The sequence below is a fragment of the Oncorhynchus masou genome, chromosome 9 (assembly GCF_036934945.1).
Source record: "Oncorhynchus masou masou isolate Uvic2021 chromosome 9, UVic_Omas_1.1, whole genome shotgun sequence".
NCBI classification, from domain to species: domain Eukaryota; kingdom Metazoa; phylum Chordata; class Actinopteri; order Salmoniformes; family Salmonidae; genus Oncorhynchus; species Oncorhynchus masou.
Genome location: NC_088220.1, coordinates 52,296,462 through 52,354,933, shown reverse-complemented (window position 1 = coordinate 52,354,933; position 58,472 = coordinate 52,296,462). Strand labels below are relative to the sequence as shown.

The 58,472-nt window shown below is 45.0% G+C and overlaps 1 protein-coding gene across 1 annotated transcript; it reads left to right on the top strand.

Moving 5' to 3' along the window:
• The first annotated feature begins 11,367 nt into the window (after positions 1-11,367).
• plekhg2 (pleckstrin homology domain containing, family G (with RhoGef domain) member 2) lies at positions 11,368-57,853 on the top strand. The gene is given in 17 exon segments (XM_064974361.1): positions 11,368-11,866; positions 29,777-29,854; positions 37,202-37,605; positions 44,667-44,767; positions 50,692-50,758; positions 52,325-52,371; positions 53,937-54,087; positions 54,957-55,088; positions 55,374-55,514; positions 55,516-55,557; positions 55,779-55,871; positions 55,978-56,064; positions 56,274-56,307; positions 56,446-56,523; positions 56,793-56,891; positions 57,406-57,520; positions 57,674-57,853. Coding segments are annotated over 16 exon segments (1,722 nt in total). The 5' UTR covers positions 11,368-11,866; positions 29,777-29,805; the 3' UTR covers positions 57,756-57,853.
• Positions 57,854-58,472: the final 619 nt, after the last annotated feature.

The window sequence follows — 58,472 nt, the reverse complement described above, 5'->3', positions numbered from 1 at the left end:
GCACCACTTCGACATAAACAAGGAAACACTGGAGCGAGGCATGAGAGGGGTAGACACTTTGTCATTTGCCAGCTATGATTACAAGCCACGTTGAGCTATTGAGCTACTTCGTTTGAGCCAATGAAAACAGATACCTGGGAGGCGTGAGAAGCAACTTTACTCTCTCATTACCATCAGAGAAATGTCCATGGTGATCCTGCCTCAAGGAACAGATGCGTAATAGATAATGGTGCAGACATAATGGATGATTCACATAATGGATGATTCGTTGCGGGCAAGACAACAAAGTTGACACTGTGGCGCGGTCATGAGGCTACATACATTGCGCAACTCGAAGATGATTTTTTTTTGTCTGCCTCATATGAATCATCAATGTTTACTGTTCAAAGGTAGTGCCTCTGGTTTGAACGTGACTATCGCTCTGTATGGAATTGACAATGTTAGGTAACTGAAGTCGTCTAAGGGCTGGCTTTTATTTCCCTACACCTGGAGGGATGAAGCTTCGTCTGACACTTTTATTTGGCTGAATCATTTTGTGGTTTGAGCTGTCAGGGCACACTGTAACCAGATGAGTCTCCCCAGGCCAGAGGCTCAGAGTGGGTCATTCACCATGGCTGTGGAGGTAGAGAGAGGATCCAACAGCAGGGAGAAAGACGAGAGGCCTTTAAAGGTGTGCTGACAAAGATATTATGAGCAGAGAGACAATGAGGACGTGTATTGTAACAAACTATTCTCTGTCTGTCCTGTCTGTCCTGTCCTGTCCTGTCCTGTCCGTCCGTCCGGACTGTCTGTCTGTCTGTCTGTCTGTCTGTCTGTCTGTCTGTCTGTCTGTCTGTCATGAAGTACACACATTCCAGACTAATGACACAACCTAGTAGACTACAGAGACATTACAGAAATAGCTTCCCAGACACAATCTAAGCAGTATTATAAACAGCCACTCAGACACACACACATCCTAACCAACTCGTACCCTACGATATCCGCAGTGAGAACAGGAGCTGTGCTTATGCAGCAAATGCCACTTGACTTGTTCCAGACACACACACAGACAGAGACACAGAAACACACACAGAGACACAGCCGCGGGAAGTAGAGGTGCTGTAGCTTCCCCTGAGAAATCGGGGGTAAAATTGTACAAAATTATAAGAGAGAAACACAGACACACAGAGTATAAGCCAGTGCCAGGACAGAGGGTGACAAACAGTTAGGGAATGTCTGCCACGTAGGGGGGGCTTGAATCGAGGGCCCGCCTCCCGTTAGGTTGAGCCTGCTGTATTCAATTAGTCTGTATTCACCACATCATGAAAATACATGTCCCTTTTCCTGACCTCCTCTCGGTCTCCTAGCCCCATCTCTATCATGATGTAGTTCGTCACACATGTTGTCCTCTGTGGTAGAGCATGGCGCTTGCAATGCCACGATCGTGGGTTTGATCGCTGTGAGCCACCCAACCGAATAATGTTTGCATGCATGCAACTTTGGATAGAAGTGTCTGCTACATGGTATATTATATAATACTTCTCCTTTAGGGGCTCTCCTATTGTCTGATGGGTTATTGCTGTCTCAGCGATTAGCAACCACAACAGCAGACCGTCTTGATCTCCCGGACTGCAACATCTGTCACGAGTTTCTGTCTTTCTGTCGGTCTCCCTTTCTCTCTCTCTCTCTCTCTCTCTGTCGGTCTCCCTTTCTCTCTCTCTGTTTCTTCATCCCAATGCTCCCATATCTAGTGAGATGGAGACAGGATCCCTGCATAGTGAGAGTAGTAATCAGAGCATTGGTTTCTTATTCGTCCTCGTATGACATCAGAGGGTGATGTCATCTGCCGAATTAGACACACAGTTCGAATTGTCTACCACAGCCCTCTCTTGTCCCCAAAGAGACCCTATAAAGTACACCGCTTAATGTTCATTTTAAGCATACAGTGTGTGGGCGTCAGAAGTTGCATGTACTGTATAACTAATGATTCAGTACTTCTGATATACTTTCCTATAGAGTTTCTATACGTTGGAACTGAGAGACAAAGGGAAGAGATGATGTGTAAACTAGTTTGGAGACACAGTTAAGCCATCTCGATAAACTATTCTGCCTGTCGCTATCTTTCCATCTCTCCGTCTTTTTGCTTATTCTCTCAATCTTTCCCCCCCTCTCTCAAATCTGTTCACTCCTTCTCAATCGCTCTCCCCCAATTCCTTCCCTTCTTCCTTCTCTCCCTTCCTCTCTACAGTCTCACGCTAGAGAGGACGTGACAGTGTGAGAGGGATGGAGGCTGTTTATCTCTTCCCCCTAACCTTGCCCAGATTCATCCTTTCCTTTTGCTGACTGCAGCAGACCACTGTCCCCCCCCCCCCTCCCCTCCAGTGTGTCAGTGTAGTGTGTTGAGGCCCCATTGCTAATGTGTAGATTTATCCTCCATGAGGTTTGGATCCCATGCGGGATGATCCCCTATGGCTCACCTCAACTCCAACATTTTCAGACACTGTTTAAGAGTGTGAGGGTCTTGAGGTTGTGGAGAGAGGGGGGTTTAAGGATAGGGGGGATGCAAACAATGTAACCGCCACCAGCTGTGGCAATAGAACATAATTGGCAAAGCATTTCCTATACCCCTGTTGTCATAGCAATGGGTGAAAGGGAGGGCAAAGGGGTGATTTTGCTGACCTTGGGGGTCCTTGGCAACACACTGCTGGACGGTAAGCGTCTTCTTCTAGTCGCAAGATGCACGGGGCAGGAAGTTGGGGGACTGTTTTCTAGGCCAAAGGCTACAACCATTTCCTGTTGTTGGTCTGGTCACTGCCTTCTCAGGCCTGGGGTCGATGGGCCCTGTGTTGGTTACCCTGCTCACTGTCAAAATACAATGTTATCACTCCAGTATGAGCCACACAAAAGCTGAAACTGTTTGGGAAAGCCCATGTGTACATTACACTCTTAGAAATAAATGTGCAAGTTGGGACCAAATACGATTCTTGAGAGCGATGCCATAAGGAACCATTTTAGGGTCTCTGAAGAACCATACATGTGATGGTTCTTTGAAGAACTGTTAGGTATACTCCCTCCCCGGCGCTCTAGGTCACGAGGCTGCTCATGATGGCGCACACCTGTTACCATCATTACCCGCACCTGCGCGTCATCAGACTCCCCTGGACTCCATCAGCTCCTTGATTACCTTCCCTATGTATGTCACTCCCTTTGGTTCCTTCCCCAGGCGTTGTTGTTTCTGTGTCAGTTTCATGTCGGTGCGCTGTTTGTGTTTGTTTATTTATTAAATGTATTCACTCCCTGAACTAGCTTCCCAACTCTCAGCGTATACCATTACAAAAACTAGACAAAAATCCATAACGATAAATATTTATGCTCTTCAGGACCAGAATTGAATAGGTGGTTTTTAACCTTATTTGCATACATCCCAGGGTGCAGTTCGAGTTAACAGTTCCAACTATGACTGTGTTTGCTAGTGACTGTCACGATCGTCTAAGGTGTAAACAGGGGACCAAAGCGCAGCGTGGTGAGTGTACATACTTCTTTATTATAAGATGTCGCCAACAAAACAATAAACATCAAACCGAACATGTGCTCACAGGCAACTATACATGGACAACTACCCACAAATACAGGTGGGAAAAGGGCTACCTAAGTATGGTTCTCAATCAGAGACAACAATAGACAGCTGCCTCTGATTGAGAACCACACCTGGCCAAACAGACAGAAATACAAATCATAGAAAAAGGGACATAGAATGCCCACCCAAATCACACCCTGACCCAACCAAAATAGAGACATAATAAAGCTCTCTGCGGTCAGGGCGTGACAGTGACAGAGACATGGTTGTTGCATTCATTAATTTTCAGTCCTGTGACTTTCATCAAGTGAGATCCTAAGTGAATGAGGGTGTCATCAAAATGTATTTATTAAGACAATACAATACACACTACAATACAATACATACTTCAAAAGGCCTTTTTTGAGTGCCTGGTTTTAGCCTAACACAGTGGACTGAAACTCATAGTTTACAGGCCACACCAGGCCTGCAAGACACATTCTGTTGGCTCGCAAAGTGATGTGTAATTCCTATTCAGCCAAAGTGGGGATATCCAGCATTTTGAATTTTTATTCCACAGCAACCTGCATTCAGAATGACTGCCAGGGTCGGGAAGACTAAGATATGAGACTGCCTTAAACATCTAAACTGGAACAACCATTTCTGTAACAGGTGCAATAAGTCCAAGTAACAGATTGGAATAGTTTAGAAAAATTTATAAGATTAATTAGTCCATCAATGTAAAAAAAACATATATCTTGAAACAAACAGTTGTAAAAATCAACCTGCAATAGCACGTGCTGGGAGATATGATAAAGATGGGCAAGGTTTTGGTTCAACTCTGGTTATTAACACTGACACTGAGCTTCTTTTACACCACTGCATTTGGATCATCAGGATGATGTGGCAGTTGACACTTTGCTTCTTGAAAGTCCAACATCTTGAAAACTTGACTACTGGCATGCAAGACATTTTGGGACTGTATTAACAGTGAAATACATACCAACGTGTTGTTTTTGAAAGGAGTTTTCCTTATGAAGGAACCTTATGAGCTGAGGAAGAACCATTTAAGAATGTTTTTTTTCTGTGTAGGGAAAGGGGATGGTAATGGTAAAAATGCTTCCCAAACCCAGAGTTCTCTCTGAATGAGATCATTACTGATTGTTCTTATCTGCTCTCGAGATTCTAATGTAAAACACGACACTAATCATTTTATGTGCTTGGAAAGCTCGTTTTTGAAGGAACGTTGTCCTAGATATTTTTTTCCCAGTATCTTCTAATGCAATGAATGCTATCAGCTTTTCAACTTCCATCTTGAGGAAGAAGTTGCTCATAGGGAAAGGAATTTGGACACCAGTGATGTTAAGTAACAAGAACAGCTACAGCTGGATTGTTGCGTCACTTGTTCTTGAAATGACAAACGGCAGAGTACCAAATTACATAGCCGCTTCTACTGACACGGTTCCCCCATACTTCTGCCTAACTACAGCCTCTGTCAGAGGCCTGTAATATTCTCAGCTGAAACAGGCCTAGAACTAGTGACTAGCAGCTGTGTGTGTTCCCTAGCATGTGCTCTGACTCATCCAGTGACTCACTGGATCACGTGACTCATCCAGGTGACCTACGCAATCCTGCTCCCTCCTCAGGGATGTTCAGCTGCCATTTTAAAATCCAAAAACCCTTCCAGCAGCTCACTCACTCACCTTATTAGTCCAGCCAATCTGTCACAGCTCGGCTGTTGCTACAAGTCTGGTGTGATGACTGGTTGCCCACGGCAGGTGTCTGACAGGGTGATTAGTCAAAGGGCCAATCCCTGGCTTCCCAGGGTGAGAGGTGACCTGTACTGGGAAGCAGGTGTGTCTGTGTAAATCACTGGGTACAGTAGTCACCTGAGGGCTGTCAATCATCATAGTGGGGATGGAGCCCTGGGCAGTTAGAACAGCTATGGGCCAATGCCAATGGCCAGACAAGGGTAATTAAGAGTAACATGAGCCTGCGCTCCTCGTCCATTTGCGGTCTCCTCTCCTCTGAGCCGGACAGTGCTAGCTGCTAGCAGTAACGAGGCTCATAGGTCCAGGCAGGGGCCAGAAATCACCTCAGCGTATATGTAGGTCACCGGCATGCGTGTGGCTTTGGCTGGGATCCGGCCTAATCTAAGGGCTTTTGCTCCAGTCAACCACTTTCATCTGTGGTGGAGATGGAGCGTGTGTTTGTAGCTCTCCACTCTGCGGCTGGTGGTTTAGGTTTAGCAAGGCTGGCTGGCTGCAGAGACGCTGGCTGTAGTCCTGTGATATTTCAACCAAGTGGAATGAATGATATTCTAACTGCGGGGGCCAGAGATTCCTCTCTTTAATCACCATTCCTGCTGTTCCTTTAGATCTCGCTCTGTACTTTGAGGTGCATATTAAAAAGCTATATCTAAGACCATATGGACCTGTTAGAGTAGTATTGTTGCATGGTGAAATATGGAGCCTTTCCTCTCCTTCAACGCCTGTCCTGTACAATTCTCCTACCCTCTTTCCTCCTTGATAAACGATTCAGCAGCTTCAGTGCGAGCAGGACAGTCGTTGAAACAATGAAAAACCATCTTAATGACTTCTGTTTGGCTTCCCTCCCCTGGCCTAGAATGGGACACAGGATTCTCTGGAAAATTTGACTGTTGCGTTTGAAAGGCTCTGCATGGCTAAAACGCCAGTCGCCCATCAAGACATCTGCAGACCCCCTATGGCTCAGCTTCCTGCTATCTTTCTGTTTCGGCCCAAGATGCACTGGAGTGGAGCATCATGGGATGGCATTTTGTTTCAGCTGTATCTGAACTACAGAATGTTCTGTAGAATCACTTAGAGTTTTTAGCTGTCTGCTGCAAATTCCGTCTGGTCGTCAGAGTCAGACTGGGTTGGATGCGTCAATGTGACCTGCTGGGCCTTCAACAGTAATGATGTGGGAAACGGTTCCACATGGCTGAAGTGTGTGATTACTATCAATGGAAAAAGTAGATGATTCTTGATATTGCAATAGTAAATCAAAGACGGGATTTGATCAAGGAGCATAGAATATGGCCATCATGTGGAGATAAAGTAGTCAGCTTCATTTATTGACAAAGCACGGTGACCCTTTGACATTCCATGACCCCCCAGCATGGGTATCCACTCCACTGTGTTTGCTGGCTCCTGGTTTGAAGAGAAAATGTGACTCAAGAATTTCTCACTGTGGCACCAAAGACTCACGTGAACGGCGCAAACATGACATTTCTGTTTATCTTCCCAGAACAAACCTTGTGCCCACGCAGACAGGAAAACACCTGGTCAGTCTGCTCCTTTTGAAAGCAGGGATGGTGTTTGTTTGTGTCAGGGTCAGATGTGCCTTTGGAATGTCTCATGCTTCCCCTCTTCTGCCCTTTCTCCCCACACTCTCGTTATGCGCTTAGTGGGTCTCTGGGCATGGCATGTGTTTGTGTTCAGTTGGGAGTGACTGAATGTGCATGTTGGGCTTGAGCGTCTAAGCACATACAGTGTTCACTACGACAAGAGTGTGCACTTTTGTTTGACAACAGCCTACTAAAGTGCACAGATGGACCTAAAAAATGTGGGTCTTTAGTATCATAGTGTTTCAATGAGCGTGGAGTTCTGTGCATGTGCAGACACAACAACAGTGGCTTGGCTCTAGATATCAAACAACTTATGTCTCAGAATGCGTGGTTTCTGTTACCCTTGAGCAAGATCCTTCATCAGCACTGCTAGAGCAGACCCCAGGTGTGGGAATGAATATTTGTAATACAATACAAATGTGGGTAAACTGCATGATATTGATTGGAATAAATAATGGCAATTTGGGAATATGAGGCAATTTAGTCTATGGGGCAATTTCAGATGTGTTCAAACTCTCATGTAGAATGAAAAGCTCATATGATAAACAATTAATTTTTATCAGAATTTGTTTGTTTTTTACACAGCTGTTTATTGGTCACTACCTTATTATATAGGAGTAAAGACAAGTACAGTAAAATGACAGAGTACTGTAAGTCAATACAAAACAGTGACTGCTGTTAGTACTGTGTAAGTACGGGTAGGCTATAAGAACAACTTAATGTTAAGTGTTCCTATAATGACAGTAGTCAAATGAATTCAAATGAATAAATTATACTGTTTTGATAGGCCAAGCCAACACTATACTTTTTTATTGTATCCAGATCATGTTTACTAGGTGAACCCCCACATGGTTTCCTGACGTGTCCAAGACAACCTTCTGTGTTGTTGGTAATTAAATACCTGTGCAGATGCCGGAGTACATGAGTTGACTGTGGGAGCCCCAGGCTATGAGTGAGGACTCGCATCGTTTCACCTAGTTTATGTTGCTATGTCTGAACCGTGACTGACTCACATCATATTAGGAGGATTTCGCAACTATAGGCTTTTTGTGTTTCAGGGGAAGATTAAAATATATATATATTTTTTTTTGTGATTTTTTTATTTTACATACTGTATATTAAGTAGACACTTAAATAATCTTAAACATAATCTTTCAGTTTAAAATGTTGATTTAGTGTTTATTTTGAAAGCATATGGATTTCACTCTTTTAAAATGATTTTGCCTTGTCTCACAACGAGACTTTTAATATTCTGTTATTTATTACATTTAGAAAAATTCTGATAATTTGAAAATAGGTAATGACCTGTTTACAAAAATACCATATAGATATTTGATGTGCATAAGCCGTTTGTTACTTTCTTTAAAAAAAATAGTGTCGTCTCACAGTATTGCGTCATGACCATCACTCTGAAAAAAATTATTAATTCACACACAAACTGGTAAGTGACTGAGGAGAACAAGGACATAACAAGGAGAGTGTATGATATTATATTTCCACGTATCAAATGACAGCGGATCATATTAACCAAGTAAACCTTACCACCTGGCAGTCAAATCCCAAAAGGGTGCAAATTGTCATTACAAACACTCATAACTAAAACAAAATGTGTCTGTAATGACGATTTCCAGGTTATTGCCATCAGAAAGTAGCAACTTTTTGTATAACTTTTGTATAAAATGGGTATACCCCTGCTCAATACTGCGTATCAAATGATACAGTATTTGACTGTCTTTATAGCAATCAGTGATATTGTAGATATCCATTTCCACCCACTAATGCAACTTAACATTTCCCTGTTATTACTGCCACACAGTCATTACCACCCAGGGCCGCCAGGGGGCCCCCAACCCCAAAAATGTTATAAAATACACTGCACTTTAATAACAAATGGGCCTCACAATGGGCCTCCGGATATCATCGTGGTATTTCTGTGCATTCAAATTGCCATCGATAAAATGTAAAAGTGTTCGTTGTCCGTAGTTTATGCCTGGCCATACCGTAACCCCACCGCCACCATGGGGCAGTCTGTTCACAACGTTGACATCAGCAAACCACTCGTCCACACGATGATGTATACATGGTCTGTGGTTGTGAGGCCGGGTTGGACGTACTACCAAATTCTCTAAAACTGCTTACGGTAGAGAAATTAACATTCAATTATCTGGTAACAGCTCTGGTGGACATTCCTGCAGTCAGCATGCCAATTGCACACTCCCTCAAACCTTGAGACATCTGTGACACTGCACATTTTAGAGTGGTATTTTATTGTCCCAAGCACAAGGTGCACCTGTGTAATGATCATGCTGTTTAATCAACTTCTTGATATGCCACACCTGTCCGGTGGATGGATTATCTTGGCAAAGCAGAAATCCTCACTAAAAGGGATGTAAACAAATTTGAGCACAAACTTTGAGAGAAAAGCTTTTTGTGCGTATGGAACATTTCTGGGATCTTTTATTTCAGATCATGAAACATGGGACCAACACTTTACATGTTTAATTTATATTGTTTTGTATCTGTGACCAACACATGCATGTCTGTATTTCCAGTCATGTGAAATCTATAGATTAGGGCCTAATTTATTTATTTCAATTGACTGATTTCCTCATATGAACTGTAACTCAGTAATATATATATATATATATATTGTGGGGGTCTCAACTTACTATTGAGAGTAGAAATAGTACAATAAACCATGTGCAATTTCAAAAGTTGGTTGTGCATCAGCAGTTTTTCTCTGGTTATGTCAGAAGTGTTGGTGCAAATGCTAGCTTGCCACAGGCCGGCGGCCCTGCTGATTTCTGCGACGTGAATAGACAGAAATCGCCAGTGTTGGGGAGTAGTGAACTACATGTAGTTCAGCTAGGAATTTAACTACATTTTGCAGTACCTTGGTGGTAGTTGAACTCAATTCAAATCTTGGTAGTGTTTTCAGTAGTTAAGTTCTTTTTTTTGCTATGTAGCAGTGGTAGTTAACTACTGGAACTTATTCAAGCCCATTCCCGCCACCCTGATAATTTTTAAATTTCAATACTATCACAACATTTTGGACACTAAGTCAAAATTTAGAGATACTAACTTGAAATTTTGAGATACAAACTTGAAATTTCCCAGGTAATTTTGAGATAGTAGAACGTACAGGATATGTTTCTTCATTTGTTGTAGCATTATGTGTCTATTTTCATCTAGCCACGTTGCAGAGATACGCACAGCAGGTAAACATGTGGCGAACTGCCATTTGCCTCAATACTTTTGATCAGATGGCAGTTGATCACACTGAAGCACAGATTAATTGTGCACAAGTTGCAAATCAGCCTAAACAACAGTACTTTGTCCCCATTTTCAATGATTTTGCATCAATATTTTGTATTAAACCTAATTTAAAAAAAGTGTTGGGGCATATGCCAGCTCGCCAGCCCCCACATAATGCCACAAATGAAGAAACATATCCTATAAATATATATCTCCACATTTCAAGTTAGTATCTAAAAATGTTGAGTTAGTATCGCAAATGTTTTTGTTAGCATCTCGAAATGTTGAGTTAGTATCTAAAAAAAAATGTAGATAACATCTCCAGATTTTTAGATATTATCGATCTTTTGTGTATTCGTGAGCGGAATGGGCTTCCATAGCCAGGAGTTTTTCCAGGACCTGATTTAAAAAAATGACCTGATTAGAAAACCACTGTCTATCAGTGTATCAGTGTTATATTGCTTGTCATGTGTTGTGTTTTTTTGGGGGGAATCCAGGAAGAGTAGCTGCTGCAAAAGCTAATGAGAATCCAATTAAACAAATAAACATATTATATTATAAGTAGCCTATTATATTAAAACACAACATTATAAAAACGTTTTACAGCTGATTTTTTACTATGTCATACCCTTCAACTAGGGCCCAGAGTTTTACCTGGTTCGGTTAGCCTACAAGATCAGGAAAATCTCTTGGCCCCAGAAAAACACTCCCCCGTCCCCTCCACCACTCTGGGATGCCACCTCTGAAACCAGCACACAATGTTACAAATTAAGAAACGTGTGATCTACTGTCGAACATTTTACATAATATCTTAAAATGCTGACGTAGTACGTACACATTTAGACTTATGTATCTCAAAATTTCGACTTAGTATATAAAAATGTTGTCTTGCGTATCTCTTAAAACTTTAAAAAAATGTTTTGATGGTGAGTATTTTTCTAATTTAGTGGAGATTTTGTTTTTGTTAAATAAATTATTTTTGTATTCTGCTGTATCAGGGGGTACTGCAGCACCCTTAGCATCCCTAATCCCCGCGGCTATGCACACAGGCCTACGATTCGACACTTACTATAATACTATTAGTGTATCTGTAATGTAGTACTGGCAATTAGAGACGTTCGCGACGCCTTTTCAAGGAGGAACGAACGGAAAACCATATATGTGGTTGAGTTTTCAGAGGCGGTGGGAAATCGGACTTTTCCTCGGCTCGGTGTACTTTGATCATACCCCTTCTCTTTCACTAGTGCTGGGTGATATATGTTGAAGAGACCTTGAGCTACATTGATGTGCCACATTTTCCCGGGATTGTCATACAATTGCGAACTCGGATGTGAAACCGTTACTTTATGGGGATGATCCATCAGGTGAAGCAGTGATTCAAGCCAAAGGGGATGGTTCTTGGCATCAAGCACCAAGCGAGGCTTGTGCCAAGAAGGGGGAAGACCAAGAATTGAAAGCGTTTAATTTCTCGTTTTTTGGAGCTCTTGTGTGCGGAAGACACTGAAATAAAACTGTTTTCCTTTTAGGGAAACGCGTTATCCACCCCAAAGCGTCCGGACTGTGTGATAAATCAACAACATAGCAGAGTGACAAAGTACAGGTTGAGTCAAAGGAGTTTATCGGGCTGCGGTTGGAAGAGGAACACTGATCAAGACAGCAGTACAGCGGCATAGGTTTTCATGTCTCCTCTCCACACACCTGTAAAGGTAAGTTTATGCTCTCTATAATAATGCATTATTAGATGATAATGCCACGTGATTTATTTAGTTTCACCACAGGATGACAACACCGCATGTTTAACACCGCTGGACAAACCTATGATAAAAATATGGTTTTGTTTTTAGTTTTTCTGTTTTATGTACATGTTATTAATAGCTATCCCCTCAATCTACGTACATTAATTAGGCTTAATGTTTCATGTTATTAATGGCACGTGTTTGTCTGCCACAAAGTGAATGGGGATAGCCTTTGTATAGCAGATACGACACAGACAGTATAGGGTGTTACTGATCATATACATGATTTACTGGTGTAATAATAACAAACTGTCTGAGCATGTCAAACAAAACTAATGTGACTGAATACCGGGCAGCCTCATTGAGTCATTAGTAGCATATTCTAATTAGTGCGTAAAGACACAGTTTAATAAAAAATACTTTTTTTGGCCACAGTAACATTTCTGTAGCTGTTCACCATAATCTACACCACAATTTCAAGTGTTTTAAATGAGTCTTTCTTTGCCGGTTTTGATTGCCTGCACCCCGCCCTTTTTGCCAAAACCGCACTTTAGCCTAGAGTACCGCAAGCAGGAAAATGTCCAAGATCTCACTCAGAGATGCTGAAACAATGTTCTCATTGCAGACTTTTGGGTCTGGTTTCATGGACAGAGATTAAACATATAGTCCTGGACTAAAAATAACTTTAAATGGAAATGATCTTTAAAGTCGCCCAGGAGGTGCCTTCTTGCTCGACAAACATGAAGTTCTCCAGCTGGAATCAAATGGAATGTCATCTATCCAGAGTGGACAAATAAAACATCTCATGATCCCTTACGATTTTAATTAAAGCCATGAAGACTCTATTAAATGACTAGAGGGGCTATGTCATAATCCCTCACAATGCCATAATGGGGCAAATATGGCAGCCATCTAATTGCAAATGAATGACAGTAGAGGCATAGGGGATATGCATTTCCTGCTTTTACTTATGCAGAAAAATTAAAGTAAGGCATGTGATGTATCAGAATTGGGTGTAATAGAATTATAGTCAATCTAAAATATTGTCATTTACAGTTGAAGTCGGAAGTTTACATACACTTAGGTTGGAGTCATTAAGATTTGTTTTTCAACCACTCCACAAATATATTGTTAACACACTATAGTTTTGGCAAGTCGGTTAGGACATCTACTTTGTGCATGACACAAGTAATTTTTCCAACAATTGTTTACAGACAGATTATTTCACTTATAATTCACTGTATCACAATTCCAGTGGGTCAGAAGTTTACATACACTAAGTTGACTGTGCCTTTAAACAGCTTGAGAAACTCCAGAAACTTTTTAAACAGCTTGAGAAACTCCAGAAAATGATGTCATGGCGTTAGAAGCTTCTAATAGGCAAATGGACATCATTTGAGTCAATTGGAGGTGTCCCTGTGGATGTATTTCAAGGCCTACCTTCAAACTCAGTGCCACTGCTTGACATCATGGGAAAATCAAAAGAAATCAACCAAGACCTCAGAAAAAAATGGTAGACCTCCACAAGTCTGGTTCATCATTGGGAGCAATTTCCAAACGCCTGAAGGTACCACGTTCATCTGTACAAACAATAGCATGCAAGTATAAACACCATGGGACCACGCAGCCGTCATACTGCTCAGGAAGGAGACCTGTTCTGTCTCCTAGAGATGAACGTACTTTGGTGCGAAAAGTGCAAATCAATCCCAGAACAACAGCAAAGGACCTTGTGAAGATGCTGTAGGAAACAGGTACAAAAGTATCTATATCCACAATAAAACACTTTCTATATCGACATAACCTGAAACGCCGCTCAGCAAGGAAAAAGCCACTGCTCAAAAACTGCCATAAAAAAGCCAGACGACGGTTTGCAACTGCACATGGGGACAAAGATTGTACTTTTTAGAGAAATATCCTCTGGTCTGATGAAACAAAAATAGAACTGTTTGGCCATAATGACCATGGTTATGTTTGGAGGAAAAAGGGGGAGGCATGCAAGCTGAAAAACATCATCCCAACCATGTAGCACGTTGGTGGCAGCATCATGTTGTGGGGGTGCTTTGCTGCAGGAGGGACTGGTGCACTTCACAAAATAGATGGCATCATGAGGATGGAAAATTATGTGGATATATTGAAGCAACATCTCAAGACATCAGTCATGAAGTTGAAGCTTGGTCGCAAATAGGTCTTCGAAATGACCCCAAGCATACTTCCAAAGTTGTGGCAAAATGGCTTAAGGACCACACAGTCAAGGTATTGGAATGGCCATCATAAAGCCTTGACCTCAATCCCATATAAAATTTGTGGGCAGAACTGAAAAAGTGTGTGCGAGAAAAGAGGTCTACAAACCTGACTCAGTTACACCAGCTCTGTCAGGAGGAATGGGCCAAAATTCACCCAACTTATTGTGGGAAGCTTGTGGAAGGTTACCCAAAATGTTTGACCCAGGTTAAACTATTTAAAAGCAATGCTACCAAATACTAATTGAGTGTATGTAAACTTCTGACCCACTGGGAATGTGATTAAATAAATAAAAGCTGAAAGAAATCCTTCTCCCTACTATTATTCTGACATTTCACATTTTTAAAATAAAGTGTTGATCCTAACTGACCAAAGACAGGGAATTTTTACGATGATTAAATGTCAGGAATTGTGAAAAACTGAGTTTAAATGTATTTGGCTAAGGTGTATGTAAACTTCCCACTTCAACTGTAATTATAAATACAATTTATACCGTTTTTTCTTTAAAAAACAAACACATTTACAGTATAAATAGCCTCTACAATATATTTATAGTATGGCATTGCGGGTACTTGTTTCTGATTGAATTCAATGGCTATAGTTCATTCCTATTGTACATGTTCAATGTTGGAACATGCTTTCAAAAACATTATTGGCATTGTTGTATTCGATTTTCATAATTGTGAGCTAGGACTGATAGTTTGGTTAGCTAAACAAGCAAGTCTGTTTGTTTGGTTACCCAGGCAACTACTGTAGCTATCTAGTAAACTCGCCATCTACTTCAGTGGATGTTGAACACATTTCTACCAGCAAATAAACACATTTCTAGCGTTGACATGTGTTCAATTATGGCAGTGATATAAAAGGGATAATCAACTTGGCGCTCTATCTGTTCTCTGGAAAATAATGCAACTCCTTGGAAGATTAGTTCCAAAGCCGCTAGCAAGTGGTTGAACACACCTTCCATGTCGTTCATTATTTTGCATAGAGTGCATGGCCCCTAGTTGATTATCCCTTACGTAAACAGACCGTAAATGTCTCAGATTTTGTTTTCTCGGAAAGTTGTGAGTCCTATTATATGATACAATATCATTACTTGTTACATTTACAACTTCTCTAAGTCCTATCGTAACTGAATCGAGTCAGTGTATGGCTGTCGAGATTGACTGCGTTGTTTGAATAGAGTGTTGGCGTATTGGCAGTTCATTTGAAAAAATATATGGAATCATTCCTCTAAAACTGACAGGCTAGCTAGATAACACATATACAGTGCAGACATTTTTTCACTTTCATTGTTTTACACAATATCTTCTCACAGCACTGGCAAACCAACTCCCTGACCAAGATGGCTGACCTTTGGACCATGATAAGAAGGTTCATGCCCATTCTAGTATTCCCATTCGAGTATTCTAGTATTCCTAATTCTGTGATTGAACACCCCTTATTAGTCATGGGAGAGATCCCTATCATGGCAGAGAGTGAAGTCTGAATAAGTGTAGTAATACTATAATCTGAAACAACCACAGTCATATTTATAGTCATCCAGGATGAATTCATCTCAGCCAGGTTTTAAGCAGGGAATCAACTGGTTGGAGCTATTTTCAGGGGAACATCCCTCCTTCAATGTCACTCACTGCCAATATAAACGGGCAAGATTTCCCCTGCAAACATGTTGTGTGTGTATATGCACCTATTCAATAGCAAACACAGATTATTCACTGGCACTGGACTGAACTGAATTAGAATTCCTTGTCTTCTTTGACAAGCCTTCTGAAGATCATTGTTGGAGGATTTCCAGACGTGCAATTCCTAATTATCGTTTGTGAATCCCTCCAACACAAAAGTTTTTCACAACTGTGTTTTTTCTGTCTCTTACTTACAATACATTTGGAAAGTTTTCAGACCCCTTGACTTCTTGCACATTTTGTTACGTTACCACCTTATTCTAAAATTGATTAAATTGTTTCGTTTTTTACTGATCAATCTACACACAATACCCCATAATGAAAAAGCAAAAACATGTTTTTATATGTTTTTGAAAATTTATTTAAAAAAAAAAATATATATATATAAATATATCACATTAACATAAATATTCAGACCCTTTACCCAGTACTTTGTTAAAGCACCTTTGGCAGCGATTACAGCCTCAAGTTTTCTTACGCTACAAGCTTGGCACACCTGTATTTTGGGAGTGTCTCCCATTCAAGCTCTGTCAGGTTGGATGGAGAGCATAGCTGCACAGCTATTTTCGGGTCTCTCCAGAGATGTTAGATCGGGTTCAGGTCCGGGCACTGGCTGGGCCACTCAAGGACATTCAGAGACTTGTCCCGAAACCACTCCTGCGTTGCCTTGGCTGTGTTCTTAGGGTCATTGTCCTGTTGGAAGATGAACCTTCGCCCCAGTCTGGGGTCCTGAGCACTCTGGAGCAGGTTTTCATCAAGGATCTTTCTGTACTTTGCTCCGTTCATCTTTCCCTCGACCCTGACTAGTCTACCAGTTCCTGATGTTAAAAACCATCCCCACAGCATGATGCTGCCAGCACCATGCTACACCATAGGCATGGTGCCAGGTTTCCTCCAGACGTGACACTTAACATTAAGACCAAAAATTTAAATCTTGGTTTCATCAGAGCAGAGAATCTTGTTTTTCATGGTCTGGGAGTCTTTTAGGTCTTTTAACTCCAACCAGGCTGTCATGCCTTTTACTGATGAGTGGCTTCTGTCTGGCCACTCTACCATAAAGGCCTGATTAGTGCAGTGCTGCAGAGATGGTTGTCCTTCTGGAAGGTTCTCCCATCTCCACAGAGGAACTCTGGAGTTCTGTTAGAGTGACCATCGGGTTCTTGGTCAACACCCTGACCAAGGCCCTTCTCCCCCGATTGCTCAGTTTGGCCTGGCTGCCAGCTCAAGGAAGAGCCTTGGTGGTTCCAAACTCAGCCCAATAAGAATGATGGAGGCCACTGTGTCCTTGGGGACCTTCAATGCTGCATACATTTTTGGTACCCATCCCCAGATCTGTGAGGGGCGGCAGGGTAGCCTAGTGGTTAGAGCGTTGGACTAGTAACCGGAAGTGTTGCAAGTTCAAATCCCGAGCTGACAAGGTACAAATCTGTCATTCTGCCCCTGAACAGGCAGTTAACCCACTGTTCCTATGCCGTCATTGAAAATAAGAATTTGTTCTTAACTGACTTGCCTAGTTAAATAAAATAAAATAAATTCAACACAATCCTGTCTTGGAGCTCTACGGACAATTCCTTTTGACCTCATGGCTTGGTTTGTGCTCTGACATTCACTGTCAACTGTGGGACCTTATAGAGACAGGTGTGTGCCTTTCCAAATCATGTCCAATCAATTGAATTTACCACAGGTGGACTCCAAGTTGTAGAAACATCTCAAGGATGATCCATTTTTTTTTTTTTTTTAAATTCTACCTTAATTCTACTAGGCAAGTCAGTTAAGAACAAATTCTTATTTTCAATGATGGCCTAGGAACAGTGGGTAAACTGCCTGTTCAGGGGCAGAACGACAGATTTGTACCTTGTCAGCTCGGGGGTTTGAACTTGCAACCTTTCGGTAGAAACAGGATGCACCTCAGCTCAATTTCGAGTCTCATAGCAAAGAGTTTGAATACTTATGTAAAAAGGTATTTCTCTTTTCTATTTTTAATACATTTTGCAAAAATTTCAAAAAGACTGTTTTCGCTTTGTCATTATGGGGTATTGTTTGTAGATTGATGAGGACATTTTAAAAAAATTAAACCATTTTAGAATAAGGCTGTAACGTAACAAGATGTGGATAAAGGAAAGGGGTCTGAATACTTTCCTATTGCACTGTATTTTGAACATGGCCGTGTAGCGTGACCTTATACATAACCTTAGAGCTGGACTGAAGCTGGAGTCTTGGGGGAGAAAGGGTATTGTTTGGCTTTTTGGACAATATCAAATGGAAGAATGGGAAATAGGAATTGGCCATGGAATCTGAACGGAGCAACAGGATGCGACCCAAACCCTCCCTCTCCCTCTCTGGGTGTTCAGGCCGCTGCAGTCTGGAGCTAAAATGCCAATAAGTCCTGTTTGCTTTGAAAGCTGGCATTCCGTTCCTTTCTCAGCCCAGTTCCATCCTTTTTGTAATAGAAACATACCCCTCTCTTTCAGCAACTTGTCCTCTCTTCGTTCCCCCTAACCCCCTAACTTCAGGAGTGTGAACCCCCTTCCTCCAAATGCTCAGAGGGAATAGGCTTAATCCCCATTTCCCCCTGAAGGAATTTGGACTGATGAGCTTCCCAGCTCTGTGCAAATGGGTCCCCCAGCAGAAGTAAAGAGAGAGCCAGCCAATACCAGCAGGGCACATTTGAATATACAGCACAGCCAGAAACCTGCACACAACAATGCAGTCTTGGCTTTGGTCTCTAGATTTTTATTAGATCAGTGATGTATGGAGACAGAAGTACAGTATGTGTATGTGTCTCATTGGTCTATGTGGGTTTACCTGCCTATGATGAAAGTATGTTCTTTGAACGGGATACTCAGAATGAGCTCTAGCGGCGACAGTGAGAGAACGGGATACTCAGAATGAGCTCTAGCGGCGACAGTGAGAGAACGGGATACTCAGAATGAGCTCTAGCGGCGACAGTGAGAGAACGGGATACTCAGAATGAGCTCTAGCGGCGACAGTGAGAGAACGGGATACTCAGAATGAGCTCTAGCGGCGACAGTGAGACAACGGGACACTCAGAATGAGCTCTAGCGGCGACAGTGAGAGAACGGGATACTCAGAATGAGCTCTAGCGGCGACAGTGAGAGAACGGGACACTCAGAATGAGCTCTAGCGGCGACAGTGAGACAACGGGACACTCAGAATGAGCTCTAGCAGGGACAGTGAGAGAACGGGATACTCAGAATGAGCTCTAGCGGCGACAGTGAGACAACGGGACACTCAGAATGAGCTCTAGCGGCGACAGTGAGAGAACGGGACACTCAGAATGAGCTCTAGAGGCGACAGTGAGAGAACGGGATACTCAGAATGAGCTCTAGCAGCGACAGTGAGAGAACGGGACACTCAGAATGAGCTCTAGCGGCGACAGTGAGAGAACGGGATACTCAGAATGAGCTCTAGCGGCGACAGTGAGAGAACGGGACACTCAGAATGAGCTCTAGTGGCGACAGTGAGAGAACGGGATACTAAGAATGAGCTCTAGCGGCGACAGTGAGAGAACGGGACACTCAGAATGAGCTCTAGTGGCGACAGTGAGAGAACGGGACACTCAGAATGAGCTCTAGCGGCGACAGTGAGAGAACGGGATACTAAGAATGAGCTCTAGCGGCGACAGTGAGAGAACGGGACACTCAGAATGAGCTCTAGCGGCGACAGTGGGAGAACGGGATACTAAGAATGAGCTCTAGCGGCGACAGTGAGAGAACGGGATACTCAGAATGAGCTCTAGCGGTGACAGTGAGAGAACGGGACATTCAGAATGAGCTCTAGCGGCGACAGTGAGAGAACGGGATACTCAGAATGAGCTCTAGCGGCGACAGTGAGAGAACGGGACACTCAGAATGAGCTCTAGCGGCGACAGTGAGAGAACGGGACACTCAGAATGAGCTCTAGCGGCGACAGTGAGAGAACGGGATACTAAGAATGAGCTCTAGCGGCGAGTGTGAGACAACGGGACACTCAGAATGAGCTCTAGCGGCGACAGTGAGAGAACGGGACACTCAGAATGAGCTCTAGCGGCGACAGTGAGAGAACGGAATACTCAGAATGAGCTCTAGCGGCGAGTGTGAGACAACGGGACACTCAGAATGAGCTCTAGCGGCGACAGTGAGAGAACGGGACACTCAGTATGAGCTCTAGCGGCGACAGTGAGAGAACGGGATACTCAGAATGAGCTCTAGCGGCGAGTGTGAGACAACGGGACACTCAGAATGAGCTCTAGCGGCGACAGTGAGAGAACGGGACACTCAGTATGAGCTCTAGCGGCGACAGTGAGAGAACGGGATACTCAGAATGAGCTCTAGCGGCGACAGTGAGACAACGGGACACTCAGAATGAGCTCTAGCGGCGACAGTGAGAGAACGGGACACTCAGTATGAGCTCTAGCGGCAACAGTGAGAGAATGGGATACTCAGAATGAGCTCTAGTGGCGACATTGAGAGAACGGGATACCACAAAATGACAGACCTCACAGTTCACTCAGTGGCCAGGAAGCTTTTTAAAGGGCTGTCTGGTTCGAAGATGTGATAAGAAAAAGAGACCGAGAGAGAAAGAGAGAGGGGTGGGGGGAGAGAGAGAGTGATGTGTTCACTGTGATTTGATAAGCTGTTTAGTTTTTTCTTAGAGGCAGCTGTGTGTGGTTATGTGATTTTATTCCCATGTACAGGTGTGTATATTGTGGGTGTGTGTGGCTGTGAATGTGTTCCTCTGTCTGTCAGGTGACTCAGGACCAGACTGTCTCTTGGGAGTGTTTTCCATGAGTCATCAATCCCTCCTCTCCCTCTCATGCACACACATACATGTGTCTCTTCCCATGGGTCCAAGGCCCCTACTATTTCCTTGCAACGCCTTCATTGTAAATACCCCGTCTCCCCATCCACAGTACTCCAACTTTCAGCCCCATCTCCCTCCCAATACCTCTTCATCTCACTCCAAATACCTCTTCATCTCACTCCAAATACCTCTTCATCTCCCTCCCAATACCTCTTCATCTCCCTCCCAATACCTCTTCATCTCCCTCCCAATACCTCTTCATCTCACTCCAAATACCTCTTCATCTCACTCCAAATACCTCTTCATCTCCCTCCCAATACCTCTTCATCTCCCTCCCAATACCTCTTCATCTCACTCCAAATACCTCTTCATCTCACTCCAAATACCTCTTCATCTCCCTCCCAATACCTCTTCATCTCCCTCCCAATACCTCTTCATCTCCCTCCCAATACCTCTTCATCTCACTCCAAATACCTCTTCATCTCACTCCAAATACCTCTTCATCTCCCTCCCAATACCTCTTCATCTCCCTCCCAATACCTCTTCATCTCACTCCAAATACCTCTTCATCTCCCCCCAATACCATCTCTCCCTCCCTGACTCCATGCACAATGTATGACACCTCTCCACCTTTCCTGGCACCTCTGTGCCCACTAACCCCCCACCCTTCTGTCTATGGTAAAGTGCTAAAACAGAATACTGTGCTGTCACCTCCTACAGTACAATACAGTGACAGACAGACAGACAGACAGACAGACAGACAGACAGACAGACAGACAGACAGACAGACAGACAGACAGACAGACAGACAGACAGACAGACAGACAGACAGACAGACAGACAGACAGACAGACAGACAGACAGACAGACAGACAGACAGTACATCTCAGCATCTATAATTAGTCCCGTGCATGCACGAAGAGAAATGGAATTTCCCTCCTGGCGTGTTTGTTTGACTGCCTCTTGGATCCTAGTGCCTTCCCCATTGCCTTTCTTTATGGCCCCATTCTTTACTCCAGCCGATGACACATTGATAGAGGTCCAGAGACTTTGGATGTTACAGCTTTCCCGGGCCAATTTGATGGATTTACTTCCTCCCTTATGGAAGCTCTTTAGGGGATTGATGGCCTTTGTGCGCAATCATGACACATCCCAGAAAGGAACAGAACACAGGATCATTTTGGTCTCTCGTCTCTGATTGCTGACGTCACAAGGTCGATGTCAAATGCCCCACCCATGCCAGGTAGTGTCACAGTTACACCTACTTTTCCCCCGGTGACATCGCCACATTGTTTACTTGGTAATTGCTCACATGTAGCATATTACTGAAGAACACAGCTGCTATTTTGTTGGAGCGGCTGCTTGACGTAGTTAACCAGAAGTGCAACTTCTCAGTTTTGGACAGAGGAGCCTCTGAGAGTTGTAAAGCGGGCCTACATAGGCCAACAGATGTTGATTCAACCCAGCTCAAAATAGAAAGCCTGTCCATCACACCCAATTTCAAATCTTCTCAAATCACATTTAGTGTTCGTCATTGGCCATAGCAGCACGACTGTCTCCATCTGCTTCAAATAGCTTCAGGTGACCAGTCCAGATCATAAATAAATTGTCTGCTATGAAATGGCACATATTACATCTTTATATTTAGATAACCTTTAAACCAATGAGCTTTTAACCCTTAATCCTAAGAGCCACCGGGTCTCCTGTAATCCACCATGACTCAACCAAACTCAATGTATTATCCCCTACTGGTCAGCTGCTAGACAGAGAATATTGTCTCTGACTAGAATTCTGAGGGTCATGTTGATTTAGTGGTTGAGACGACTGAGTGTTCAGCTCATTAATTGAGCCCCCGAGATAACAAAATAACAACTGCTGCACGGCAGACCACACATACTGTGTTCCCTACATTCAGTAGCCTAAACACCGCCACGGGACCAGACCTCTTTAAACTATTGCTCTTACCTCTCTTGACCAAACACTTTCAGTTTATTGTATGTGCCTGTGTGTATATTTCTGGGGGCGAATGTATGAGTCTGTGTATGTGTGTTAGTGTGTGTTCCGCGTGCCGCCCCCCTACCCAGCGTTTTCCATTATGATCAGGGGCTTGTCCAGCCCTCCCTCCCCACTCCCTCCCTCACACAAAAGAAGCCCTTTGTTGTCTGAGAGAATAAGGAGGTGGCAGGAGAGAAGAGTCTGGGCTGTGGCCCACTGAATGGGCTGCTGGGCCTCTCTGACCCTGAGGGAACATGAATGTCAGCTGGTCCTCTGACAATGGCCACTGCCCGCCCTGCCTTTGGATGGACAATGGAGTAGCCTCCCTGTCGCTGACGCACGCCCCCGTTGTTGTGGTCCCCAGCGATCATCGTCCCTCCCTCTCTCTCTGTATTTATTTATGTTTTTGTAGCACCCGCCCCATCCACCCTACCACTAAACCTGACCCCCTCTGTGACCGTGTTAACTGTTGAACATCCCAAGGTTGTCCCCCCCCACACCACACACATACTGTATGTTCAAGAGTACTGTGTGTGTGTGTGTGGGTGTGTGTGTGTGTGTGTGTGTGTGTGTGTGTGTGTGTGTGTGTGTGTGTGTGTGTGTGTGTGTGTGTGTGTGTGTGCGGGTGCGGGTGTGTGGGTGGGTGGGTGGGTGGGTGGGTGCGTGCGTCTCTGTGTCTGCATTCAGTTGTTCAGTAGTTTGACCGCTTCTCTCTCGTCGTATCCTTGACACAGATTGCAGGGAAGTTTGATGAGGTCACTCTGTATGTTTTTGAGAGATGTTTGGATTGTGGCATAAATTATCTCAAGTTAGTAGAGCTATAAGCTGTCAGCTCATATGGTAGAGCTGAGGAACCTATGGCAGTGGATGAACCGCACACGCTTCAGAATATATACATATTTTTTTAGTAAAAGCAGCTGATCAGTTTTAGAGATTTAAAACAGTTAAATGTTTGTTTTATTGTTTCTCCTCACTTAGCTAGTAAAATTAGCTAGCTAGCTTGCTGGATAGCCAATAACTGTTATTTAAATCTGTTTGGAATCCTATCTTGCGTCATGCCTATGATTTTGAGATAGGACCAGTCAGCCGGCCAGACGGGACCGACCGGATGGAATTGTTCATAGAAATCAGGCAATTGTTTATTATCATGCAATTGGTAATAGGAATCAAAAGTGTAAAGTAATGGCTCGACTGACATCTGCATTGTTCTGTGGATTGGATCAAAGAGTTCAGCAGCATAACAGACACTTGATCAATGAGTTCAACAGCACAACAGACACTTGATGGACTACAGGAAAAGGCGGGCCGAACAGGCCCCCATTAATAACATTGAGGGGCTGTAATGGAGCGGGTCAAGAGTTTTCAAGTTCCTTGGTGTCCACATCACCAACAAACTATCATGGTCCAAACACACCAAGACAGTCGTGAAGTGGACACGACAACACCTTTTGCCCCTCAGGAGACTGAAAAGATTTGGCATGGGTCCTCAAAACATTCTACAGCTGCACCATTGAGAGCGTGACTGGTTGCATCACCGCCTGGTATGGCAACTGCCTGACATCTGACCGTAAGGCGTTACAGAGGGTAGTGTGTACGGCCCAAGCTGGGGCCAAGCTTCCTGCCATCCAGGACCTATGTAATAGGCGGTGTCAGAGGAAAGCCCAAAAATTGTCAGAGACTCCAGTCACCCAAGTCATAGACTGTTCTCTCTGCTGTCGCACGGCAAGCGCTACCGGAGCGCCAAGTCTCGGATCAAAAGGCTCCTTAACAGGTTCTACCCACAAGCTATAAGACTGCTGAACAATTAATAAAATGGCTACCGAACTATCTACATTGACAAAACCCCCTCCATTTGTTTTGTACACTGCTGCTACTCGCTGTTTATTATCTATGCAGAGTTACTTCACCCCTACCTACATGTACAAATGACCTTGACTAACCTGTCCCCCTGCACACTGACTCGGTACCGGTACCCCATGTATATAGCCTCCACACTGACTCGGTACCGGTACCCCATGTATATAGCCTCCACACTGACTCGGTACCGGTACCCCATGTATATAGCCTCCACACTGACTCGGTACCGGTACCCCATGTATTTAGCCTCCACACTGACTCGGTACCGGTACCCCATGTATATAGCCTCCACACTGACTCGGTACCGGTACCCCATGTATATAGCCTCCACACTGACTCGGTACCGGTACCCCATGTATTTAGCCTCCACACTGACTCGGTACCGGTACCCCATGTATATAGCCTCCACACTGACTCGGTACCGGTACCCCATGTATTAAGCCTCGTTATTGTTATTTTATTGTGTTATTTTTTTAAATTATTTGGTAAATATTTTCTTAACTCTTCTTGAACTGCTCTGTTGGTTAAGGGCTCTTTGAACACTTGATCAATGAGTTCAACAGCACAACAGACACTTGATCAATAAGTTCAACAGCACAACAGACACTTGATCAATGAGTTCAACAGCATAACAGACACTTGATCAAAGAGTTAGAATAATGAAGTGCAGAGCATGATGGTTAAGCTGACTTCAGAAGATTCACTTCAGAGTAGATGTCGGGAATTAGAACACAAAGTGATTTTTGTTGGATTTTAATCATAGACTCTTGGTGGTTTTTCCCAGTCATACAACCTTTTGTTTTAACTAGGAATATAGCTTCGTAATCCCCTTAATCCATTTTATTATGGCCTTAATGAGCCACATTATGGTTTGTTTTTTAATAACTGTTTTATGGAAGAGGAACACATCCGTTGATAAAACTACATCACTATAGAAAAGTACAGGCTGAGCCTGAACTAAGTTAAAAATATACAACTCAAGCCTGTAGTCAGTGAAAAATGCACATCTAGTGCAATTTTATTTCACTCACACAAACAGGCATTCACCAATACAATCACACACAGACACACAGAACAAACACACAGAGCACACACAGATGCATGCACACGCGCACACACACACATGCACACACTCTGAAGCAACTGCCCAGCTGTTCTCACCCGTATTTGGGTTCTGTCAGCGCAAAGGTTGATTTCTATCCGTTGGCCGCGTCAGATAGCATAGCCGAGCTGAAAGCGTTCTCGGATGCACCTGGAGCAGCAGCACGAGCGATCCAACCAAAATGTGCCAAATTACAGGGCCTGAAGAGGCCTCTCACAGCCTATCCTTCATGATGATAAAGTGACATGTACCAGGAACATGTTTGAGTGCTCAGAGAACAGTACAGTGTACACTGTTGTACAAGGGGGCTCGGGGGTGGCTGCTACGCTTCAGCAGAGCCTCTTTATCCTGACTGTAACCTCAGAGTTAACCAGCTGTTGGCCCATTTCCACCCTTCTCTCTCAAACAACCCAACAACTTGTACCCCCCACCCCACCCCACCCCACAGACAAACACTATTAGAAACTACACTTAAGAGGTTTTGTGGGGAGGGGGGGGGTCATTCTTACCACAATCCTGTTTCTGGAATTCAGGAATTTCACAGCAAACAAGCTGTGGAGGCTAGAAAGTATGTTTGAGGAAGACCGGCAGGGCAGAGTGGTGCTCTGATGTCTTCATCGTAGGAAGAGACGTGGCTTTTAATGAGGTAATGCACTACTGGAAACAGGCTCTGGAAGTGAAATGGGGGAGTTGTGGTGAGATATGTTTTTGAGGACACGGCTTGGAATAGGTCCAGGGCAATTTCTACATTTCTCATGGCTGCAAAAAGTCCAGAGCAGTTCATTAAACTTGGCTAATGAAGTAACTTTTGACTTCCATCACAGGCATGAAGCATTATGATAGATGGAGAGAGGCCTCTATGGCCTGCATCATGCCAACACAAACACAAAGGCACGGTTCTTTGTTCCCAATATTGAAGATTTCAATTTGAACTCCTACACAACCCACAGAATGGTCCTCAGGACAATGACAGATTAGAGGGATTGCTTCATTCCCAGTAGATGAAGCCATTTCCTTGCTCTGTCATGCTGTGAAATTCTTTGCAAAACAAAGCAAGTTAGAAGATTTTCGAACAGAAATGTCCAATTTCGGTGTCAAGAACATTTCCCTCCGATACTCGACTTGGAGTACCCTAATCGCTGCCACTCGGCATACTTCCTCGATGATGTTACGGCTGTGGAGTTTTTTTAGGAGAGTCTTTACAATGTAGGACATCCCTGCTGTCTGCAGCTGTCTCGCAAGAAGTGAAAGATATGGGTCAAGAGAGAGTGACGACCGGGGCAGGTGCCAAGGAAGTCAGGGCCCTGTCTCCCAGCCATAAACAAACGCCTCACATCTAACTCGGAGCGCTGAACTTTTCCTTGTCACAGTCTGTCATCCCCACATGTTTTAGGATGACTTCCACCATTCCTGTTCCCAAGAACGCAAAGGCTTCAAGCCACAATATGACTAATGCCCTGCACTCACATCTGCAGTCATGAAGTGCTTTGAAAGGCTTGCTATGGCACACATCCACTCTAGACCCAATTTGCATACCGCCCCAACAGATCCATAGACGACGCAATCTCAATTGCACTCCACGCTGCCCTCACCCACCTAGATACAGTAAGAGGAGTACCTATAGTATCTGAGAATGCTGTTCATAGACTACAGCTCAGCATTCAACACCATTGTCCCCTCCACGGTCATCACAAAGCTTAGGGCCTTGGGACTGAGCACCTCCCTCGACAACTGGATTCTGGTCTTCCTGACGGGCTGACCCCAGGTGGTGAGGGTAGGCAACATCACCTCCGCCACGCTGACCCTCAACACGGGAGCCCCACAGGGGTGTGTGCTTAGTCCCCTCCTGTACTTTCTGTTCATGATTCCAACACCATCAAGTTTGCTGACAACACGACTGTGGTAGGCCTGATCACTGGCAATGATGAGCCTACAGGGAGGAGGTCAGTGACCTGGCAGTGTGGTGTCGGGACAAACTTCCCCTTAACATCAGTACGACCAAGGAGCTGATCGTGGACTACAGGACACTGGGAGGCGAGCACTCCCCCATCCACATCAACGGGGCTGTAGTGGAGCGGGTCGAGAGCTTCAAGTTCCTAAGGGTCCAAATCTCTAAGGACTTAAAATGGTCCACATGCACAACCCTCAGGAGGTTGAAAAGGTTTGGCATAGACTCTAAAATCCTCAAAAGGTTGTACAGCTGCACTATTGAGAGTGTCTTGATTCGCTGCATCGCTGCCCTCGAACGCATAGCATTACAGAAGGTGATGTGGACAGCCCAGTACATCACTGGGGCTGAGCTCCCTGCCATCCAGGACCTCTATACCAGGCGGTGTGAAAGGAAGGCCCGGCAAAATCGTTAAAAACTCCAGCCACCCAAGCCATAGACTGATCTCTATGCTTCTTAACAGCAAGTCTGACACCAACAGGTTCCCGAACAGGTTCCCGATCAGCTTCTATCCTCAAGCCATGAACCTGCTAAATAGCTAACCAAATGCCTTCATGGACTATCTGAGTTGACCCTTGTATTTGTCTCTTTGCACACTCACAGTACTCTATACACTCACTGACAGTCCAACACACACACACACACACACACACACACACACACACACACACACACACACACACACACACACACACACACACACACACACACACACACACACACACACACACACAAAAAATCTTCATTTACGCTGCTGCTACTCTGTTTATCATATATCCTGATGCCTAGTCCCCTTACCCCTATACATATCTACCTATATCGATCCCGTATCCCTGCACATTGTAAATATGGTACTGGAAATGATCCTTTATATAACTTCTTACTTTCTCGTGTTCTTCTTATTATTTGTTGTTGTTGTTATTGGTGTTTTTGTTCTACCTTGTGTTATTTTTAGTACAACATTGATATTGATTTTCTGCATTATTGGGTTTAGAGCTTACAAGAAAAATGCATTTCACTGTACTTGTGCCCGTGACATTAAAACGTGGAACTCGAACATTGCTCCTAAAGACCGCCGGCACCACAGCCCTGGTCCCCTGCCTCCACAGCACATACTCAACACACTGCTATAGAACCAGAGAAGAGCACATTCTTGTCTCACAGCCAAACATGACATAAATTATGTTTGTGTGTGTATGGAGAAAGAGAAAACCATTCTTCCACGCGGCAGTGTCTGCCCTCCTCCTCCCTTCCTATTTCCCAAACAGCAACTTTCACATTTCAGCCTTTTAATTGCTTTAGCTCCAAGTTCGGCTGTCTTTTCCCCTCCCTTTCTACACCTTCCTCTTTGAGTGAAAGGAGCGGAAGCCACTTCGGAGCTGATAAAGATCGCTTTTGGCTTCGCTCTGTCTCAACCAAAGAGAGTGGGCTTCACTGGACTGGAAATGTAGCCGGAGAAAAGGCCTTTCTGAATTCGAAGCTCTTGCAAATCTGGTACTTTCTCAGGTATTTGTTCCATGTTTTTGTTTAAGAGGCCTCAGCAGTGTCTCCCAACCAGTAGAGAGAATGTATCAATGGAACATCCACTGTGTGTGCTGTACAACTGGTGGAAAACAGCCACCTGGAAGCGATGAATGGTGAAAGAACACATTCTCTGCTAGTGCACATTGCAGAGACCTTGTTATAGTCCTGTAATGGCTGTTGGAGGAAGAAGGTGAGGACCAAGGTGCAGCGTGGTACATGTTCATCCTTTTATTAATGGAACTCAACATTGATTAACAAAACAACAACGAGAACAACCGAAACAGTTCTGTCTGGTGCAGACACAAAAAACATTAAGCAACTACCCACAAAACCCATGTGGGCAAGAGCTACCTAAGTATGGTTTTCAATCAGAGACAACGATAGACAGCTGTCCCTGATTGAGAACCATACCCGGCCAAAAACAAAGAAATACAAAAACATAGAAAAAGGAACATAGAATGCCCACCCAAGTCACACCCTGAACCAAAATAGAGAATAAAAGCCTCTCTGTGGCCAGGGTGTGACAGTACATTCAAACTGAAAGTACACTGTAAATGGGGATCCAGGTCAGATTTACTTAGGTACACACTCTCTTGTGGGCAACGGAAAGAAAAACCATGCTTTCTTCGCAGTGTTGTCTACCCTACAGTATGTCCTATGTTGCGCAATGACAGCTGTATTTTGCTAATTTCTTTTGGGATGTTTTGGTTGATTGCCCTTTACAGGTTTCCACTTCCTGCGATACCATCACACCATGCCTGAGGGGGCGGGCCGAGGCAGCCAGAGAAAGCCCAGCAACCAAGGTCAGAGGTCAACACTGATACTCTCACACCTGTGACACTATTGTTGTTTTAACGTCAGAGTATTCTATTCAACCTCAGATGTTTTAATGTGCTCCATGTCAATGTGAAATCACATGTTCAATGTGTTTACCTTGTTTTGTTATTGTTACCGTAGCAGGTTCACACTGTAGCTACAATATGGTAAAAAATGCACTCTGGGATCTTAAGCACAATACATTTGTAACGAATTGGATTCATAACATATCACACCAATTGCAAAATTTGAATGAAATCATACGAATTGCGAAATTCGCAGCATATTACAGGAATTGGATGACATAGTGGACCAAAAACAGGGACCCCCTTTGGCTCGTGAGCACCACTTTCAAAACGATTGGCTGAAAATGACACAAACGTTTGAGAGTGCATCTTTAATGATAGGGATGGAAAGAACTCATTAATGAGCACCATGAAGAGCCACCAAGGCTGATTGTTGGTGTAACATTGGAGCTCTTGTTAAGGGTGTGGAATTAGACTGCGTGTTCTGTATGCTGTATGTTTCGTTGAACAATGTTTAGGGGTAAAAAGAGACGAAATCTCTCTCTGCACGTATGATTATACACAACAAATAGGCTACAGAGCACGCCCAAGATAAGGGTGTCCGGTTAGCATACAAATGACAAAATGTCCAAATTGTCAAATTGACAAGAGGGAAGTGGAGAGACCATGGGAGGGCACTGAGCGTGACTATATTTAGGCCTTAGTTTGTCCCCCTTCCAAACCCCAGTTTTTCCCAACAAAGAGAGTGCTTATATTAGCGGAGTCAATCATGACTGAAAATGTTGTGGAACTGCACAGACAATTTGGATTGTTTAAGGGTGTTCACTTCTTATTGGAAAGTCCTCTGTAAACATAGGGAAGTTGGGAAGGCCTTAGAATGGCCTAGCTTTGGCCCGGCATTGTGAAGGGTCACAAGATAACATTTCTGGGATTTATTGTTCCTGCATTGCACGGTCATTTATTCCAACATAGAAAATACTGTTTCACATAATGCAGTAACATTATATTATACTGCTTTTATAGTTAAAAAAAAATAATAATTGTGTTTTCATTTTTTATTTAAACAGGAAAGCCTCTTAGTCACTAAGGGGTCCACTAGAGTTTCACTCACTTCAGGGGGTCTCCTTATATGATGTTTACTCTCAGGTTACAGTTACATTCTCCTCACTCATTTTTCCCGTCTAAAGCATTATCCTTCACTGACTGCCTGTCCCTCAGGTGTATTTAGCTCAAGTGAGAATGTTTGTTTTACAGAATGCCCAGTGAGTTTCATCTAGATTAGCACAAAGAAACACAGCTTGCTTGTTCGTCTTACTCGCGGAGCCCAGTGGAGGCCCACCAGGCAGCCCACGGCACTTTTGGTCAAACAACATCTTACAGAGACTGAGCCAGAGGACAAGAGAGCTACTGTGTGGCCCTATGAGCACTAGGTCAGCGTGACTTGGCCAGTTTGTGGTTAGTCAGCGAGGCAGGGACCAGGGTGACTCCCTACAAGTTTGTTGTTGCTGATCAATCAATCAAATTAATTTTTACATCAGCAGATGTCACAAAGTGCTATACAGAAACCCAGCCTAAAACACCAAACAGAGAGCAATGCTGTTGGAATCTGCTAATGACCCTTGAAAGTCCAACTAACACGTCTCTCACTGAGCTCATTTGCACTTTTCCCCCGTCGCCCCTAGCAACTGCACCGAAGTCAAGCGTGCTCTCAGCTAAAAACTGTGTGTTTTGGTTCCAACCACATCCTCTGATGGGTTGTCAGGTGCAGGCCTCGTTCAACACACACAGGCTGTTCTGTTATATCAGCGAGCAGAGGACCATCTCTCCCCTAAACTATGTCATCTGTTTACCTTCTCTTTCTCAAAGGCCGTCTTTGACACACATACTGACTTGAAACTCCCCCAAATAATCAGTATTCCAAAACACCAAATAAGGTGAACGCAACATGAAAAGCCAGCATTTCCTTTTGGTTTTCTCTGCGGGGTCCAGAGCTTTTTTTCTGTTTCAGAAAGAGCAGAAAATAGCAACTGTGCCAAGCTTTCGCCTTCTCTCTGCCCTTGCTTCATCATTGGCTTGCACCCTGAGGTGTACGAAAACTGGAAAAAATACACTAAAAAGTCTCTCTCTCTCTCTCTCTCTCTCCATCTCCCTCTCCCTATGGTGGTAGGGACTATGGTGGTGAAAACTCTCCTGCAGCTACCCTTAAACCCTACCCTCCTTTCTCTTCTGTTTCTCTGCTTGCCTCTGTCCTCTCACTCTTCTGCTCCATGCTCTCTCTCCTTCTCTCTCTCTCTCTGTCTCTCTCTCCTTCTCTCTCTCTCACACACACTCTGCATGTCTCTTGCTAACAATGACAGTTCCTGTCTCTGTAGTCTCTGTGGTCTCTGTAGTCTGTACAAAGTCAGACTCACAAAGTGCTCTAAGAGAGGCCATTGCCAGATGAATGAGGTGAGATGGAGGTGTGCTGTCTGGTGGGGAAAAAACGATCAATTGTAATAACTGTTAGTTGAGTTGGAGTGTGGTTGACGTAACTGAGTTTGGTTGAACGGCAGGCGGGCGGTGGATCCAGGCCAGAGGGTTCAGTGTGGGGTGTGGAGCTGGCTGGTCAGTGGTCTGAGAACTCTGCCTGTATGGGACTGAAGCAGCAGTCTGACCTCATGCGTTCTGGTGGCCAAGGGAGAGGCTGAGCTCACTCTTTAGCAGGTAGGGGACTGTTGCTGTTTGCTGGAGTAGGTCTCTAATAGATTATAACCGTCAGTAGATGAAGGCATGCCCCTGTTTGACACTGCAGGAGACTTTTAGCACTGGTGATTGAGTTAGTAGGGCTGTCCTTAGCCCTCATTGGACCATTACTGGATAAATGGAAATAGTAGACTGTTCAAGGCCTCCACTGACCAGTGTGGTTAGCTTTATTTTACAGTGATATTTACCTGATTAGACTTTCTGGTTACATGGTCAATTGTAATTACACAATTATGACCTAATAGCTCATTCTTGTTTTTTACAAGCACCGCTGCGTACCAGTTTGTAGCAGGTAGTTTAACAATACTGTGTTTAATTGTTATATACTGTGCCAGAAATGACCCGTTTCTGCAAAATAATGTCTTAACAAATACTAGGGAAATGGCAGCTGAAACAAATAAACCGCTGTACATAAACTCAGCAAAAAAAGAAATGTGTTCTCACTGTCAACTGCGTTTATTTTCAGCAAACTTAACATGTGTAAATATTTGTATGAACATAACAAGATTCAACAACTGAGACATAAACTGAACAAGTTCCACAGACATGTGACTAACAGAAATGGAATAATGTGTCCCTGAACAAAGGGGGGAGGGGTCAAAATCAAAAGTAACAGTCAGTATCTGGTGTGGTCACCAGATGTATTAAGTACTGCAGTGCATCTCCTCCTCATGGACTGCAATAGATTTGCCAGTACTTGCTGTGAGATGTTATCCCACTCTTCCACCAAGGCACCTGCAGGTTCCCAGACCTTTCTGGGGAGAATGGCCCTAGCCCTCCCCCTCCGATCCAACAGGTCCCAGACATGCTCAATGGGATTGAGATCCGGGCTCTTCGCTGGCCATGGCAGAACACTGACATTCCTGTCTTGCAGGAAAACACGCACAGAACGAGCAGTATGGCTGGTGGCATTGTCATGCTGGAGGGTCATGTCAGGATGAGCCTGCAGGAAGGGTACCACATGAGGGAGGAGGATGTCTTCCCTGTAACGCACAATGTTGAGATTGCCTGCAATGACAAGCTCAGTCTGATGATGCTGAGACACACCGCCCCAGACCATGACGGACCCTCCACCTCCAAATCGATCCCATTCCAGAGTACAGGCCTCGGTGTAACGCTCATTCCTTCGACGATAAACGCGAATCCAACCATCACCCCTGGTGAAACGTCAGTGAAGAGCACTTTTTGCCAGCCCTGTCTGATCCAGCGACGGTGGGTTTATGCCAATAGGCGACGTTGTTGCCAGTGATGTCTGGTGAGGACCTGCCTTACAACTGGCCTATAAGCCCTCAGTCCAGCCTCTCTGAGCACTGATGGAGGGATTGTGCGTTCCTGGTGTAACTCGGGCAGTTGTTGTTTCCATCCTGTACCTGTCCCGCAGGTGTGATGTTCGGATGTACCGATCGTGTGCAGGTGTTGTTACACGCATTCTGCCACTGCGAGGATGATCAGCTGTCCACCCTGTCTCCCTGTAGCTCTGTCTTAGGAGTCTCACAGTACGCACATTGCAATTTATTGCCCTGGCCACATCTGCAGTCCTCATGCCTCCTTGTAGCATGCCTAAGGCATGTTCACGCAGATGAGCAGGGACCCTGGGCATCTTTCTTTAGGTGTTTTTTAGTCAGTAGTAAGGCCTCTGTCCTAAGCTTTCATAACTGTGATCTTAATTGTCTACCGTCTGTAAGCTGTTAATGTCTTAACGACCGTTCCACAGGTGCATGTTCATTAATTGTTTATAGTTCATTGAACAAGCATGGAAAACAGTGTTTAAACCCTCTACAATGAAGATCTGTGAAGTTGTTTGGATTTTTATGAATTATCTTTGAATGACAGGGTCCCGAAAAAGGGAAGTTTCTTTCTTTGGTGAGTTTACTACTATGACTGTTGGGTAGGTTAGTGTGCACAGGACTGGTCACCTCAGATATGGCTTTGGCCATATATCCTGCGTTAGTACAATAATGTTAACATGTTTAACCCTGATTGTGGCAGTATTATTTAGAGTATTACTCAGAGTATCCACTCCAGACCTTTGGGCTCACTCTCCAACCTTTTCTCTGATCTCATCTCAACCCACGTCTGTGTTTTGGTGGGCTGTCTTAAACATTTTGACGCCAGGGAAAATACTGCGATTGTATATACCTACTGTGGAGCAGCTTTGGTGATACGTCAGTGTAGAAAAATCTTCCTGAATGTTCCACTTGAGCCCACATGGGTCTCTTGAGTTGAATCCATTCTACTCTCACGACTCAATTGCCAGTTTTCCCCAAAAAATATTCGATTACGGTGACATTACTCTGTGAAAGAGGATTAGTTGAATCAACAAAATCCTACTCAGCCATGATTAAAGGGTTCCAAAAGGGTCCTCCGGCTGTTCCCATAGGAGAACCCTTTTTGGTTCCGGGTAGAACTCTCTCAAAAAGGTTCTCAAAAAACTTCTCCTATAGGGACAGCTGAAGAACTCTTTTAGGTTCCAGATAGCATCTTTATTTCTAAGTGTTAGCTTTTCTGAATGGGAGTGCTGGAAAACGGCAGCGGCCGCCCAGGCTCCAGGGAGAGGATAAAGACAATGGGTCAGGTATCAGCTTTGACGAGAGCAATATAGCACTGCGTAATGCAGTGATTTGACTTATGACCATGGAAACTCTATCCATATACACATATTGCAAGTTTATAGTCTGTGTTAGCCTCAAATAAGGTAATTCCCAATTGGGCAGCCGTGAGGTTGAAAATGAAACTTTGGACACTCTCCATGGAAAACCACTAAGATTCATTGTGTAAAATGTCAGCAATTAGAAAGTATAGTAAAATTTTGGAGCAATTATACTTGATTATATCATTTTTCTATATAATTATTGGTAACGATGCATCTGCCCTTTTGCAGTCAAGTGTCTTAACATAAATATCCAGTGTGTTTATAGAATAAGGGCTGTTTGACCTCCTTTTAACCGATTGTAAAAACAAACCAAATTTTTTTTTAAGTTAATGAATCCTTGATTATAATAAAATTGACTTTAATAAGATAGTTTATCATAATTGATCTTTTTGTTTCCAGAAGTGATACGATTTGTTTTTCATGCACACGTGCACAAGGAGTCTCACCCGGCATCTTACTAAATGGAGATTACCCCCAGTCCAGCATTCACATCTATGTTAAGCTGTAGGGCATATTCTGCTGTCTTTCTCTATTTTCTCTACTGAAGCCAAGCAATTTTCCATCCATATAAGACTGGAGTCATTCTACTGCTTTTCTTGGAATCAGCCCAACGTAGATAAACACTGCCCTTCAAGCAGCTCATGAGTTTACTTAAATCAAATTCAGACAATTCATTCTGCCAAAATGCTTTAGAATCGTATGTGAATGTCCTCGAGCAAGGAAACCACAGTGAATCCCTGCAACAGCTAATGGTTAAATGAAGCTTCTGATAGATGGAGATACACACCTCGGTCACAGACAAACAAGGGATTCCTGATTACATGGTGGGATTCGGGTAACACTTTAAGAAGAAAACATTGGCCCTGGATTCTGTTGTTGATGGCATATAGTCGCTAAATAAGGAGTTGTTGTTTTCGTTGTCGTCATGTAAAGGTTCGTGAGCGAGAGAGGGCATGTACCAGTCCTTTAACCTGAACCATTACGCTGCAGGAAGTGGTGGATTGTTCCTCTCGGTGGGCCCTCCCTTTCTAAAGTGGGCAACCATTGTAGCACCACCAGTTCTACATTTTACGCTCGACACAATGAAACTATTTCTTCGTAGCCTGGGCTTATTTCATGCTCATTTACCATGACAACCAGTCTATTTTCTCTCAAATTGTTTGATTGCAGACAGAATGTTTCTCTGTCTAGTGTTCTGTTTCCTGTGTTCAATTGGCCTTGCCTGACAACGCTGAGATGGTCCTAATAAAGGGGGTCACTGGGGCCTCACCGAATTTAGTCCACCGACCGGCAGATCAAGCTGGGGGTAGGAAATTGGTCTCTCTGTTTCCTGTTAGCCCTGAATTGGCTTTGTGTGTTTTTGCACAAAAGTGCAGGAGGTTGCCAGAACAAGAAGATTGACAGCGAGATTGTAGCAACCAAACTGTGAAAAAAAGAGAAGGTTTTCTCGTAATTATACCTTTTTTTTGACACCCCTTGTTTCCTGCATGGCAGCTTTGTGGTCATGTTCAGAGGAACACAAAGTAAGCTGTTCAGTCAACCTGCTCTGACTTTCATGGCAGAAACCAACCTACATATTAGTCTTGTAGCTGTACTGTAAGTATTTTGTCTAATTCTTCCCCAAAAGAAGAAGGCAAAGTGTTCGAGCACCTGTGCCAACCAACTTCCCAACTGCTGCTGGCAGCCCAACCAGCAGCCCAACCAGCAGCCCAACCTGGTCATTTGAACTGATTTCTTTTAATAGACTTCAGCGAAGTGTGAAAGTGATCCAAGAAAAGCCTGTCAGGTTAAAACAGTCCTGCGTGGTTGGTTGTTTGGTTGGTTGGTTGGATTAGTTTGTGTTGATTTATGTTGACATGACATTGACTGCCTCCTCCTTTTCTCTCCATCTTCTCCCTTCTCCCCTCACCCAGCTGCCAAGCGCCCCTCCTCCGTGTCCTCCCTGAGCAGCATTGTGAGTAGGATGACCTCGTCGGAGCGCGCCTCCCGCGGGAGCTGCACGTCGGTCAACACGGTGTGCTCGGACAGCGACCGCACGGCCAGCCTCAGCTCCTCTGCCTCCTCCGTCTCCCTGCAGGACGGACACTCTTCCTCTTCCTCCTCGCTGCCCTATGGGGCCGTGCCTGCCTACCCTTCCTCGCCGCAGCGCAACGGCTCCGACATCAGCCTGGACCTCACTCCTCTCTCTCAACTCCCAGCAGGGGTAAACCCTGCCACCGCCGCGTCCCTGCCCAAGCTGTCTCGCTTGGAGAGGGTGGCGCTGGAGATAGTGGAGACGGAGCAGGCATACGTGAGGGACCTGAAGAGCATCGTAGAGGTAAGAAAGAAACGCTCCCCTCCAAACCACTCTCCTTTCCTCTCCTCCTGTCCTCAGTACAGTCAGTGTGTCTCCTCTCTATGCTCTGGCCTGCTGCTGGTACTGGTCTGAGGCCAGCATTACCTCCCCATTGCTGGTACTTGGTACCATATTGACATGGAAAGAATAGGGTTTAACATGATCATCATATGGTTTACATATTGGCATGTATACAGTTTACAGTATACATATTGAGTTGATTATTTCTGAATTGGAAATACCAAAATGCCTAATGTCTATAGTGAAACTGGAACTCATGGATACTGTAGTTGTGTCAGCAGTTTTTCAACCCCTTTCCGACGAGGAACTCCTCGACTCTCCCACCAGCTTCCTATTAGTAAAATGTGAACAATGCTTTCATCCCCTTTTCGTTCGGTGGCCATCTTGGAGCCCTGTCTGGCCTCCCCTTGTGCCTCTGTAGCTCCATCCATCAGTGGCCCAGGTGGAACTCGAGGAGGGCAAGAGAAGGGCATGGCACAGGATGAAAGCAGCATTAAATCCAAGTCATTACTTCAAAAGAGTGTTTCACACTCTTATCCGATAGGGTCAGCTGGCCTGCGACAATGAGGAGTATGTGACTGATCTCTCTCTCTCTCTCTCACAAACACACACACACACACACACACACACACACACACACACACACACACACACACACACACACACACACACACACACACACACACACACACACACACACACACACAGAGGGAGAATTAGTTTGATAAGGAACAGAGTGGGGTTTTGAGTCAGGGGCCCTCTGAGTGGACGGCCGTCAACACTTTTAATCATATTGCCCTTGGAAGCGGGTCCGGGAGCGTAATCATCGACTGCCACTAATTAGCATAAATATTCCTAGAAAATATTCCTATTCATGAAAATCACAAGTGAAATATATTGAGACACAGCTTAGCCTTTTGTTTATCACCCTGTCATCTCAGATTTTCAAAATATGCTTTACAGCCAAAGCTAGACAAGCATTTGTGTAAGTTTATCGATAGCCTAGCATAGCATTTTGTCCAGCTTGCAGCAGGTAACTTGGTCACGGAAATCAGAAAAGCAATCAAATTAAATTGTTTACCTTTGATGAGCTTTGGATGTTTTCACTCACGAGACTCCCAGTTAGATAGCCAATGTTCCTTTTTTCCATAAATATTATTTTTGTAGGCGAAATAGCTCCGTTTCTTCTTCACGTTTGGCTGAGAAATCCCCCGGAAAATTGCAGTCACGAAAACGTCGAAAAATATTCCAAATTAGCTTCATAATATCGACAGAAACATGGAAAACGTTGTTTATAATCAATCCTCAAGGTGTTTTTCAAATATCTATTCGATAATATATCCACCGGGACAATTGGTTTTTCAGTAGGACCGATTGGAATAATGTCTACCTCTGTATTTTACGCGAGAATCACTCTGGGAGCCATCAGGTGACCAGTTGCGCAATGTATTCTTCAACATAAATGCGTAAAACTACATCACAATGCTGTAGACACCTTGGGGAATAAGGAGAAAAAGTAATCCGGTTGATAGCCCATTCACTGCTCAATAGGGACGCATTGGAACGCAAGAGCTTTCAAAAGATGAGTCACTTCCGGATTGGATTTTTCTCAGGCTTTCGCCTGCAATATCAGTTCTGTTATATTCACAGACAATATTTTTACAATTTTGGAAACTTTAGAGTGTTTTCTATCCTAAGCTGGCAATTATATGCATATTCTAGCATCTTGTCCTGACAAAATATCCCGTTTATTACGGGAACGTTATTTTTCCAAAAATATTTTTTCCCCTAGTCACAAAAGGGTATTAAGACAGGTCAGGAATCAGGAGTCTCTCTACGGGACTGAGGAGGAAAACAGAAGAAAGACAGTCTTAAAGGAAGTGACATCACTTTAATGGCTAATTTTATGGGAGGCCAGCACTCCCTTGAAAAAGTAATTAGGAACTCTTTTCCTCGTTTAGGGTTAGTTTGACGTTTACATGTAGGGTAGCAGATAGGGTAAAAGCCCATTTATTCTTGATCCAAAAATGTGGTCGGAGGTTTCATATGGAGGGTGTGAAGCAATTGCGGAGCTCACAAATGCAGAGGCCAAATCAAGCTCTGTAATGCATCTTCGTGCGCCTCTCAAATTTTGTAACAATGCGGAGAGCTCTGTATAGCTCCGCATTGACGTGACTGATTGACAGTAGGTGTGGGCATGAGATCCTGTCTAAACACAAACTCACTTCCCTGACAACTTCCTTCACAACAAGCACAGGAAGTATGAAAGCCCTGTCTAATACACACAAATCTAAAGGGGTGAATGAGAATATGTACATATAAGTATATGGATGAGCGATAGCCGAGTAGCATAGGCAAGGTGCAATAGATGGTATAATATACAGTATGTACATGTGATATGAGTAATGTAAGATATGTAAACATGATTAAAGTGGTATTATTTAAAGTGACATTGTTTAAAGTGACTAGTGGTCCATTTATTAAAGTGGCCAGTGATTGGGTCTCAATGTAGGCAGCATCATCTCTGAGTTAGTGAAGGCTGTTTAGCAGTCTGATTGTCACGATCGTTGTATGAAACGGACCAAAATGCAGTGTGGTATGTGTTCATGATGATTTTTTAAACAAAAGAAAGCACTGAACACTGAATACAAACTATACAAAACAATAAACAAAATAACAACCGTGAAGCTATAATGAGAACTGTGCTGACACAAGCAACTAACATAGACAATCACCCACAAACAAACAGTGAAACCCAGGCTACCTAAGTATGATTCTCAATCAGAGACAACTAATGACACCTGCCTCTGATTGAGAACCATACTCGGCCGAAACATAGAAATCCCAAAATCATAGAAAAACAAACAGACTGCCCACCCCAAATCACGCCCTGACCATACTAAATAACGACAAAACAAACAGACACTGATGCCCTTGAGATAGAAGCTGTTTTTCAGTCTCTCGGTACCTGCTTTGATGCACCTGCACTGACCTCGCTTTCTGGATGTTAACGGGCTGAACAGTCTGTGTCTTGGGTGGTTGTTGTCCTTGATGATCTTTTTGGCCTCCTGTGACATCGTGTGTTGTAGGTGTCCTGGAGGGCAGGTAGTTTGCCCCCGGTGATGCGTTGTGTAGACCGCACCACCCTCTTGAGAGGGTTGCGGTTGAGGGCAGTGCAGTTGCCGTACCACGTTGTGATACAGCCCGATTGTGCATCTGTAAAAGTTTGTCAGGGTTTTGGGTGACAAGCCAAATTTCTTCAGCCTCCTGATGTTGAAGAGGCGCTGTTGCGCCTTCTTCACCACGCTGTCTGTGTGTGTGAACCATTTCAGTTTGTCGGTGATATGTACACCGAGGAACATAAAACTTTCCACAATCTCCACTGCTGTCCTTTCGATGTGGATAGGGGGGTGCCCCCTCTGCTGTTTCCTGAAATCCATGATTATCTCCTTTGTTTTGTTGACATTGAGTGGGTTGGTAATCAAGCCCACTACTGTGTCGCCTGCAAACTTTATGATTGAGTTGGAGACGTGCATGGCCACGCAGTCGAGGGTGGACAGGGAGTACAGGAGGGGGCTGAGCACGCACCCTTGTGGGGCCCCAGTGTTGAGGGTCAGCCAAGTGGAGATGTTGTTTCTTACCTTCACCACCTGGGGGTGGCCCGTCAGGAAGTCCAGGACCCAATTTCACAGGGTGGGGTCGAGACACAGCGCTTCCAGCTTGATGATGAGCTTGTGAACCTGTTGGGGTGGGATGCAAGCAGTTATCTTTACCTTCTTGGGTACAGGAACAATGGTACCCATCTTGAAGCATGTGGGGACAACAGACTGGGATAGGGAGCGGCTAGGTATGCCGTCTAGGCCAGCAGCCTTGCGAGGGTTAACATGTTTAATTGTTTTTCTCGCAGAAGCCACAGAGAAGGAGAGGGGGGGTGCGCAGTCCTTGTTAGCGGGCCACGGCGGTGGCACTGTATTATCCTCATAGCAGGCAAAGAAGGTGTTGTGATTTCATTTAGACCCTGTCACATACCTCTCGTGTCTGAGCCGCTGAATTGCGTCTCCACCTTGTCCCTGTACCGGCATTGCGTAGTTAAGGGGTTCTGCCCCTGCTTGATGTGGAGAGAGGGGGGAACGTTGCCAATGCTGCCCATTAGCAGGTGGAGATCAGCAGGTGATGCAATCAGCGCGCTGGGAGAACGGTGCTGAGAGCGGAGGGGTAAATGTGCTCCTGTGTGTGGTTGAGAGAGAGAGAGAGAGAGAGAGAGAGAGAGAGAGAGAGAGAGAGAGAGAGAGAGAGAGAGAGAGAGAGAGAGAGAGAGAGAGAGAGAGAGAGAGAGAGAGAGAGAGAGAGAGAGAGAGAGAGAGAGAGAGAGAGAGAGAGAGAGAGAGAGAGAGAGAGAGAGAGAGAGAGAGAGAGAGAGAGAGAGAGAGAGAGAGAGAGAGAGAGAGAGAGAGAGAGAGAGAGAGAGAGAGAGAGAGAGAGAGAGAGAGACATATCAGTTCTTCAGGACATATCATGGTGGGTGTGTGGGGTATGCGTTAGAGGATCGAGAATGCCTGAAATGTAACCCCCTTTTTGAAGCTCAGCCTTTTAAGAGCCAGTAAAACGAGCAGGCATTTGACAGAGCTGGCCTGTGCAGGGATGCCTTACAGAACAAATGTTCATACATTTGTTTATGCGGGACAGGGATTTGGGACAGAGCGCAGCTGTGGGCATCTGAGTTGATGGAATGGAGTTAGTTGTCGGTTGTCCCAGACTGCTGACTGTGTGACTGCTGACACATGTGATGTCTATCGGCTCGAGCGTGCGTTAGGCTCAGCCTTTACAGCTATGGAAATCTGGTTTTGATCCAGGGATGATGTCAAAGTTGCAGTGGTAATAAGAACCAAGTATGATGATTGGAGTCAGTGTGTGTGTGTGTGTGTGTGAACAGTTTATTAGCTTGCCTTCTCGTGTTTGTGCATGTGTGAGCTCCCATATGTATTTGCTCATATAGGTCTTGAATGTGCAGTATACAGTATGTTGGAAGACACAGGAGGAGAAAGATGGAGAGAAAATTGGGAGAGCCAGGGAGAGCGAAGCCCCCTTTCGTTCTCGTTGTACTCCTGCCAAATAGGACAGGAAATTGGGGGGTGGGGGTTTCGGGGGAACGGAGCGTTTTTATGCCTCTCCTTGGCTGTAACCCCCCAGTTTGGGGCACATGCAGAGGGGATGGAGGGGCCCTCGCAGGCAGCACAGAGGGACAAACTCCTTTCTCCAAACTCTGACCTAGTTTCTCAGACAAAGAGACCAAAACCTGCCGGCTGCTCCAGCCTCTCGATCTCTCTCTCTCTTGCTTTCATTCTAGCTGTCTTTCTTCCCTTTCACAGTGAAACATGTATCTCTTTCTCAGTCCTTTCTGTTCTTGTGCTCTCCTGCGTTTAACCCTCTTATGTCTCAATTTCCCCCTCAAGTCTCTTCCTAATTTTTCCGGTCTTCTCCTCGCTTCTTCTGTCAACTTCTCACTCATCCATCTGTCTCTTGCTCTCCTCCTCTCTTCTCGCTATGGGTCCTCCTTGCCCTCCGAAAGGAGTGTGTGTGTGTGCATGCCTGCGTATGTGTCTGTTTCTCTCTGTGTGTGTGTGTGTGTGTGTGTGTGTGTGTGTGTGTGTGTGTGTGTGTGTGTGTGTGTGTGTGTGTGTGTGTGTGTGTGTGTGTGTGTGTGTGTGTGAGTGTGTAAGTGTGTGCCCGAGGGGGAATTCTTGTTCACCCGTGACTGTCGACAGTAATTACAGTGCCAGTGTTCCCTTGCCTTTAAAAGGTGATGAATGTGGCGGAGCCCCCCTTATTTTTCGTCTCACTTTGCCCCACCTCGGCCTGTTTGCTTTTCCCAGAACCCCGGTGGCTCTGGAAACAAACACAACTGGAGACAAATGTACCCTAGGAGCACTCCACTCTGCTCAGGCTCTATCAGGGTTAGGGTACATTGAAGCCCCCTTCCTGGTCATAACGCCCTGCCATCCCCACCTCCCATCCCCTGTACTCTCACGCATACTTTGTCCGTTTGCTTATTTAAACCCGTTTATTTTTGCAATTAAATTGGCTTCATCCTAATTTAGCCCCTCTTTGTTTATCTGTTGTTGGCTCGTTCTCGCGGGCCAGAATGGTAACTGGGTCTCTGGGTGGACCGCAGCCGCCCTCACGGTTACTCAGATCTCTCTATTAAACTCAGACCAACAGAATGAACAGCAACCCTGGATAGGGATCCTCTGTGGTTTCTCCATCGGGTTGGCATCTGGAGAGAGAGTTGTCTGTAGGATGTGGCTTTATCAGATGGGCTTGTTGGCCACTTAAAAAACATGCTGATTACGGGACTATTGGACCCTGGAGGCCTCTGATAAAGTGCTGACAGCTAGCCTATATAAGGTCTTTTAGCCTAACTAATGAACATTACATTGTAGGTGGTAGACTTGGAGGGCCTGTGGATTGGCCAGACACATTTTGAAGCCCCCGTCTTTCTTAAGGCCCAGGTCGGAATGCTCTCTTCCAGGTTTCGCGGAGCAACGTGCCCTGTGGGTGGTGGTACTTGGGGATGTTAGTCTGTGTTTTTAGGGGGGGGAGGCATATCATACTCATGAGACTGGAGCATGGCTTTATTTCCCAGGTCAAAGAGAGGAGCACGAAAGGAAAATGAAAAATATTGTAACAACGAGGCCTTTACGACTGTATTAATTGCCAGATTTGCTTTCTTGGGTTTCTCGGTGCGTTTACAGTAAGGATTGATGTAGGGCTCAAGCATCTGTTTTTTTCTCACGAAGAAAGCCTTCATGATAATTCAATTACAAATGACCGTATGACAGCTATCAGAGAATCATTTGGAAGATCTAAAGCTACCACGCTGGGGAGGGACGAAGAAGGAACTTTTGTCCATTTGAGCAACTATGCTTAGGCATTTTGTGTTATGAAGTCAGAAACAAACGAACTTGAAGTATGAATCTCTCTCTTCTCTCTTCTCTCTCTCTCTCTCTCTCTCTCTCTCTCAGGACTACCTGGGTTGCATCATTGACTGTGGGGACCTGCCGCTCAAGCCAGAGGAAGTCAGCACTCTGTTCTGCAACATTGAGGACATCTATGAGTTCAACAGGTGGGTTAGTGTGTGTTCTCTCTGTCTGCTTACACGTTAGACCTACTTCATCCTGACAGCTGTTAGACTGTATCAGCCCTGAACTGGGGTCGATGACATGTGTCCTCGGGCTTTTGTGTAGATCTTAGCGTCTTTCGTCCCAGTGCAATGTCTAATTGGCGATTAATACTACCACTTACCATCAACAAAAATTGCAACTTCTTCCATTTTACTCAGCTCAATTTCACTCAGCACTGATTCATGTAAAATTCTACAACTATGGTGGTGAGAACTCTCCTGCAGCTACCCTTAAACCCTACCCTCCTTTCTCCTCCCTTTCTCCGCTTGTCTCCGTCCTCTCACTCTTCTGCTCCATGCTCTCTCTCGCGCTCTGTCTCTCTCTCTCTCCCTCTCTCTCTCGCTCTCTCTGCCGAGGCAGCTTGTGTACAGGCTGCAGCCTGGGTGGCAGTGATGTCCGTTTAATGTGCTGCAGACACAATGGCTGGCCCAGACCCCAGGCCTCCACCAGACAGACAATGTGCAGACACAGAGAGAGATAGAGAGAAAGAGAAACAGAGATAGAGAGAGAGAGGGATGGGAGAGAGAGCGAGAGAGACTTGGAATAAGTGATACTACCCAGCGAGCCCAGTTATGGTCACAACAGCTCTCAAGGTTAAGGTATACGTCTTAAGTCATGGCTCACCGCATTTGACATTCCACAACCAGAGAGGAGGCTTGAGATTGCTTATATGTGTGAGATGATGTTCCGTACACAGTGGCACAGCAGCGTATCTGAGATGCTCTCCAGCTAGATGTTTTCAGATTGCTGTTTACACTGAAAGTAGAGATCCATTTATGTTTCCTGGAACTCAAGCGATTGGAATTTGTTTAACTGTAGCCTGATTTTCATAATTTCCCCATTTCAGGAGTGATGCATTGGTACGGTATTTCTGTTTATTTGCCTGGAATAGCGAATGTGTCAATGAAAAGCGTCAATCATTCCCATGTCATTAGTTCAGTTCATTCAGTGATGGGAATGTTGTGTAGGGAGAAATGGCAGGGATGAGTTTGGCCCCGGCAGCTTCCAGTGAAGCCCTGAGAAGAGTACCGCTCATATTTTTCCTATTTCCTCAACGCTCCTCGCCCTGCCCCCCTGCTGACACTTGTTGTTTTCACACTTCAGTCTCAATGCCCGTGCCAAGTCGGCTCTTTTCATTACATACCTCCCTCTACATGAGTAAGTGCTCCTAACCTGCCCCCTCCTTCTCCAAATCCAATATGGCTTCCTGCCCCCGGTTATCATGGGAAATGGCCTCACTGTTGCAGAAAGAAACAGAGAGAGAGAGAGAGAGAGAGAGAGAGAGAGAGAGAGAGAGAGAGAGAGAGAGAGAGAGAGGGATTTCTCCCGTCTGCCCCAGGCTCTGTGCAGAGTAACTCATTGCAGTACAGTAGAGTATGTGCATCAGTGCCAGGGGTGTACCCCCATTGCTCGCTGCCGTGGGGCTAGCTAGTCCATAAATTACATTTGTTTGTAATGAGCAGAATGAGAGCAGTCAGTTTCCTAACAGGCTCCCAGGGAGAAATGTTTTTCTTTTTGCAAACTCTCTTTTTCTATTTTTCATCACTCAAAGTAGCGCACCTCATCTGAGAGAGAAACGAGGATAGACTTCACCTTTATCCTCTTCTTGCCCCAATAAGTCGAGAAAAAAACTTGACCCTTTTCTCCCTCGTCCTTTCTCTTGTTCTGCCTTTCCTAAATCTCATCTCCTCATCGCTGTGGTATGCAGCCCCTGTATCCTCACTGGTGTTGTTACGTCTACTTTCTTGGCCTGTTCTCCAGGCAGCATACGGATGTCGTTCACTGTGGCCCGCCGTGGTGGACAAAGCCCGGGGTTAGAGCTCTGGACCCTGCTGTGAGCCGACCGCACCGCGGCGAGAGACAGGGCACAGCCTGGCGAACAGCGCAGCCAGGACAGACAGACGTGCTCTGTACTATTCCAGTAGTTAGTGCGGTTAATCCTGTCCATCTTTATTAGATCCGCGGCTGAGTAGAAACTGTGGCTGAACGGGCCACTAGGACAGTCAGAGAAGTGCTGGAATTGCCTAGTCTGCCATGGAAAAAGGATCCGGCATCACATATAGATTTATCTCTAAGGATACGTGACAAATACGTGGAATCGTGACCCGTAACTTTTTCTAACCCAACCCATCATGAGAGACCAAGAGGCAGACACAGAGACAGAGAGATCAGTCAGGCCTGAGCTTATCAAGATGGCTTAACCGTCTCATGCTAAGCACCTCTGTCCATCCTCTCTTTCGTCTCTCTGTTCCAAATCCCTCATATGGAAAGTTTGCCGGAGCCGTTGAAATCCTCTGTAGTCTAATACAGCGCATGTGAGAAACACAGAAACAAAGAAACGGAGAGACAGAGAGCGATGGGGACTTTACTACAGCACATGAAGATGTTCAATTGCATTGTCTGAGTTCCATGATTTATCTCTTGTGTCTGTCTAAGGCCTGGTGCGAAGCCAGGCCACGACTCACACGCGAAGTCAATTTCAACTAGAAACATAGACCTTTCAAAAGGAACTTATTTTTTTTTTGGCGTGCAGCTGCTGTACTGTATAATGATAATGAGAAGTAGAGGATCTGTAAGAAAAAGCCTAATAAGAAGCAAATGTTCTGTATAGTATCACGGGTTTCAATGCTGGCCATGGACAGCGCACATTGATAGTGCATGACGTTACAGTATAAACAGATCAATTACCTCCAGTGACTGTGGATAATGGTTTTATTACCCGTTTGGTGTACCACCACTATTTCCTATACTGCCGGTATTTAAGTTGTGCCATAGAGTTGAAGTCTATTGGAATGTGGACGCATGGCACCATAGAAATATAGAAGTAGAACAGTTTCCCTGTTCTAGTAATTATATTTCTATGTGTGTCTAATTCCTTCCATTTCTCATGGAGTAGACACGTTGCTTGTGGAACGTACATTAAGGGGCTGGGCTCCGGGGCCCATCGCTCATATCCCGGGGGCGGCCCGTGTGCGGTGACGTTTAGTCAAGCCTGGTTAGATTCCTCCACTACGTGTGATTTAGACCTTAGACTGTGACCCCTGCATGCTTGCCTGGGGTCACGGCTCCCATGAAGTCCCACACGAAAGACATAACCCCTCAGCCTCTCGCACCTGACCAGACTGAGACAGTCTGAGTGCTCAGGCCACCCACCCCTTCACAGTCATCCTTGTGACCCAGAGAAGTCTGCCTGGCTGGGATCCCCCTAAACAGCCCTGGATCCATGCTGTCTGCTTTTATCTGCCGTGGCTCGTGTGGGAGTGGGTGGTGTTGCTGAGGATGTGGTGTCACATGAAAGAAGTTCTCACTTTTGAGAGAGGCGGTGAAGTCAGCGTGTGACGATACTCAGGGATGGGATTGGGAACACAAGGCCAGCAAGGTTCAAGTGCATATAAACATTCTCTGATGAAGGGATCTAGATAGGTCTCTGTTGCTTTTGTTGCTGGCACTTACTGTGTAGTTACTAAAGAGGAAAACAGACCTGCAAGTGCTTAAAATCTAATGCAGAGATCACACTCCATGAGAGAGGGATGATTATTAAAGGAGAAGAAGGAGGGAAGTGAGGACTACCGGAGGGAAAGAGAAGGGGGAACAGGCCGTATGGAAGGTATTACCTTATAAACACAATGAAAAGAGGGGTTCAGAAGTACGGACGTGGAAAGAACGGAACAGAGAGAAGTGAGTTCATTGACAGTGCGCCTCTCAGGTGACTCCCCTGTTTGACTGTAATTCCTCGTGAAATATATACGACTGTAAAGGGATCATCTGGAGGAAACTCCTCTTTCCCCTCACAGTTCACCCTCGATCTTAGAGGATCAAATGCGCGTACTTCAAATACCAGATTGTCGTGTGTCATATTTCACAGGGAAGAACAATGCGCGTACGGCGAGGAGATAAAATCAGTAGGCGTGACTTAAAACTGGACTTTTCCCCCAGAACTCAAATATGGAGCATCTCTGTTCAAAGTCTATGGATGGAGTGTTTTTCAAAATGAAAAGCTGGGAAAGTAATTAGTAGGGTTGGTTACAAGCATAACTCAAGTCCAAGGTCCTGACAGCCAAATACTTTCCAGGGCTTTTGTCTTAAAGTACCAGGCCCTTCTAGTAAGTGCCAAGCCTTAATTAAATCCAACGTGAGGATACAAGTTTGCAAACATGCTGCAGCACTGCAGATGTAGTCTTGTTGAAAGCCCTTTGCTCTTGCAGATGGAGGGAATGTCTCCGCGGTGGCATGTTCTTTGTTCCCTCTTTCTCTTTGTCTTTGTCTGTCAACAACAGGATTCCCACATCAGTCAGGGCCAGTGGCACTCAGAGACACCCTGCTCTGTGGCCATTTGGTAAAAAACCACCCATAACTCCCCTCTGCTTCCCCCGAAACCCTAATGACGCCCTCTCACCGCGGAGGGCAGCCGCGAAACAAGCCTCGTCTCCGAGGGAGGAGAGAGCGACGCGAAGGAATGGAGGGCTGCGGTTTCACTCCGACCCCCCCGGCCGTATGAAGGCGAACTCCGGGTGTTTACAGAGCGCCTCTCTGTTTTCCTTCGGAAGAGGGGGTATCCCGAGAGACTGGCCAGTCCGGCGGCCCAGGGCCTCTCAGAGATGCAGGGAATTTGGGCTTTGCTAATGAACTGAGTGTGGCTGGGCTGCTCATCACGTCGTGTAACCTCGGATACGGGCTGATGGGACCGCGGCGACCGACAACCTCAGTTTCAGCATGCTGTCCAGGAATGTGAGGCTAGTTGTCCCTTTTGAGATGTCCCAGTAAACACTAGGGACAGCCATTACATTAGCTACGTCAACCTCCATCCTCTCCTAATCGGAGTCAGAATTCAAACCGTCATCACTATCCCCACTCCTTCAAATCTCCCCTCCTCACTACTATTCCTTACCTTTTCCACACTCTCCCGCCAAGAAAATCTTTCACCGATCATTTTGATTCATTCAGATACTGAAAAGAGAGACCCTCCGCTCTCTCTCTCCGCTGACATACACGAAGTAGGATGTTAATCAAAAGTTACCGGGTCCTGGAGAGAGGTTGCGTATGTGTTTCATAAGATGTCTTTCCATGGTGATGAGGAGGCTAGGGTGAGCTCGTGGCATGGGACCAAAGGTGAAACGGGTGCACGTGGTTATTTGACCCTTGAAAGCAAACACCCACCCACTCTCCCCTGTTAAAGGCAGTCTGATTCAGGTCTGTGTTTGTAAGGTGCGGGTGTTGAGGAGGGGGCGGGTAATGGGACAGCTGGAAGGGGGTTCTGGTTGGGGTTGGCTGATGTGAAGCCAAGGCTAGATGTGTCCCATCTGCATGCATTTAGGAGATTGTTTGGAAGGATCGGAAGGGGAGACATAAATGAATCCTTTGTGGAAATGGAGTTGGGATTTGGGATCCATCCCTGCCAGGATCGTCTTCAACACCAGCTCCAAGAGCCTTGGTGGAGACGGAATAACAGTCTCCAAACAAATGGGGGTGCTCAGTTCTCATGAACTGTCCAAGGCCTTGACAAACTCACATGCACTCATAAGCACTGCACAGTGTCTACTAAGCAATATCTGTGCTGTCCATTTTACATAGCAGTTTATGTGCTCATCGTTATGTGTTATGAGTAGTTGTTACATGGATGTTACAGTATTTGACAGTGATATGTTTAATCATGACTGAGAGCTGTTGTACTGATTCGTAGAGCATGAGTCCCAGGAATGTAGACAAGTTCCATGACCTCTGTGTGTTTCATTGATAAGTTTACATTACTGCACTGGTGTTCTCATGGCCCATAACTGACCTACTTCTCTCTCTGTCTCTCTGTCTCTCTGTCTGTCTGTCTGTCTGTCTGTCTGTCTGTCTGTCTGTCTGTCTGTCTGTCTCACAGTGAGCTTCTGGAGGACCTGGAGAGGAGTCCTCATGCAGCAGCCATTGCTGAGTGCTTCGTTGAGAGGGTGAGTCACCACATTGCTATGATAAAGCACAAACAACCCGTAAATTCACATTGCACATTTTTGGTGGGTATTCCGATGACCTAAACCAGTGTTTCCCGAATGGTTGGTCACAGCCAGCCCCTGTTGGGTCATGGCTTAAGACTGGCTCGCTGTGTAGGCTAGTATGGTGCTTGTATTCAGTAGCTCTTTTGTTCTCTGGATGCAGAGCGCTGTTAAAATATCAAGCAAGCAGATCGTGTGAAACAAACTTTTGTTTTCGGCCAAATAGAGAACCACAGCTGTTTGAAGTGGGCCGCTGACATTGGGCAGTGTGTCAGAGGAAATGTTTGTACTTGGGCTATGTGAGTGTGTGCAGGCCCGTGACCAGGGAGATGTCGTGATTGGTTCTGGTTCTGAAGCGGTGGTGGCGGTGATCCTTCAACTCGTGTGCTCACTACAGTTGAGTGGGTCTGCACACCCTCATGGTGCTCTACTCTAGTTGTCTGGGTAATGACACAGAACCACCGCTGACTAAACAGGAACAGTGAAGGGTCCAACCAACCAGAGGAAACAGGCTCTCCTTTGTGTCGGCTGGGAGAATGGCCAGCGTCTATGTCCCTGACTCCCAGGGTACGCCTCCATATGTGGGGCTCCAGACTGACACGCCTGGCCCTGCCAAAGCCGGACCAAGACACAAGAACCAGAATCCCATTTGCGGTCCAGGATCCAAGGGTGCCTATTCTTAGTCCCATCTCCAGCCTGTACTTTTCTCTTTGGCGCCCAAACCCTCTTATCCAGCAGGTCGCTATAGTTCTCTGCTATTGATTGGGCTACTGTTGTGGCCAATTATAGATGGCTGCGGAAATTTGATTAAGCCATTACCGGCAAGGTTATTCTGGTTTTGCGATGCTTCTCTGAGCTAGGCTAACCTCTCTAAACAGTGTGAGGACAACGGCCCCTTGCTACCGCGGAGTGGAATGTGGGAAACGCAGTTCAAATGTGACCGTTTCTGCTTGGAATGAGGCCATTACGTGCTCTTAGTTTAGGTGCAGTAAGACACTGGGTCTGCATGGAGTCAGCTGTAGCCTGTAACTATTCACCATCTGCTAAGCTATGAATCTCAAACCCTATACCTGCTGGCCATATGTAAGACTGAGTGGTAAAGACAAGTATACATGTATACACAACTGTTTTGGAAGGTAACATTCAGTTGACCTCACGGAACCGTTATCTAAACCTACTTAAATATAAAATGCAATTATTTTCTCATTCCTTTGCTTTCTTAGATGAGATGTTTAGATGAGATGTTTCTTGCATGAGAATACATGTTTACATAAGTCAGGGAATGGGGTTTTGCTATGAGATAGAGACAAAGTATTTATTTCTGAGTGAGGCCTGGAGAATGACCCTGGTGTGAGGAGAGGTGTCACATGATCACAGGGGGTCTCTCAGATGACAGTGATTTGTAGCAGAGGGAACATGGAGGCCGATGCTCGGTGTCGCTGGTCTTTCTCACCTGTCTCTCTTCTCCCCACGAATGTAATCGGTTTTTTTGGGGGGGGGGGGCTTTCTCTTTCTCTTGTTTAGAGCGAAGCCTTCGACATATATACCCTGTACTGTATGAACTACCCCAAGTAAGTCACACACACACACCGCTATACTGATGTGCCCTTGGGGCTGTCATTCGAACTGGATCATTGAATGATAGCTATAGTGAAGTGACCTGGGGTGAGAATGGAATGAATTCAATACAGTGGACAAGTAAAGTTCAATATACACATTTTCATTTGTTATTTCAATAAGAATACAATTGTATATGATGGTGGGGGGAGGGGGGGTACAGTTGTAATCACCATTCTTTGTGGAGAGACATTAGTGAAAGGGAAATGACTTTTATGGACATTGAGCACATTTACATGCACCAGTAATAATTCGATATTAAATTGATTGTGGCAGTAGGTCAAGTCTGGCATTAGTCGTGTAAACACCTCACTCTGCTGATCTTAACCGGAGTACGGTCAAAACCGAAGTAAGCATACGCCGATTAAAACGCCTGATTTTCTGAGCCATCTTTCAAATGATTAGGACATGTAAACACCTTAATCAGCGTTCCAGTGGTGTATTTGATCTGTCCATGTGCCAGCCCCGGGTGGCGCGAGCCTCCCTCTTATGCGGCAGTGAAGTGAGTCCTGAAAAACTGAACCTATGCATCTTGTAAATAGTTTTAACATACAAATGTCCAAACTCAGAATCAAAAGGTCTTCGCAAAAAAATAACATGGCCACTGTGGTAGAACGTTTATTTTGGTTAGCGATTTTGTGCACTAGCCTGATTTCAAATGTGTCATGTAAACATGATTATTAGGGAAATCATTCTTCTTGAAATGCACGTCAACTTTTTAAACAAACTTATGTTAACGCGACTATCCACAATAATCACATTATCGTGTGTATGTAACCGTGCTCAGGGGCTTGATTAGCTTGAACTACTCAGTGGTCGGACAGACAAGTGAAACTAGGTGAATCCAACGAAAGACGACAGTGACTGACTTAATGATCCCGGTAAAGATTCGGTCACTGCTCAATCAGGCTAATTTACAGTATATTGTACGTGTAAAAATACAAACCCTTCTGGAAGCAGCATCTTTCGCGCCACATCAATTCTAATCTCACGGGCCACTACTATTTGACTGGCAGATGTTTGAATAGCACTGGATCGCTGCCCGTCACCATGAAGATGTGGTGTTCTACACGTGCTCTATATAAACAACCTTTCACGTGTCTGTCACAGAGAACCGAATTAGATTTGTTATGAGATGTCGACGGTGCCGTGACCCTGTACCTGAGCTGTGTGCATTCATCCACTGATGTCTTAAAAAGACCACGTTCGTAGCTCAACCCCGAAAAGATTCTGTTAACAGATATCTGAGCTTTTGCCTAAGAAAGACATCACAGTCGGACAGCAAGGGGAATGCAGCAGAATGTTCTAGTGTACGTAAATAGTTGCGTTCAGACAAAAATGAGGCCCCTCTGAAGGGGGGACCGGAGGCATACGCTGAACACATTACTGTACGCTTCACCATGAGATGAAGTGCTGTCTGGCATAGCGATGAGCCAACTGATGAGTCTTACTGTGGACCCCCCCCCCCCTCTTCCACCCCCAACATCCACCACCACTCCTCCTGGATCTCTTTCCCCAGCTCGGTGGCTGTTCTGAGGGACTGCATGAAGAACAAGAGCCTGGTGGGCTTCTTCCAGGAGAGGCAGACCACCCTGTGCCACTCCCTGCCCCTGGAGACCTACCTGCTGAAGCCAGTGCAGAGGATCCTCAAGTACCACCTCCTGTTGCAGGTCAGTATGGGTCATGGACTGGGTCAGAGAGACAATATGATGATACTGATCCAATACTCTCAATGTCAAACTTATTCAGAGAATATGTACAACTCCTCTATATTGTACACAGAGGAAAGGTACAGGCCCCATTGTAGACTGTTTCCCTTCAATCCAAATCATCAGAAATCTTACTCTGCTCTCCTTGCCTTTTATTGGTGTGTGATACTCAGCAGACCAAGGGTACAGCTAGCGAGTAAATGAAGCATAGAGATTCTGTGAAATGAAATAAGGATCCTATGTTTAAACGCACACTCACACAACTCATGGCATTTAACTAGCTGTGTTTGGACACTGATCAACGACCTCGGGTTCTCTCTCCAAGCCCACCTCTGTGGGGGTTATTCTCAAGTATGGGTAGCTGCAGCACAATATGGTGTGGGTGTGTCGAAAGGAGTATGGAAAGAGAATCAGCTCATTTCAACGTTGATAAACCAGTGCGAATGAGGGAGTTTTATTAACCTGAGCAACGGTGCGAACAATAATCTGTGCCGTTCTATCATGTTGTCAACAAGACAGCATGGTGCATCGTCCAGAAACATACAACATCTCTTTCCCATCAAATATATGTTTGAATTTTCAAACTAGTTTTCATTGGGAAGGCAGATGAAGCGTTTTTTAATCAAAAGCAATTGACGTATTCGTTCGATAAATCCAACATATGCATTACACCGAACGCACTGCAACTGCCTCTGCAACGCAATGCTGCAAGGCAAACGCAGCGTTTCATTGGAAATGAATGTAATTCTGGTGTGCCAAAATGCAATGACACTGACGGTGTGATTGAAGCGTAATAGAAGCCTACCCTCACTATCGCCCCCGTCTGGCAGGAGCTGGCCAAACACTTTGATAAAAGTGACCCTGGCTACGAGGTAGTGGAGGATGCCATCATCACCATGACAGCCGTGGCCTGGTACATCAACGATATGAAGAGGAAGCAGGACCACGCCGTCAGGCTGCAGGTATGGATCACCAGTCAGGCTCTGCCCAGTCACTCACTACAGCTGTTGTCATTGAAAATATAACAAAGTTAGCTTTTGTTGCTGATCATAATCTATGACCCTGAACTGGCTGTAGAGGTCAGAGGTTAAAAGTCAGAAGAGGTTAGAGGTTGCAGAGGTCTTTGGACACCTTAGTCTCCACTACATCTGGAGGTCTTTGGACATCTCAGTCTCGACTACTGTTTTTGAAGATCAGAGGTCAAGCTGAGGTTAACATAAACACTGTTTTTCTTTTGACTCTGGCAGGAGGTTGAGAGCTTGTTGACCAACTGGACAGGTCCAGACCTGAGTGGCTTTGGGGAGCTGGTGTTGGAGGGCGCCTTCAGGGTTCAACGGGTCAAGAAGGAGAGGGCATTCTTCCTCTTCGACAAGATGCTGCTTATCGCTAAAAAAGAGGCTGGAGCATTTCATCTACAGCACCCACATATTTGTGAGTGCCTTGCGGACACCGGAATTAATTGATCAGATTATTGTGTTTCTGTAAATGCTAGGAGCATTTACAGACGCCTACACCAATCAAAAAAGTATAATGTTTTTCTAGCTTGATTCATGTACAAATCATGTACTGAGACCCTTATTTCCCCTTCACTGTCGTTCCTCTCGCTTTCACTCTCCCCTTTCCCTCATCTCTCTACCCTCCTCTCCATTCAGTGCTGTAACCTTCTTCTCGTAGAAACCATGAAGGACCCCCTGTGTTTTAAGGTGTCTGATCAGACCATCCCCAAACAGCAGCACATTGTACAGGTACGAGTAAACCACTATCAAATTACAAGTGAACCACTATCAAAGAACAGGACATTGTATTGTGTCAGGCCAGTGTACTTTAACTACCCTCCTACCCATGTTACAGACCAAAAACCAGGAGGAGAAACGCCTTTGGCTGCACTATCTCAAGAGGCTGATAGTGGAGAACCATCTTGCCTCTCTACCCCAGAAGGTAAGGGTTATAGTACATTGCTGTAAATGTTGCCGATATGAATGGCAATACTTTTCAGCCAATATAACACTGAAGGCTGTGGCTAAACTGAAACAGAGAATATTGTAATCACTCTGTTAGGATGTGCAGCCACCTTGTGGCTGTTTATAGTTACTGCAAACACTGTCACAGGTTGAGCAATCGTTGAAATACCCGGATGTATTTTACAGGCAAGGCAGGTACTCGGTGACAACTTCTGTCAATGTGAGTTTCATGTCATTTCAAACCATCATACATTCATACACCTACACTTTGCACTTTCAATTTGCACTGTATTTGACACCAATTGTGCACAGTTTACAATCATGCACAACTCAGTAACTCGCCATTTATTTTTCACAGCTCCTCAGTTTGATCAGGATCGTTTTAAAAAATCCTCTCCAAGATGCGATGAATACCATCGAGGGAGACGCCAATCAGGTCAGGACAAGCCATTCTTACCTGTAATGCACCTAGTGTCTAATTTGTGTGTCAACAACTTTAGGTTTTTAGTTCAAAACACTTTTATTTCTGTTGGATATCTTTACTGGTTTTAAGCACATTTTTTTACCCCAAAGTTGGATGAGGGTGATGGCTTCTTCTTTGTCATAAATCTAACAAATAACAAAGCCATTTTGCCATATGACTGTCTGGTCTGTGTTTGCTGAGTTAAATTAATTCTGTGTGTGTGTGTGTGTGTGTGTGTCCAGAGCCCCCAGAGTTCATCTACACCCCAGAGAAGGCCAAGAAGAGCCTTCCCCTGCTGCTGGAGGGGAACCTGTCCTATCGCCGTGGCAGGAGGCAGTCTGGTGAGACTTCATGTCTATAGACCAGGACCTATCCACAAAGCGTCTCAGAGTAGGAGTGCTGATCACGGATCAGTTTAGCCTTTTAAATCCGAATGAATAAGATTATACGGACAGATCCTAGATCAGCATTCCTACTCTGAGACACTTTGTGGATATAGGCCCAGGGCCTACATTCATCAAGAGCCTCAAAGCAGAAATGCTTATCAAGGATCAGTTTTGCCTTTTAGATCATATTTGAATCAGATTATATGGACAAGGAGGACCTGATCCTAGATCAGCACTCCTACTCTAAGACGCTTTATGAACAAGGGCCCATAGAGGAATCACTCACTGCACAGGACTTGGACTAAACATACAGAGCTTGAAAATATGAATTCATAAATTCAATAATTGGAAATGACTCATTCTTAAATGCTTATGGCTGTTTCTTTCCAGCTCCAACTAAAGACTTGGAAACAACATATCATGGTGAGAATTTTCTTAAAGGATTCTTGTTTATCTTGTTTCCTTGTAGTGCTTCAGTCTGTCAGTGCTGAAAGATTTGGCACGTTTTTAATGGAAAGTAAACACACCCTTGTTTGTTTCCCCCAACCATTCCTATCTTCTCATGGAATCCAGTCTCTTCAAAGGTAAGCTTGATTCAGACTGGTTTTGCCCCTATCCACCCACAACTGTCATACACATCAGATGACATCTCATTTGCAAGAATAGTACATGAGTAGTACACCTTCCCTTCCTGACATTCTGCATCTCAATGTTGATGTTCATGTCCATCTCCACAGGCTGGCAGCGAGGGGGAGCTGTGTCCTGGGGCAGATAGCCTGGGATTCTCAGGCAGCACCAACACCCTGGCCTCCTCTGTGATGGAGGTGGAGGCTGAGGCAGAGTGTCCGGAACCCTCCCTGGGCCTGGAAGAAGAGGACCTACCCCCCCTGAGCGCCCCACCCACCCTCTCCATCACCGAGGAGATCATGCAGTTCATTAACCAGAGCCGCGTGCGAGAGGGCATGGCCGAACTCAAGCCTGACATAGTATGGGTAGGCTATACTCTCTTTCACAATTCACACACTATTAAACAGCTGCCATGGATTTGAAGCAACCTGTGTCACTTGTCTAGTCACTAGACGTCAGTGTCTAGTTTTATGAGCTATCAATTTAGTGCTGCATTATTTCCCCATGTACGTATAGTAAGAGATGCGGGGATGACTGACTTTTTTTTGTGTCTGTTTCTGTTTCTCCACAGGATTCACTCCTGGATGAGTCTCTGGAGGACCCAGCAACTGAGCCACATCCATGTCCACTTGCTCAGCAAGGAAATTACCTGCTGCTTGCTTCCTCTACGGATGAGACTTACGATTCGCAAGACCCCCATCCCAATAGTCCAGAGGAGATAACAGTGCAACTGGAGGGGAGCAGAACCAAAATGGAAGACCAAACTCTTCCACCATGTCTGTCCAGGGAATCCTCAGAGGAGGGTGGTTGTGAAGAGGGAGAGTCAACACCTTTGCCAGCTGATGTTATAGAGGAGAGGCCTCAGGAGGAGAGCACATCAGCCAAAGAAACTGGGACAGTTGGGGAAAG